The 70,469-nt window shown below is 49.8% G+C and overlaps 2 protein-coding genes across 2 annotated transcripts; both read left to right on the forward strand.

Annotated features, from left to right (window-relative positions):
* Window positions 1–20,138: 20,138 nt before the first annotated feature.
* On the forward strand, window positions 20,139–25,476 carry KLHDC8A (kelch domain containing 8A). Its single transcript, XM_063115186.1, has 5 exons — window positions 20,139–20,514; window positions 22,842–23,006; window positions 23,237–23,452; window positions 24,225–24,326; window positions 25,249–25,476. Exons 1-5 carry the CDS (start codon window positions 20,139–20,141, stop codon window positions 25,440–25,442), a joined length of 1,053 nt encoding a protein of 350 aa, XP_062971256.1. The 3' UTR covers window positions 25,443–25,476.
* A 13,759-nt stretch (window positions 25,477–39,235) lies between these two features.
* Window positions 39,236–56,757, forward strand: NUAK2 (NUAK family kinase 2). The gene is made up of 7 exons (XM_063114077.1): window positions 39,236–39,584; window positions 48,163–48,283; window positions 50,830–50,981; window positions 51,338–51,403; window positions 53,231–53,350; window positions 53,891–54,023; window positions 54,592–56,757. The coding sequence occupies exons 1-7, from the start codon at window positions 39,339–39,341 to the stop codon at window positions 55,653–55,655; spliced, it is 1,902 nt and encodes a 633-aa protein (XP_062970147.1). The 5' UTR covers window positions 39,236–39,338; the 3' UTR covers window positions 55,656–56,757.
* Window positions 56,758–70,469: the final 13,712 nt, after the last annotated feature.

Below are 70,469 nucleotides of genomic sequence, written 5' to 3' on the forward strand. Positions count from 1 at the left end.
TTTTGAGATAAAAATAGGTATACATGTGGATACTGAAAGCGGGGAGGGAGAGAGAAATTTTACCTTTCACTTTATGTTACTATGAGGACTAAAACTCAGAATGTTAAGATTCTGCTTTCTTTCCCCCATAATATCATGGGGTTTGAAGCAGTAGGGAACCCCAAAGGAAAAGCCACGTGTATCTCCTAATCATCCTCGTGTCATTTCTCTTTGATGTCTTTCTTGTCTGTTTCCCAAAATGACACAGATTCTCCTGGCCTGTTTTGGGGTTTAGTTGTCCCGTGTTCTTGGAGGGCAGGATAGGAGCTAGATGAGAGAGATCTAGGACGCTTAGTCAGCTGTCTTTAATGTTCAGGCCAACAGGCAGGAGTGAAAAGAGAGCCAGACCCTCTGAGATCAAATTCCAAAAACTGCTGCACTGGTACATTCTGTTCACACAACAATTAAGCTGGTTAAACAACTGCCTGAGCCTGGGATTGCTGGCTCGGAGCCCAGGTTTGGTCCTCTTATTTGTCTAACAGTAGCCTGCAGTGCAAGAGTCTCTCCCGGCCTGCCTTCCAGCCTAGTCAGGGAACACTTTCCTTCTTCATCTTAAAGGCCCGGCAGCTGATGGGCAAACTTGATCCGGCCAAAGCTAAGTGGAAATCAGGGTATCTCCTCTGAGTCCTCCATGATGCAGGTTTGGACCATACAGATTCCCCTAATCCAGTGGTTCTCAGCCTGGCTGACCAGTAGAATCACCTGGGGACATTTTAAGTGCTCTCCAATGACCACGATGCACCCCAGACCAATTATATCAGCATCTCTGGGGGAGGGACATGGGTGTCAGCGTGTAGCCAAGGCTGAAAATGAGTTGCCTTGGTGCAGACCGTATTAGAGAAGGTTAAATTATTTCAAATGATTGAGCTCAGAGTGTGACTTTAAGATTCTTCTTCATTGGTCAACCAGACTCAGCGTTCCCAGGGCCTGGTGATATGGGAAAAGGAGAACCTTCTATATGGTAGCAGACGCAGGGGGCTTAGACTCTGGTGCTGACATTTACTACCTCTGTGATTTTAGGAAACTAACTCTGGGCTTCCATTTTCTCATCTATAAAATGGGGGTCAAAATATCTGCCTTGCATGGGTTTTACACAGTAGATAATAAGTAGAAAACACCTTGTAGGTAGTAGATGTTTAATTATTAATATTAGTAATAATGCAGTTATTGTTAGCACAGTAGTTATTATTAACACAGGTGATGCTTCCTTACCCAGATTCAGACCCATTTAGTTGTTTGTTTCTTTAATACTTGTAAACCTGTTCCCATTTAAGTTGGACAAGAGGATTAATAGAAAAAATTTAAACTGTGAAAGTTACTACTCAAGAAGATTTCTTCTTTTGCTATTTATCTCTTGCATTATCGTCCAACCAAACTAGTTAACAAGTCTTTTCTTATGTTCACAGGCAACTATGCTTTCATAGTGTGACTTGTTGTACACATAAATACAAGTATTTAATTTTCACAGTGTACATTTAAATGATGAAAAAATAAACATACATGGAAGCTACAGAAACTGTAGCAGAACTTTTCCTTGCTGCTCTGGTCCTAGTTATACCATCTTGTAGTCAATCACATACCTACCCAAGATATCTTCATAGAATTTTATTCAAAGGATGTGAAGCTAATATAAATAAGTTTGGCTGTGAAAACTTTAACCAAATTTAAATTAACTCTGGTGTCTTCTGGTATTGTTTTTTTAATTCTGAGGATTGTTCCAACAATTGAGAGGTGTTATTTCCTGATTTTGAAATGCTGTATTGGATTGCACCATTGTACTTCCCCTTTATGCACATGCACAGAGCCACAGGAGGTTTTCAGAGGATACCTTTGTATGACTTAAGGTGCTAGGATTAAGAACAGTCTGTGATCACACACAAAAGTTGGTACTCATCCAATCTTAGTCGCACAGGTAACATTAATTGAAAGCTTATTTATACCTGGAACTATGCTAAGTATTTTACATGCATTATTTCATTTATTCCTCTCAGCAACCCTGTGAAGTAGGTTGAAAATCCCTTATCTGAAATGCAGATTTTGAAATATTTGCAGAATACATCCCTAATCCAAAAATCCAAAAAGTTTTGAATTTTGGAGCATTTTCAATTTCAGACTTTCAGATTTGGGATGCACAACCTGTGTGATAATCCTGGTATATTATAGATGGAAAAACTGAGGCCCAGAGAGTTGATTTGTTCAAGGTGAAGTGCAGAACTGGGATACGTATCCATATCTATCCAATGCTAAAGGCTTTGTGATTTTTTAAAACATAGCTTTATTAAGATATAATTCACATACCATACAATTCAGCCATTTAAAGTGTAAAATTCACTGGCTTTTACCAAACAGATTTGTGCAACACTCAGCACTATCAATTTTATAACATTTTCATCATCCCAAAAAGAAACCCTATCTGTCAATTGATGAATGGATAAATAAATGTGGCATGTCCACACATGGAATATTATTAGGCAATAAAAAGAAATGACGTACTGACACATACTACAACGTATCTATTTTTTCTTTTGTTGCTCATGCTTTTGGTGTCATATCTAAGAAATTATTGCCTAATCCAAGGTCATAAACATATGCCTATGTTTTCTTTTAAGAGTTTTACAGTTTTAGCTCTTACCTTTAGGTCTTTGAAGCTCTTTCTCTTAACCACTAGGCTTTACTGCTTTACGTGTGAATAAAGACACATATGTCCACAGCCCATGGATGAGGGTGAAGCACGAACCACCTGAATAATTGGAATTTTGGGTTATCTCTGGATTGTAATAACCTGTGTTTCTCCTGCTCCAACTATCCTTTTAATTAAGAATCAAATCACTTGGCCAAGTCCTGAATATGTTTTAAAATCTTGGTGTGCAAATGCACTGCACATTCACATTTTTATGACCCTAATTTAGGTCCTCATCTCCTCATCAGTTGGCTATTTTGATAATCTAAGTAGGCCAAGTTACTCTCTCTTAAAACTTGTCAATTGCTTGTTCATTTATTTGGCTCTAAGCTTCACTAGAATAGGGACTATACATTTTTTTTTCCCACCATGTCCTCAGTGCTTAGCATAGTAGCTGGCACATAGTAGGTGTTTCATAAATAATTGTGGAAAGGAAGACTGCATGGTCTCCTTGTCCATAAAACCTTCACCTGGATCAAACCTATTTTACAGTCTGCTGTAGATTAATATTCCAAACACTGCTCTGATCATTTCATTCCCTTGCTCAAAAACCTTCAATGACTCCCCATGGCCTTCTGAGAAGCCTCGCTCCTAAACCTGGCATTCAAGCAAGGGTTGACTCTAGCTCTCCTGGTCTTCCCTCACCTGACCTTTCAGTGCTCACAAGGCATCTTTGGACTTGGTCAGGCCAAGGGTGAAATCCTGTCATTGTCACTTATTACTTGTTTGATTCAGAGTCACAAGTTGCTTAAACCCTATCAGCCTTAGTTTCCTCAACTGTAAAATGGGCATGCTAATACTCACTTGCAGAGATAGTTGCAGAGGTTACAAATAACATGTTTAAGCACCTGGAATATTACAGGGACTCAATGGATGAGAATGGTGATTTGCTCTTATCATAGGGTTGCCAGATTTAGTAAACAAAAATACAGGATGCTTACTTAAATCTGAATTTCAAACAGATCATTTTTTAGTATATCCTAATATTCAAATTTAACTGGGCATCCTGTGTTTTATCTGGCAACCCTGCAGTCAGTCTCAACCGCACCCCAGCCTGCAAACTTGTATCTGCCATCTCTGCTTGAAATGCCCTCCACTCAACTCTGCCAAAATCTGACACCTCTTTGACGGCTTGGCTCAAAGACCACCTCTTTCCCAATGTCTTCTCTGGTGTCCTCAGAAAGTCATGGTGGCTTCTTCCTCTTTACTCCCAAAGTGCAAAGAGCAGACTGACCCCATGTCACTTAACACATGCTTCCTTCCACTCTGAAAATGGATGTCTTGTGCCTGATCCCCCCTTGAGTCTGGAAGCTTCCTGAGCACAGACCATATCTGCTATGCCACCTCGTGCTTTGCAGGAGGTGCCTGTTAGCCCTTTGTTAAATGAGTAAATAAGACTTGATCGTCCTAAATCAGAGCTTACTTTCTATTTTCATTTTCAGAGTGGATTTTCCCCCTAAAATCCTGGGATCCATTGCACATGGACATCACAGGCAAATTATATGATTTTTAAGAGACTTAATCTGAAATCTTCCAATTTAAGAGAAAGAGGAGAAATGTCATTATTTTCCTTCTCTGGACAAGGAAATGAGAGTTTATTAAAAGGGAAAAAAAAGGTCAGCATTGACAGCCATCAGTTACAAAATAAAATAATTATCATGGCTTTAAATGAATATGTCTCCATGAGAACGAACTTTGCTTTTCTTGCGTGCACAGGCAGACGGATGTTTTTAAGCATCTGTTTGAGTAGGTTTTGTACTAAAAAGTGGAAAAATGAAATCTCCTAGGCACTATTTGCCAAGGGATTTGTTCCCCTTCTTTGTGTGTTCCTAGAGTGGCTGAGAGCTGCCCATTTTGTCTCTAGGTTCAGGCAAAGAGAAGAAATTTTTTCCAAAATAGCCCATGAGATGGCTGGGCTCCCTGAGACAGGATTTAGGGGAGGACAAAGGAACCATGTGGGCATTTGATGAAGGGTGTCTGGACTGGGTGCCCTGTCATTTGGAAGGCATCTGTTCCTGCCATTTGCACATCTTACGGTAATCCTCTATTGATCACCGCCTCGTGCTTCTTCCTGCTCATTTAGGCTGTCCCTCCCCGCAGTGCCCTCTGATGTTAGGCCCCTCTTTGCTGCTCTAATTCAATGGCTTCTAATTGGATGCTCTGCCGGGCTAATGGCTTCTACCCAACTGCAGGGCTGACATTTACTTATTTGATTTCCACCCCTCCCTCTGCTCTCTGGCCTCCTTTGTGAGCAGAGCTTAAATTAGGCAGGATTTCACATCCAGCACCTTTTCATATTTCAGCTTGGGCCTCTTGTTTTTTGGGGTGGGGAGGAGATGGCTGAGTAGAGAAGAACCTTGCAAATATACGCTGAGCTGATCAATCCTGGCCCCTGCAGATAAACCCAGCTTTGTGACTTATCTGTGTCCCAGAATCCCAGCTGATTCCAGGCTGCCTTCCTTTGTTTGCTTTTTAACCTGGCTCCTGGCCTGCTAATTTCAGCTGGAACAAACTTCATTTTGTCACTGAATATCAGACCACTGCCAAAAGAGTTGCTGCTTGTTTTCATCATTGCAAAGGTTCTGGGCTGAACATGGGACGTCCTCATCATCAGGGCTTCCCATTCAGAACTGTAATTTAGAGCTGCAATCGTTTTAGCTGGCATCTTTGTTGTCAAAATCTCAGCTCCACCCTTCTCTTCCCTGTTCCTACATATGAACATCTTTGGAGAGATGAGGAAGGTAATCCTAAAAGGATATCACATTTGGGACATCTCCATCCTTATCTTTACATTTGCTTTTTCCTCTATCTTATTACCTCAAACAAAACAGAAAAGCACCCCAAATATTAGCTTAGAATGGATAGTTACATATTGAGCTTAAAATTATTCTCAGATGCAGATTATGTGCATAGAACGAACAGAGAGGCATCAAGCTTCCCTTTTGGTTTGGGGCCATTTGGCGGCACAGCTCCAATCTCCAGCAGTGCCCAAGCAGCTATCGTTTAGGCAAGCTTGTTTGCTTGTGGGCTATCATCTGTCCCTAGGGACCGCTTTTACTTGATTCTTAATTGTACTCTACTCTCCACCTGCTCCAGTCCCCTTACACACACACACACAGGCACGCACACAATTCCTCTTTAATTGGGCTGTAGTGATCTCTTTCAGGCGTTTCTAATGTGGCACACGTTCATCCTCAGTCTTTTCTGATGGACAGCTGTCTCCCCAGGCCAATGCTTCATTAGGTGTGACAGCCTGCAGGCAATGGTTGCCACGCCACCCTGTTCAGGGACCAAAATGCAGCTCAGCAGGGAGTCTGAGAGACAAAGGGGTAGTTGTGGCGGAGAGGCGATAGTGACAAGATGGCTTCTGCAACAGATGTAGGAAGCGCACTGGAGTGCCATTCACTTTCTTATAGGTCCTAAAATTGGAGCCGGGTTAATAAAGGCAACTCAGTTACTCAGCTGTTGCCTCTGCAGCTGAGAGATTGATGTTCAAGCCTCAAGAAACATCCAGAATATTTGAGTCTCTATAGGTGGTCCATTACCTACAAAATCAGTAAGGCCTACATCCAACGCCCCCTCCCTAAGCAGCCCTCGTCTTTACTTCTAGCATTCACTTCCTCTCTCCCCTCTTCCTGGGGATAGGACCAGAAAATAAGAAGGGAATAAATATTTCCTATGTTCTAGGCACTCACGGCGGATTTGCCTGGTTGTATAAACTCATATTTTTAAAAATTGGGGTGTAATTTGCATATAATAAAATCCACCGTTTGATGGTTTTTGACAGATGTATGTATACACTCTTATAACCACGAACCCATCAAGTGTAATTGCACAATTCATCCTCATATTTAATCCCTGTGAGAGATTGGTGTTGCTGGCTCCATTTTATAATTGAGAGACAGAGGATCCAAAAGATTAATGACAACAGCAATGAAAACAGCAAATACGATGATCCAGGCACTGTTCTAAGTACTCTATACATATCACCTCATTTAACCCCCTCCACAGCCCCAGTAGTCCCATTTTACAGAGAAAGAAACTTGCCCAAGGTCACATGGCTAAATAATCGGGGTATGATTTCTGGGGCTCAGTTTACATTCTTTCCCCAACAATACCTTCTCCTCAGAGAATAACAGAAGCTTTCCCTAGTTAGATTTTCTTTTACTCCAGAGAGAAAATCCCCCGAAGAACTACAAGTCATAGAAGGGAGAAGCCAGGGGGCAGCACATCTATGTTAGCTCGCACCTGCTTTCTTTTTTTTTTTTTTAAATTTTATTTTGTCGATATACATTGTAGCTGATTATTGCTCCCCATCACCAAAACCTCCCTCCCTTCTCCCTCCCCCCCTCCCCCCCAACAATGTCCTTTCTGTTTGCTTGTTGTATCAACTTCAAATAATTGTGGTTGTTATATCTTCTTCCCCCCCCCCCCCCCGGTTTGTGTGTGTGTGTGTGTGTGTGTGTGTGTGTGTGTGTGTGTGTGAATTTATATATTAATTTTTAGCTCCCACCAATAAGTGAGAACATGTGGTATTTCTCTTTCTGTGCCTGACTTGTTTCACTTAATATAATTCTCTCAAGTTCCATCCATGTTGTTGCAAATGGCAGTATTTCATTCGTTTTTATAGCTGAGTAGTATTCCATCGTGTAGATGTACCACATTTTCCGTATCCACTCATCCAGTGATGGACATTTGGGCTGGTTCCAACTCTTGGCTATTGTAAAGAGTGCTGCGATGAACATTGGGGAACAGGTATACCTTCGACTTGATGATTTCCATTCCTCTGGGTATATTCCCAACAGTGGGATGGCTGGGTCGTATGGTAGATCTATTTGCAATTGTTTAAGGAACCTCCATACCATTTTCCATAGAGCACCTGCTTTCTTTAAACTGTGGACAGTCTGCTCTAACATCATGGCCAGAACAGGGTGGGCTGAAAGAGCAGAGCAGCCTTGTTTTTTTCATCACTTGAAACTCTGAGCTTTTCATCTAAGAAACTCTTTGCAGCCATGTCCTCAAGCAAAGCAATCAAATTACCCTCTGGAGGGTTCTGCTTGGTCCAGTGGAACACATGCTTTGTGGAATGAGTCCAGCTTTGCCAGAGCTGCTGAGCACTTCCTTGGGAGTTGCTCACCCTCTCTGGACTGCCGATGCCCCATTTGTGCACAGAAAGGCAAAGGTATAGGGTGGCTATTTGGAACCCTGATACCAAAAGGTTAACCCGTTTTTCTGCCTTTTACCCACATCCCCATCCCCTGGGGGGGTGCAGGGGGGATCTGCAATTACTGGAGCAGGGCTGAGGTGGACATTTGTCCTTTGTGAAACAGGCAGCATTGCAGAGGACAGCCCCTTTCTCATTTCCCTCCATTCTCTCCCATCTGGCAGAGGAGTCTGGCTCCCTAAATCTTCTTTTTGTTGGTTAGTTTCCATGGCAGTTATTGTCTGTGTGTGTGAGCGTGTCTGCCCCTCACCCTCTCTTCTCACAGAGCGGGCCTTTGCGGCTGAGACTCGGTGAGGGGAGAGGCGCTTGGAGACGCTGGGGCTCTGGCTGGCTGGCTGAGGTCCCCTTGGTGGGGTGTCACGCCTCCTGGAGCTCAGGGACCCCCAAGCTTCTGCGCATTTGGGCGGGGCTGGCCCCATGCCCTCTGTATAGGGGCCTGGCTGTATCCCAGTTCATCAGCGAAGGCAGCAGCAATGGACTCGTCAGTCGTGGAGGAAGCCCTCGGGACTCTGGGGACCCGGCAGACACTGCCCCCAGCCTGCTCCTAGGATGAGCCAACACCTGCCTCACCCTCTCCAGCCTTCTCCCCTCCTTTGTCTTTTGCAGATGATCCCTGTATGTCCTCCTTTTCTCCCTGGTCAGGTAAGTTTTATTTCAACCCATCTATGCAGAATGATGTCTTGGCATTCCAAGTGCTGCTGCTGGGGAGGCGGGCAGTGGTGGTAGTGAGAGGAGGGCTGCCCAGCCCAGACAGGCTGGCATGGGGGCTGGGAGGGGTGGGGGTCTCTAAGGGCCATTGCTCTTCATCTGGGCCTCTCTGGCTTTAAAGTTAAAGTCTCCTTCTCATCTGGTTTTAACACAACTAATTAATGTTAAAGATCACTGTCCAGGACACAGACTGACCAATATACAGCCAACACCCAGAACTTCTAGCTTCTGGTCCAAATTCAGCTCAACTTATGGAATATCTGCTACATGCAAGTTGCTGTGCTTGGCTCTGAAGGGGTTGTGTTTGACAAGAATGACACATAGCATGGTTCCTGCCTTCAAAATGTTTACCAACTGGTAAGAAAGATAGAACATCTACACAGATGGGCATGCAGACTCTGGGGCCAGGCAAGCTGGATTTCGCACCCCGTTCTGGCTGTGTGAACTCAGGCAAGTCACTTAACCTCTCTAAGTCTCAGTTTCCTCATCTTCCTCATCTGTAAAATGGCATTAACAGTGCCTACCGTATAGGCTAAATTCTACACACACACAAAACTCAGATCAGTTCATGGCACATAAGAGACACAATGTACTTGTTAACTATTATTATTGTTATTGGGTTCTTATGAGGTTCAAATTATATAAAGTATGTAAAGAATTTGGCATGGTGCTCAGAATATAGTGGTGGTTATTATCACGCAAGGCAGCCATAAGTTACAGATGAAGCTCTGTGGAAATATGGGAAAGATTACTTTTGCCTGCAGGATCATGCAAGGCCTGGAGGAGGTGGCATGTATGCTAAGCACTGAAAGATGAGTACGATTTCAACAAGCAGGGGTGAGCATATGAAGCAGAGGGCCCAGAGCCAAGGGTGGAGGCAGGAAATGAAAGGCCTAGTGGGCATCAGCTAGTCGAGTGCTTTGGCTGGAGTTTAGGCTCCCAGCATCTTGAGGACAGGGCCAGGTTTGTAACGACACCATGAATACTAGAATAACCAGTAGAGCACCAGGATGAAGGGGAGTGTGACACTCCAAAGAGCCGGGCTGGGCACCTGAGACCAGGGTTCACGTCCTGGCTGAGCTTCAAATTTAACTGGGTGCTCTGAGGCTAATCACTTCACCTCTATGAGTCTGTTTTCTCACCTATGAAATGGGAATAATAAAACTTGACTTATCTCACAATTTTACTATAATTATTAAATATTGAACACGAATATGAACTTATAAATCAGAATGTAAAATGCAAAGTAATATTTTTCAAGACAAAGGAGAATTCATGTGTCATCTGCATGGCACTGGGGGAAGTGCAAAGGAATAAAATATTTAACAAGGAGACATGTAAATCATGTAATGCAATGCCTGAGTCATATAGTAGTTGAATAAATGACCTCTCCCATAATTGACTAATTTACTTATCCATTCATTCATTCGTTCATTCATTCAACAAATTTTACCTGAGTCCCCACTGAATGCCAGGCATTAAGCTTGGTGATGGAAAAGAGTGGTGAATAAGGCAGGTTCGGACACTGCTTTGAGACACTTATAAGCAACTCGGGAAACTGGCAACCTGAGGACTTCCAGATGCCTCACATCAGCAGCTTCCATCCCGCTGGCCATCTTCCAGCTTTCCTGAAGGATTATTACTGTTGGACCTTTATTTTTAGTTGATTTTAGGCTCCCTGGACATTCCCCTCCCACCACAGGCCTTGCGAACACCTCCTCTCTGCCCTCTGCTGGTGGGGAGCTGTAAGCGCTCTGCAGTAAACAGCTCAATATTCATCACTCATAAATACCAAGCGTTCCCGCTGCCTTCCTTCCATCACACCTGAGACGAACTGAAGTGCCTTAATATTTAAAGAGGAATGAATTTGTAATTAGCACCTTCATGTTATATCCGAGCTGTTCCGGAGGTTTTCTATTTAAATGCAAATTGAATCTTCCCGAAGGAAAGCTAGTAAGAGATGAAAATAGATAGGGAAGGATGAAGAAGCAGGCAGGCGGAGGGAGGTGGCACTGACGTGGAGTTGTCCCTTTGTCACTGTTGTAGACTTGCTGCCTGCGGCCCACACTCCCCCTCACTGAGGACCAGGCTCTGAGGCTGAGGGAGCCTCCAAAGGTGGGGCCCAGATCCCTAAAGCCTGAGTCCCAGTTCTCCTGTCTGTGCACGGGGATGCCCAAACCAGCAGCCATTTGGGTGGGTCCTCACTGGGCTGCTGGAGGTCATCTTAGAATCATGGTGGCCTGGAGACAGCATGGGCTCTGGAGTCAGGCAGACCTAGGTTTGGGTCCGGAATCCTTTTCTGACTAGCCGTAAGAACTTGGGCGAGTTTCCTGATCTCCCCCGCATCTTCATAATGCAATGGAGCTATGAGTGCTTGTTTCTATCACGATTGTTATAAAGATTCTGTGATAAACAGAGAAAATGCCCCTGGTATACAGTAAGTGCCCAACCAATATTAGATTCCTTCCGTTCCCACTGGATGTTGCTGTACCGACTTAACACGTCAAGATAAGTGTGGAACAAGTTGTCAAGGAAAAGGTGTTCCCTTGAAATGGCCTAAGGTGAGGGGGAGGGCACAGATATTTTCTGTAAGGGGCCAGGCAGTACATACCTAACGCCCTGTGGGCCGTGAGCTCCGTTGCAGCTATCCAGTCTGCTGTTGTAGCAGGAGAGCCACCACAGACAATGTGAAAACAAATGAGCGTGGCCATGTTCCAATATAACTTTATTTATAGACAATGAAATGTGAATGTCGTATCACTTTCACGTATCCCGAAATATTTTGATTTTTTTCCCCCAACCATTTAAAAATGTGAGAGCTGTTCTTAGATCACACAGGCCATACAAAAGCAGGCAATGGGCTGGATTTGGCCCTCGAGTCATGGTTTGCTAACCTCTGTGCTAAGATATTATCTGTGATTTGGGGGGAACCTGTACCAAGAAAGCTCTTAGAACATAACTGCTGAGGCAGGGACCACAGGGGAGGGACACACTGGTGGTTCCTCCCGGAGTGCCAGCCACTAGGTCAGGATGTGAATAGAATTGTCACTCTGCTTCTTGCCTAGTGATGTCCAGGGAAGGATTGATGGCTCCTGGGCACTACGTGGGCCCTGTCACCACATTCTCCCAGTGACAGGCTAGGGAAGAGTGCTCACAGCTCAGGCTCTGCCACTTTCTCCTCAACTAGGAAAGCAGGGCAGGTTCCCTGGGGCTCCTCAGACCTCCTCAGCTGCAGCCTGCCCACCCTAGGAGCACCGCCTGATGAGGACAGGTGGGCCCTCAATTCTCCTAGAGCTTGGCTGGCTCTCACCTTTCTGGACTCTCACCTGTTCTTATACACACATGCTCAGCCCACTTGCAGCCTGCTCATCATTCGCCCCCTCCTTCTCTGTCTCCAGCACAGAGGGGACACAGGACAGCACACCAGATGGCGACCCTGCAGCTGCAGTAGATTGCCTGTCTCCCATGGGAGTCAGGGTTGGAGCAGGGCACTGGACGATGCCTGCTCTCCAGCACCACCCCATCCTCTTCAACGCGCCTCTGCCTGGTCCTTTCTCCGGGAGGAGAGCGTGTACGTGTGCATGTGTGTGATCTGAAGTGCCACAGGAGAAAGCGGGGAGGTGAGGAGGGAGCAAAAGCCACTCCCTACCTCCACGCAGGTCCTGTCCCCGGTAAACAGGCACCTCCTGCCAGCTGGAGGGTGAGCTGGACCTGCCTTGCTGGTGCCATGGAGGATGGTAGGCTCTTGGAGGTGAGCAGAGGATGGGGTGGAGAACGAGGCTGCCTCTGGTCTGGACAGGGAGAGGCAGAAGAGGGCTGGGACCTCTGTAGGTGACTGCTGTCACTTCCTGGCTCTCTAGAGACCCCGGGCTGAGTGTCACCTCACTCCAGTCCAACTTGTGGGCCCCCATCATTCCCTTCCCATCCCCATAAAGGGTCCAGAGCTTTGTATCCCACTGGATGTCAAGGTCAGACAAAATGTGGTGCTAGAAGGGAGACAAGGAAGGAGAGCAGGCCATGAGAAATCCTCCCCTTAAAGTCAGCAGTAATGATTAGATATGTTATGCACTAGGTGAGGAATATCCACCTGGAAATAAGAAGAATCTCTAGGGAGTGGCCTCTTTCTCCCCTGGGTGGAGATGAGACAGCAGCCTCATGGTGCAAGCTTTTGTCCTCTGGATAAGGCAGTTTTGCTAGGAAAAGGCACTCCAGCAGGAGGTGAGCACGCCAGGCTTTTGTTTAACCTTTTGTTCCTAACAGGCCTTACCTCTGGGCCTGCAGAGCTCCTGGGACTGAGCTGTGGGCCACTCAGCCTGTCAGCAGGAGAGCCAGTGCAACCCCCTCCCACCCCCACACCCCAGCACACACGTGTGCCCGCACACACATGCACGCACGCACGCCATCCATGACAGGCAGGCTGGCCCATCTGCCAATCAATCTTCCTTACGGATTCCCCAGCTGGAAGCAGTGGGCTGGTGTGTAAATCATTCAGAGCCCTCTCTCAGCTCTGCCAGGACATAGAGCTCTTTTTAATTAAGAAGAATGGAGGATGCTGCTGGCTCTGGAAATGGCGATATTAACTTACTAATGGCATTTAAAGAGCTGTGTTTGAGTGGTCTGCTGCTGCCTTCCCCAGCCTGCAGCCTCCTCTTCTGCAGAGCTACCCATGCCCCATGAAGGCTCTGCTGGCCTCCGCATTAGAAGGGGTGGAGGATAAGTCTCCCTAGCAGCCCCAGCCTGGTGACCTGGGACAGACAGGCACATTCAGAGAGAGAGATAAGTCAGAATGTGATTTGAGCCCTTGACTCCTCTGCCTTCTACTGTCCTGGCAGCTGTGGGAAGACCATGGACACCCCAGAAAGGTTAGCATTCAAGAGGAAGTATGATCAGGCTTCCAGGTGGATGCCCGAGGTCTACAAAGAACAGTCCATTAGCCACAGCTGCAGCTGTCACAAGTCCCCCCGCCCCCCCCCGTCACCCATCCTGGGCTGATCGGAGAGAAATGAGGGTGGTGGCAGCAACAGGGCTAGAGGAAAGCCCCTGATAAAATGCTTTCTGGTGACTGGACCTGGGGTACCTGGTGGTGCCTATGAGAGCTGGTGGGGCCAGACCTCTATGTGATTGTATCACCTGGAACACTGTGAAGATGCCCATTCTAGAAGCTGTTGCTTTGTCACTATGGCTAAATGATTCTTTCTCTAGGGCTTTCCACCCTATATAATAGCCCTGGGAGTAAAGAACACTCCAGCTGGGAGAGACCTCGCAGCTGCTCTCTCCTTCACTTGCCTTCCTTCTAATTTTACAGACACCAGGATAGATATGTCTTGCCCAGTATTGCACAGCCTGGTTATGCAAGATGTGGGCTAGACGGGTGGTCTCCTGACTCAGCGCTGAGTCTTTCCCATTTCTAGTATCTCCCAGAGGCAGCTGTAGAGAAGATGACATCTCAGCCCCTCAACCTCACCTCATGCTGGTATTTTAAATTTCTGATGCTGATGGTCAGAAAATTCTTCCCTGTTTATAATCCAGATCCTTGGGGCCTTATTATAAGCCCCATTTCCTCTTACAATTTTCTCAATAAACATAGGAAGTAGCCGAGGTTTTTCAGAGGTTTCCCTTCTCCCTGTCGTTACCATCACGCACACTGAACAGAGGAAGAGTGTGCAGCTTCTTAACCCTTTGTTCCCTGAATTGTGCGGCTCCTGATCTGAAAACCAAGATGACCTCTTCCCCCACCCCACAATCCCATACCTGAGATCCACTTTCCAATAACCCAATTTTACCTAAATAGGCAGGAAGATGCTCACAGGTGAAACAGCCACATTCCTTAACTGATGCCCATCAACCCCCGCTATGTTCCAACACCTTGCTGGGTACCTAAAGGGAGGGAGCAGGCAAGTAGTTGGAGGAATGGGGCTAACTCAACTCTCAAGTCGAACTCAAGGCTGTGTGGTCAGGAGGGGGCGTCCTAGCAGCTGGGGATCTCAGACCTCCACCCTTGGGATGGCAGCGCCATGTGAACAGATGGAGATTATGGTTCTGATTGCTGGCAACTGTGTCAACCGCTTGAGCCCTAAATCTTCCTCGGGGTTGATGTTGGGACTGAATGGGAGGAGGCCCTAATGAGGCTTTTCTGTGTTGGAGGAGGAACCTGCTCTTCCCTCGGTCAGTTAGCAGCCTCGGTCCTAATTGGACGAGTTATCGGCACTCTCCACCCCCTGAATACAGACCAAGCCTCTGGTTGGGAACAAGACGGTGATTAGCTAGAGGAAGGGCACCAGCTGTTCTCCAGATTAGACTGCAGTTTAGGCTGCAGCAGAAGAGATTTCTGTTATTTAGGAGGAAAGATATCCTGTCCAAGACACAGGCCCAAAAATGATCGGCCACAGGAGGATGTGGCCCTGGTAAGGCTGCCTACCTTGTGGAGTTGGCACCTGCTGTTTGGGGCCCACTGGCCTGAATACATAGAAAGTCAGAGGTACAGAAACTTGCCGTCACAAAGGGAAGAAAGAAAACTAGCCTCAATGGAGTACCTACAACGTGCCCAGAAATTATGCGTGCATCTTCCTCCCACAACTCTAGAAAGTAGATTTTCTTATTCTCTTTTTCACAGATAAGGAAACTGAGATTCAGGGACATCAGTGACTTGTTCACGTAGCTAGGAGGGGGCCAGGATTCAGACCCAGTCTGTCTGATTCCAGAGTCCACAGACTTTCCCGTTTCCTTCTGATCTGTGGGGCACAGCAGAAAGGGAACTACATAGAGAAGATCCTGGCCTCGAGAGGTGTGTCCCTGAAGCCAGCATGGTACCCCACAGAGGGCACTCGGTTGGTGCCCACTGACAGGAGGGAAAGTGTGTTTCCGGGGAGAGAGAAGGAGCTAATAGCTAACAGCTCTTTACCCTGTGCCCCCAAATGTGCCTACTCTCGGAATTACCCCAGTCCCTTGAAATCCTACTCATAGTTACTCCATCCATGGCCTGCCACACTGAGAATCTGCCTAGTTTACTGGAAGAAGCTGTCCTGCCCCGCACACCCCCAGCTTCCCCGTAACCTACCACAAGTGCAGTGAAGACAGGACCTGCTGAATACCTGATGGACACTCAATAGATACTGAGTAAAACCGTGCATTTTATTGTATGTAAATTATATCTCAACAAATCCAAGATATGACTTTCAAAAAAAAAAAAAAATCACTGAGTGACTTTTTCTGGGGCTGAGCATCTGCGTTGTTCTCACAGTAATAAAGACTCCACAGAACCAAAGGCCTTATCTTTAGAGGCATTCCTGTCCTTTCCCTCCCCAACTTTCCCATCCTACCACTCCCACCTTGTAACCAAGGGAAAAGTCAAACACTTTTTAAAACAGAAGAGAAACCCAGGCACAATGCTATGCAAGGTCTTGGAGCAAGAAGGATTTAGGTTTGACATGAGGAAGAGCTTCCTGACTGGGAAAATGGTTACACACTTAAATGGGGTGGCGAGGGATCAAAGGAGTCACTGGACTGTCTCCCTCTGTTTGGCACTCCTAAGGCTACAGCTTGATACACTCAGCCCAGGCATGGAAACGACAGGTGACTCAGGGAATCTTAAGTGGCAGTTGCTAGGTAACAGGCTTCCTCAATGTGCACTCAGTGTAAGGACTAAAGGATGTCACCTGGCTGGGAGGAAGAGCCATGGGGGAAGAGGTGGGGGAGATGGAGAGAAGCCGGGACTTCCAGAACAAGCAATTAGACCATAGCCTGGAAGGCATCCTGTTCTTAGTACTTTTCCAAAGGTCTGAGTCCCTAGATCCCATGGTCTGGGTTAGAGGGTGGTGCCTGTAGAACATGAGCATTAGGTTAGAACAGAGGCCTATTCTGGGGTTGGATTCCAGAGCTTCCTCAGCCGTGCTGCCCGGCACAGTATGGGCAGTCACTAGAATCCCTTTTAGGTCTGGGCTTCTTCATTCACTGCAGTTGGACAAAAAGCCAGAAGCCAGGTGAAAGTGGAAAAGTTTGGTTTCTTTAATGCACAATTTTTTCATTTGTGATTTAATTGTGATGGAGTGAAAGAGCATTGGATTTGGATTTCACAACCTAGATCCACCCTAAATGACCTACATGGTCATTTCCCTAAGTCTCAGATGCCTCATCTGTAAAAAGAGGATACTAACACCTTCTCTGGCAACCTCCCCCAGCCTGGTTTTAAGATGGTGAGAAAATGGGTGTGCAAGGGCTTAGACGATCTCGATGAGTGACATACACAGAGTGGTATGGAACTCTGTGTACCTGCTTGTTCTGCTGCCCCAGCTGGGGTGTCCAGGGGCACAAGAAACCTCGTCTCACTGATTCGGTAGAAGGCTTGGGGGGCAAAAGAGGCTGAAGATGGACCCCAACAAGCCCCTTTGAGGGAGTGCTATGGCTTTCAATTTCCTGATCACCCCGTGCTGATTTTGTGAAGGCAGTTCAGGTTGATGTGAATTTGTTCCATGTTCCCCTGGGCAGATTGTGACCCCTAGAAAGAAAGAGAAGTGTTTGGTGTTTCCTGTGAAATTTCATTGATTCAGATCACATTCCTTTAGAATTTGAGTTCTTATTGAATAGAGAAAACAGAACACAACCTTTCTCTGTGAAGATTCTAGAGATGCTTACTTTCTAAATACAGAGAATTGAAACTAAAAAACAGTGGAATTTTTAAACCAAGAACTCAAGATACTAAGATGGGCCTATTGTGAGTTGTAACTTCTGTTCTCACAGGAAGTTGTTTCTAAGTAAGGGACAAAATGTTTGTGCTTGCTCTCAGTTTTCCTTTTTCTTGGTTGTGTTGATAGGTGCAGTAGTAATTAATAGAGATTCACTAGGCCCTTGCTATGCCTCAGAAGGTGTACTGAACACTTTATAAATATTATCTCACTTAATCTTCACAAAAACCACAAGGATACATTCAGACTATGGAATGCAACTCAGAAATAGAAAGATAAATTATTAATACATGCAACAACTTGGATAAATCTCCAGAGAATTATGCTGGTCAAAAGAAAGCCAGTCCCAAAATGATTCTATTTCTACAACATTCTTGAAATGACAAAACGATGGAAATAGAGAATAGATTAGTGGCTGCCAGGGATTGAGGAGGAAGGGGCAGGAAGGAAGTAGGTGTGGGTAGGACAAAATGAGGGATCGTTGTGATGAAAATGTTCTGTATCTTGACTGATCAATTTCAGTACCCTGGTTGTGATATTGTACTATGGTTTCATAAGATGTCACCATTTCAGGAAACTGGGTAAAGGGTATTTTTTCTTACTACTGCATATGAATCTACAATTCATCTCAAAATAAAAAGTGTAGTTAAATGTGTGTGTGTGTGTGTGTGTGTGTGTGTACGTATACAGAAACTAAGGCTCAGAGTAAGTAATTTTCAGAGCCAGGATTTAAATCCAGGTCTGTCCAACTCCCGAGCCTGAGTGTTTCAAGACTTGCCTATATTTGAGGGAACCGGGTAGGAGGAAGACCTCATAGGCCTTGCAGTCCACCAGAGTAGGTGGTCCACTCGTGTCATGGACACCTGTGTTACTGAGAACTACTGTCCTGAAAAGGCTATTAGAGAGTGGCTTGAAATGATTATCTGTCAAGCCCTGTGGGTTGCCAAGGAACAAGATTTGGTAATCAGGTATCCATCTCAAGGTGTGCAAAGAAGGGTGATGGTGTTGGTAGTGATGGTGGCGGTGGCAGTGGTGATGGTGGTCGTGGAGGTGGTGGTGGTGGTGGTGATGGTGGTGGTATGGTGGTCATAGTGGTGGTGGTGGTAATGGAGGTGATGGTGGTGGTCATGGTGGTGGTGGAGGTGCTGGTGGTATGGTGGTCATAGTGGTGGTGGAGGTGCTGGTGGTGGTGGAGGTGCTGGTGATGGTGATGGTGATGGCAGTGTTGGTGGTGGTGGTTATGATGCTGGTGATAGTGGTGGTGGTGATGGTGATGGTGACGGTAATGGTGGTGCTAGTGGTCATGGTGGTGGTGGTGGTCATGGTGGTGGTAGTGGTCATGGTGGTGGTGGTGATGGTGCTGGTACTGGTCATGGTGGTGGAGGTGCTGGTGGTGGTAGAGGTGCTGGTGGTGGTGGTGGTCATGGTGGTGGTGGAGGTGCTGGTGGTGGTGGTGGTCATGGTGGTGGTGGAGGTGCTGGTGGTTGTGGTGGTCATGGTGGTGGTGGAGGTGCTGGTGGTGGTGGTCATGGTGGTGGTGGTGTGTTTGTGAGAGACGGCGTGCATGCCTATGTGTCTATCTATGTTGCTGTCTCTGGTTATGTGTCCGCGTATCTGTGCATTTGTCAGTTTCTCCACGGATGTGTCTATTTCAGGGGGAGGGCAGGGAGGAAGGTGTGGAAGTTATGCATGTGCAGATCCGTGTGTACTTTATGTTTGGATGTACCTGTGGCGGTTCTGCGTGTGTCACGGTCACATACCTTGTTTCTATGAAGTCAAACCAAATGATAACGCCTCCCCCACAGCCAAGCTACTGAGCCAGCCCGTCACGAACTGGGTCTGTGTACAGTAGATAATTGGGTAATTGGACTCTCCGCCTCCTCATCCAAAACAAATACAAACGCCCGCCTCCACACCGGAGGGAGTCTGATCCCCTTCGTCTGGGTCCTTGACTCTGGTGCCCCGCTTTCCTTGACCCTGTAGACAAGGTGAGCGTCTCCCGCCGCACCGGGCCCTTTCCCTCCCCCGCGGGCCGTTGGGGCCGGGCTTATGGAAAGAGGTCACGGCTCGCTCCGCCGCGGGGCGCACGCGGATCCCTGCACAGGTGTGGCTGCTGCGGGTGGGGATGTGTGTGGACGGGCTCGCCGGCCTCCTGCCTGCGGCGGCTCCGCTTCTCCTTCCTGCTGCTCATTTGTTCTCCTCATCTGCATGTGCGACAGCGCTGTGCGGGCTGGGGAAGGACAGAGCGCCCTCTCCCCGGCTCCCAGCGCCGCCGGGCGGGGGCCCCGCGCTGCCGGGTAACGCGCTGTCTGCGCCCGGCCGCCGCGCCGCTCGGGCCCCGCAGGGTAAGTGGCGCGGGGGCGCGGGCGCCAGATCGCGGGGGGGAAGGGAGGCGTGGACGCCGAAAGATGTTTCGAGCCGCGGGAGGCGCGGGGCTGGGGACAAAGCGGTGCGGGGCGCGGTGCCGCCGCGGGGTGGCGCCCTCGGCCGCCGCGTCTGCCCTTTAAAGTTGGCGGGGGGCTGCGGAGCCCGCCCGTGAGCTCTCCCGCGGCCAGGGCGCGCGGCCCCGGCTGCCCGTGATTCGCCCGGCTCCTCCCGCAGGGCCAAGCGTGGACGCCGCCGGACCGCTGACACTCGAGGGCCGGTGAAGTGCCGAGCGGCGTCGGGCGGGAGCCAGATGGAGGCGGCGAGAAGGGACGCGGGAGCCGGCGAGGAGTAGCCCGCGGAAGCCCGGGCTCGCACCTGCCCTGGCGCCCTGGCGCTCCGCGGGCACCGGGGCGCGGCGGACGGGGCCCACGGGGCTGCCATGGAGGTGCCGAACGTCAAGGACTTCCAGTGGAAGCGCCTGGCGCCACTGCCCAGCAGTCGGGTCTACTGCTCCCTGCTGGAGACCGGGGGACAGGTCTATGCCATCGGGGGATGTGACGACAACGGCGTCCCCATGGACTGCTTCGAGGTCTACTCCCCCGAGGCCGACCAGTGGACCGCTCTGCCCCCGCTGCCCACAGCCCGGGCCGGAGTGGCTGTCACCGCCCTGGGGAAGCGGATCATGGTGATCGGGGGTGTGGGCACCAATCAGCTACCCCTGAAGGTCGTGGAGATGTACAACATCGATGAGGGCAAGTGGAAGAAGAGGAGCGTGCTGCGTGAGGCCGCCATGGGCATTTCTGTCACGGCCAAAGGCAAGTGGGGCCAGGGCTGAAGGTGGGCAGAGAGAAGCGGGTGGAGAGCCGCGGGGGAAACGGAAACCAACACTGATTTGGGGGCCCATTATCACATTCTTGATCCTGTTTGATCCTCACAATAGACACTGAAACTTGGGACCCACTGGCATTACTTTATAGATGGGACAACTGAGGCTCAGCAAGTGAAGTGTCTAGTAATTCCATCTGATGCCAGAACTACGCCCAACAAGCTGGGCAGGCTGCTGCCAGAGGGGAAAGCCAGAGGCGTGGGCTGTGAAGTTTAATGCTGTGTCTCTGCAGACTCCTGCATTCAGCAGAATGCCTCCCCTCCATCTGTCACATCCCATCCCCTGAAACCTGCCTTGCAGGTGCCACCACCTCCAGACACCTATTTGGGGTCCTGAGAATGTTCCCTCCATCGTTGTACCAGGCCCCACCCAGATGGCTTTGGAACCTGATGACAGGTCCCTCTTCCCAGTCTCAACCTCCTGCTCTGCCTCCCAATCTTAGAGATGCTACGCGAACACCAGAGTGTTCCTGAGGGTTGTACTCTGCAGCATCTTGCCCAGGGTCACCATGTTCTCAGGGCGTGCATGTGTGGACTACATAGTTTTACGATGATCATTTCATTCTCTCAAAGCCCCTCACTTTATTCTTTTTGGGCCTAGTACAGCCCAGAGTATAGAGGGGCTCCAAAAGCTCTTTTGCTAAAACACAAAAGGTTTTATAGGAAATAGTCCAATAGGAATTAGGAGACCCCAAGTTCAGACACACCTGACAGGTTTGCAGTGAAATGTGACCTTCCCTCTATCTCCTCTCCTTCCCTCCCTCTTCTGCTAAACCATCCTAGCTGCCTGTCAGGAAACAGTATTTACTGAGCACCTGCTCCATTCCCGGCACAGTGCTAGGCCCCAGGGAGAAAGGAAGGAGGCAGAAGATCTGGTCCCTGCCTTGGAGAACCTTGGTATGACCAATAAAGGTGACCAGAGAGGAACTCTCGTCCAGAATCCCTGAGGATAGGGTGACCAGTGGGGCTTCCATGACCTCCAGTAAGAAGGCCGGGAGGCCCATGGGGAACAAGGGAGAGAAAAAATACCCTTCATCCCCAGGCCTCAATAAACGGTGCTAAAGGATTAAGAATTAACATCTATTGAGTCCTTACCATTGGTGCTTTATATATATTAACCCCTTTGATCCTCACAACCTGTCCTATGGGATAAGTGCTATTATTTATCCTCATTTTAGAGAGAAGCAGTGTGTGGCCTAGAGAGGTTAAATCACTGGCCCCAGGTTACACAGCTAGTAAGTGATGATCCAGTCTGTGCTCTTAACTGTGTCATTAAGTGAGTTCAGTAGTTAGTTTAGGGGCTGGCCCATTAGCTCTGTTGGTTAGAACGCAGCCTTATAACACCAAGGTCACAGGTTCGGATCCCCGTACAGGCCAAAAAGAACAAAAACAAAAACAAATGTTTTAATAAGCATTCACATGCCTGTGTGCCAAGCATTGTACCAGATTCTGGGGCTACAGATTAACAGATTCTCAAGGACCTACAATCTATTGGAAGAAAGAAACAAAGACTATTTCAGTAATATGTGGCCAGTAGAGTAACGGAGATGCCCTCATTCAGGAGGCACTGAGCCGTAGTCTCGGCCCAGCCTTGCAGTTCAGGGACACCCAGGTGGATCTGAAAGGATGAGTAAGAATTGGGCACAAAGCAGTAGTGTGGAGTGGGTGGAGGGATTCCCTGGAGGAGGTGTTTCAGGTAACACAGGGATGGGAGGGGTGGATCTTGTATAAAGTGAATTCCTAGTTGTCAGGCCCCATCTCCTAGCTTCAGGCTGGGTTTAGACTTTTTTTTCCCCAGTAAAATTAGAAAGTTTAAGGAAGAAGTGTGCCTCCCTGCAATAACCCTAAAGAACAAGGTCTCTTAGAGCCAGAAACAGTGAGGGCCAGCTGCTGGTCCTCTTGGCTTCCCCTCTGGCTGTCCAGGAAGGAGGACAGTAGAGGGGACAAGACCTGCGAAGGGTTGTCCAGGCCTGGACTTCACCTCAGTCTTCCCCTGTGCAGGACTTAGTATTTTGGGCCTAGCCTAGGGCTGGATACCAAGGAAGGCAGTCCTACCATGGCTTCACAAAGACCCAGGCTCAGCTGTGGCAGAGACCTTGAATGGTGCCATCAACCACACTGACATAGATATGGCTCACTCTGGCAGAACAGTGGTTGGGAACTTGGCCTGGCCATGGTGGGTCATGGTGGTGATGGGTGGGCCTGTTTCATGGTGCCTGTGAGCTGAGCCAGGGGTGTGTGTGGCCTTTCTTCTTAGATTACCGAGTATACGCAGCAGGTGGGATGGGCCTGGACCTCCGTCCACACAACCACCTCCAACACTATGACATGCTCAAGGACATGTGGGTGTCGCTAGCACCGATGCCCACCCCAAGATATGCGGCCACCTCCTTCCTCCGAGGCTCCAAGATCTATGTGCTGGGTAAGGACAGGTTACCTGTTCCATATCTGTCCCTCCTTCCCTCCCTTGGGTCAGTCCCCGTGGGAAGCAGTGCCTATGCACTGAGTCTCTCCTTGGCACTGGGGGACAGTCATGCTGCCCACCGCACAGGGAGCTGCCTGTATGATAGAGCAACAGTCGGAAGAAGAAACCCAGTCCCTGTCTTCAGGGACTGCTCTTCTGCCCAACCTCCACCCTGTTCTGGCCTCCAGGGGGACGACAGTCCAAGTATGCGGTCAACGCCTTCGAGGTCTTTGACATTGAGACTCGCTCCTGGACCAAGTTCCCCAACATTCCCTGTAAGCGGGCCTTCTCCAGCTTTGTGACCCTGGACAACTGTTTATACAGCCTGGGAGGCCTGCGGCAGGGTCGGCTCTACCGGCAGCCCAAGTTCCTGAGGACGATGGACGTGTTTGACATGGAGCAGGGTGAGCTGGGTGCCAGCCCCTGGCCCTGGTCTCTCAGGGCTCCCCTGTGGAAGCTCTGGCTACCCACTTCCCTTATGGCTGATTCCCCCCCACCTTAACCCCGTCCCCACCATCTTCCCAGGGTCACTTACCCAATTGGGTGAGCCTCCCAGAAGTCTCAACACCCTTCTCCACCCAGGGCTACTCTTGGGATCAAATTATTTCATTTGTACAGGGTTCCTTTTGGCTTGGTTGGTTGTTTTTAACAAAGCCTTTTCTACATTGTCTCTTTTCTTATAATATCCAAGCAGGACCAGGTCAGGGAGGGATTTTTCCTACTTTTTACTGATGGAAAAACTGAAGGATCCTGACTGTTGTACTCAGTGCTTCTCTTAGTCTCCTCTCCAGCTTGGCCTGTGAGAACAGAACTGGAACAAGGTGATTCATTGCAGGGGATTTTGGTTCCCTAGATTGCAGCAAGCATGGGAGAGGGCAGAGGCCACAGAGAATGTCATTTCAAACAGCAGGAGGAGCTGTGTATGCCCTGAAAACAAATGGTAGATGGAGTGGAGATGCAGCCCTGGGTGAGAGCTATTTGGGACTCCATCTGTATTTTTTTTTTTTTTTTTTTTTTTTTGCGGCTGGCTGGTGCAGGGATCTGAACCCGTTACCTTGGGGTTAAAAGGCTGTGCTCTAACCAACTGAGCTAACCAGCCAGCCTCCGTTTGTATTTGGTGGGGGTGGTCAGCTTCTCATTCTTTCTGTATATCTCACCATTATCCACAACCTGTAGGGGGATGGCTGAAGATGGAACGCTCGTTCTTCCTCAAGAAGCAGCGGGCAGACTTTGTGGCAGGCTCTCTGAGTGGACGGGTCATAGTAGCCGGGGGACTGGGTAAGGATGGAACTTCCAGGCTGGAATGTATTGTGGTTCTGGTGCTCAGTGATCCTCGGCACTTCGCATGTGCAAGAGAGGATATGGCTTCTAGCACACCACCTGCCTACTGCTTTATTCCAAAAAATTCAAAACATTCCCTTCCTGCCAGCCTGGATTTTACCTGTGCATATATGGCCTCCAAATGTGGTCTTTCTGTCCTCTTACACAGTGGAAACTGAGGCCCAGAGGTAATAGCAACGTACTGATAACCATGCAGCACAGACCTGCTGAACACAGATCCCTGGAACCTATCTGGGAATGAGTGGAGCCAGAGAGTGGAGGGGATTAGCCTTGGTCCTCCTTCTCTGACCCATCTCTTCTCCTTGTATACCCAGGTTTTTCATGGAATAGGAAAGTAATCGGATCAAACAAATTGTTCTAATGCATTTGGGATTTGATGTATTACCCCTCCCAGAGATTACTGGCATTTTGGAGGAGGGAAGCCCAATATCATCAGGGAAGAGAGAGATGGGCGGTGGGGCTTCCAGGCACCCCAAGTTTACTCAGTGTGGACAAACTCCCACTTTACTCATGCATGAAAGCACCACGAGATCTAGACCATGTGGTTAGTCTTTTTAGTAAAAGGCAGGAGGGAGGCAGTAGTGCTCTAGAAACTTATGGTAAAAGCAAGGGGTGGGAAAAGAAAGCTAACTAAGGAGATGGAAAGACAGGAGAAAGGTAGGAGGGGCAAAGTGGCTGATTGACAAAAGCCACTGGCCCAGGACAGGGAAGAAGGAGCGATCCTGTAGCCAAGGAAGTTGAGGTTGCTTGGCTTCTGCTTGTGGGTTGCCGAGGGAGGGGGACTGCAGGTGGGGTGACTGTGGGGCATGGATTGGGGGCTGCACTCCTTTGTAAGGGCTGATTCCCTTGGTGCTTTCAGGGAACCAACCCACTGTCCTGGAGACGGCAGAAGCATTCCACCCGGCGAAGAACAAATGGGAGGTCCTCCCTGCCATGCCCACGCCCCGCTGTGCCTGCTCCAGCATTGTCGTCAAGAACTGTCTCCTGGCCGTGGGGGGCGTCAACCAGGGTCTGAGTGATGCGGTGGAAGCCCTGTGTGTCTCTGACTCCTAGCTGTCCCTGGGCCCAGCACCTTTGCCCTGGACTATATCACTCCACCCTTGACATAAGGAACAGTCTTGTCAAAGCAATTTGGGCTACTTCTTAGGATGCCAGTTCCTGTTAGCGGCCAGGGGGGCCAGGCCCTGAGGCTCTAAGTGACCTCCCTTCACCTCCAAGCCCTACCAATCCCAGAAAACTGTAAGAAGTGCAGACGATTCCATCAGCCCCAGGTTGGAGCTCAGCTGTCCTCTGGGGAGAGTCTCCATTTACTGCCCAGGCACCGAAAGGCACAGGAATATCTCCTACGTCTCCCCGCTGTGAGTCCCACCTCCCCCTATTTCCAGGAGGTAGGGCAGTTCTGACCCAGGGGATGAGCTGCTTTTGCTGTCTTTTCCCCAGCTCTGAACTAGTTTGAGGGTTTCTGGGAAGAAAAATGGAGAATGATTGGGGGGGGGTTCCCAAACCCCTTTCTTCTCCCTTGTTTTCTATCCCTTTTCCATTTGGCCATCAACTGTGGGCTTGCCCTAGACCTTGTCTGCTCAGCAAGACTTGGACTTCAAGCTAGAGGCAGCTGCCCTGGAGGGGAAGTCAAGCTCACGTGGACAGTCCAGGTCAGCAGCCTTGGCAGGAAGGACTCATTGCTCTTGGAGTCCTTGCTGGGCACGTGATGATGGGGAAGGAGCAGACCCCCGGCCCTGCGTCTGCTCCCCACATCTCTCCTTGTTCTGTTTTGCCTTCTGCCACCCCCTCCCCACCACAGGCCTGGCCCTTTTGTCATCGGAGGTACCCAGAGTGTTTCTGTGTGAAACCTTCTTATTTACACTGTGGCATCAAAATCCACAAAGGATGGATTAATTGCACTCTGGTTAATAGCAGCAGCACAATAATTAAAATCTATATTCCTATCTTCTCTGACACACTGATACAGGGATGGGGTGGAAGGGTGTCTTGATGGGTAGAGGGGACCCATGAAACGGTCCCTCTGGCATTCTCAGGCTAAATAGAGCCCCACGTGACCACCTACTCGTGGCTGTTTCCTCTGCAGAGTTCCACATTCTCACAACCACCACCAGCTGCCCCACTTCCAGAAAAACAGTGCATTTCCTTCTCTTGCACTGAGACTCCATGTATGTTTTAAAAAAAGGTTGCACTCATTCAGTCTTCTGCCTCAGGTTACTCCTTCTCATGTCTAGCCCCAGCTCATTGAGCTGAAGCTCATTTTTGTCTTACCCAAAGTAGGAAGGGAATTGCTCACTGACTTAAAAAAAACCTGGAGAATGTGCCTCTTTTTAGCTTATGTAGCACCTCTTTCTGATTCCCAGTTATTTTTAAAAGCTGTGCTGGCATTGGGAATACAAAAATGAGTATCATACTGTCCTGAAGGTTGTGGAGGAGTCAGGTAACACTCATCCTCACTTGATGGTATAATTATTTCTCATGAGGCAGGAACAGAAGAGGATCACCTATCTGGATCTGAGGGGTCAGAGGGAGCCCGCTGGCGTGAGGGTGGGGGTGACACCTTCAGCTGGATCTTCAAGGACAAGTGGAGCCTAGATCTTTAAGGGATATGAATATTCCTCCCTTTCTCTGTGTACCTGGGCTTTTTCCTTACTTGGGTCCCAGAAGGGCACTGCCACCTGCTGGCCCAGCATTTCCGTCTGACCAGGACTAGGAGGCATCCTGTGTCTGCTGGTGCCCCCTAGAGAGCAGGCTGGGGAGAGGCCTTCCCTATTGCTTCTGGATCCCCTATTTTGGTTCAGTTCCCTTCACTGATCTTTAGAAAAAGTGGGTGGCGGAGCTGCAGGTACTGTGAAGGATAGAACAGCATGCTAGGAGAGGCTGCTGCAAAGGCCAGCCCTGGTATGGTCTCCTCATTCCGCTTCCATTTCTGCACTGCTCCCTTCTCCCCTCCCCAATCCCCTTCCCCAAAAAGGTGTTTACAAACAGGAGTGCCTCCACCCTTTCCAAGAGGAAGCCACGCCTTATTGTAGAGGGTGTCTTTCTAAGGGCACAAAATGGCCCCATATCCTTGGATGGGACTGAGCCATTTTTAAATGGTTGGAACCTTAGGGGTACCAGCCAGCTCTGAAAGATTGAATTAGCTACTGGAACCTGTGAAGGCAGCTCAGGGCTGGAGCTGGTATCTGCTGAGGACTTGACTCTTGGAAGTCCATTCTGGGAAGATTTTGGGGGTGCCTCACTGAGGAGTGAGGGAAAAACAGAATGTCAATTAAAGCACATGGTGCTGCGGTAGCAGCACAGGGCCTGGGGTCGGATGGCCTAGCTCTAGGCCTCACTCCCCCACCCCCAGCAGCTTTCCCATCACCCTCCCACTGTGGGAAGGCCCCTCACCTTTGTTTTCATTTCCCAGACTATAAAATGAGAGCAAAGATATTGCCATCTCCTTCAATCCTCAGATCAGCTCTGAGGCAGGTGGTAGCCTCTCATTTTGCAGATGAGAAAACGGAGGCTCGAAGAGGTTCCACAACTTGTCCAGGGTCACAAGCTAGAGACTGAGCCAGGTCTGATTCCAAAACTTGTGACCACGACACTGCATTGCCTTAGTGAAACAGCACATAGGAAAGGCAAGATCAACTGCACCTTACTATGTAAACGGCTCAAAACGTTAAACCCAGAAGGACAGAGACTGTTTCCCAGGGAGTGGATGTGAGGATTAGCAGGGAAAGGCTGGGAAGGGCTCTCTAATGTGAAATGAGCATGGAATATTTCTAAATTTATATGCCAGGGAAAGTTCTCTTCCAATTTTTTCATTCCATTGGCTATTCCAAACCGTTGTTTAACATTTACCACCTGTGACATGCCTGGCTTGTTGTTGGACTTCGGTTTCCTGTCCTCCAGCAATTGTGGTCTTGGGAAGACAGGGGATCAAGAATGCAGTTATTATTTGATCGGTGTCAGCCTTTGCTAATGCAACCCAGAGGTGCCCCACCCAGAGTGGCTGCAGAGAGCTGAGACCCACTGGGAGGGGTCAGAGCGGGTTTCTGGAAATTAAATCTCAACTGCACTTTGAAAGAAGAAGGAGACCAGCCAGGCAGAGGAGGATAATTTCAGGCTTTGAAGCTAGAGAGACGGGTTCAAATCATGGTTGTTCTGTACTAACTGATCTTGGCTACGTTGCTTAACCTCTCTGAGTTTCCTTACCTGTAAAATGAGCAAAATAAGGTCTCAGTATGAGGTGAAGAACTGCCTACTGTACTATGTGTAAAGTGCTTTGCGCATGCTCAGTGAGGGGCTGCAGTTATTTTCATTGGTGTTGAGGGAGAGGGAGAGGTGTTCTCAAGGCCACCGAGGGGAACATGGGGGGAGGAGGGGCTGGAAATGCAGGCAGGCAGGTCAAGAAAGGCCTTACAAGCCTTGCTAAGGAGTCTGGACTTTAAGCATATAGGAAATTGGGAGAAAATTAAGAGTTTTAAGTGCAGAAGCAGCATGCTCAGATTTGTTCCTCTGTAGTATGGGACATTCTGAGTTCCTCTTCCGAGGAAAATGAAGTGAAACCACTAAAGCATCCTCTAAGATCAGAGAGAACCCCAACTAGGATTGGAGTCCTGGTACAATGAGCGTGCCAAGCTTCCCAGCCCTTCTCTGGAGGAGGGTCCATCTGCTGGGCCATCAGGCAGTGCCAGGAGGCTCAGACCGCAGGAGGGTGGACTAGGCCACGCCCTCCATCACCTCATCTCCTCCAGGACTTCTTTCTAAGGATCTTGATCTCTTGCATTTGCGTTGGGCTTTATGTCCCGCAGAGCTCCTGCACAGGAGGTGGCATGGGCTTGACCTTTTGCATCCCTTATTTTATAGAAGAAGAAACTGAGAACCGGGAACCCTGTGACTAACCTAGGTGCACAGCTAATAAGTGGTAGGAGTGGAAATCTAACCCCGATTGGTGTGCAACCCCCTCCCCCCTGCCCCAGCACTGCTCTCTGAGCCCTGCGGTGAGAGGATCAGAAAGGGGAGTCAGTGTAGCCATCCATATCCCCTTGTGACCTCCAGAACAGGCCCAAAGCCTTGAGCTCAAAGCCTCCAGTTCAAAAGAACTTGAGTTGTGAGCAGAAGCTTCATGTCAGGATGAATGGTTACAGGAGTGACGGGGCAAGGCTGGACCCAGGCATGAGCTGAAGGGTGGGCACACACAAAGACCCAGGTGAGTTGCACGGATGGAGGTTACCATGTGTATTAACTTCAAAATACCAAAAATTAGGTGGCTTAATACAACAGAAATCTATTGTCCCATGATTCTGGAGGCTGGAAGTCTGAAGTCGAGGTGTCAGAAGAGCCATGCTCTCTCTGGGGGCTCTGGGGGTGGTGGTGGGGGTGGGGAGGACAGGATCCTTCCTTGCTTCTTCCTAGATCCTGGTGGTCCCTGGCAATCCTTGGCACTCCTTGGCTTGTGGCTGCATAACTCCAGTCTCTGCCTCTGTCTTCACATGGCCTTCTGCCCTGTGTGTCAGTGTCCAAATTTCTCTCATCTTGTAAGCACACCAGTCATTGGATTATAGGGCCCACAATAATCCAATATGACCACATTTAAACTTGATCACATCTGCCAAGATTCTATTTCCAAATAAAGTCATATTCACAAGTCCCAGGGGTTAGGACTTCAACATATCTTTGTAGGGGACACAATTCAACTCGCAATACCGCGTGATGGATGAATGAAGAGCAAGAGACCCCTGAGCATGAAGCTACTCTGGGAAGGATCCTGGAGGAGCCCACTGTTGTCACTGGGCCTCGAGGGAAGGGAGACTTGGGGTGCCAAAGTGCACACAGTGAGAGAGCTTTTGGGGGAGTGGTGCAAAAAGAAGTTAGAAAGCAAGTTAGCATCTGTGCAGCCCTCGCTTGAGTGGGGGGGTCCATGCCTCGAGAGGAAGGGTTTGGGGCAGGTGGACATGAGAATGATGCGCTTGTTCTGGCTGTGCCTCTCAGCCCTCATCCCTCCCCACCCGCAGGGCAGCCAGCCACAGAGGAGGGGAGAGGATCCCTGGGGACAGGGGAGGAGCCAGCCACAAGGGCAAAATGTCTTATTGTCCTGAGTTAACTTCATTCAGAGTTTGTTTTCTCTCCCATGGTATGATCCTCCTTATTTTAATGGTATGAACTATGGGCTGTTTTCCCAAATATTCCAGTTCATTTGAGTTCCCCAGGCAGGTGTGTACCCAGTTCAAAGAACCCCCAGGGCCCTGTTCCTGATGCCATGAAGCAGAGCATGCAGGGCCCACCGTCCACAGCCCAGAGGACACAGTGTGTGTCTTCCCAAGGGTGAGCTCTTCGGAGGTCATGTGCGGCTGCTGTGTCATACCAGGTGAGCTTTGTATGACTCCACCGAGCACAACCTGGGCCAGCCTGCCCCAAAACTCGCATGCTCACACACGCACCTGCACACACATACGCCACACTCTCCCTTCTTCCTCTGTCTCATGTGCGCATACTCATTCATGCTCACACACACGCACTTCTCACACACACTCGCAGACACATCTCCCACGCCCATTCACCCCTCACTTTTATACAGACACAGCCACACACCCTTGTACACACCTGTTCACGCACATACTTTTGCTCTTACTCACGCTCACACACATGCATGCACACTCAGCATAGACACCCAGGCTCAGAATCCCGTGCGGTCCTTACCACTGCAGCATCATCTGTTTCTTTGGGTTGTTGGCTCTGCAGCTCCCGCCCTCCAGAACCCTGTGCCGCAGTTTGTCATGATGTCTAGAGGGACCTCTTGCACCCTCGTAAAAACTTGGATCAGTCTGTTTCATAGGAGAGGAAACCAAGACCCCAAGGAGTCCAGTCACTTCCACAAGAACTCCTGAGCTTGAGAGGGATCCTGGTCCTTCTGACGTCCCTTCACAATTTTGGCACCTAGTTTATGCCTGGCACAGACCCAGCACTTGATAAACATGTGTTGAGTAAATGAATGGATGCCTCCCTGAGGGGAAAGACCCAGTGCCCCAGCCCGATTCCTAATTTAGCCAGACTGGACTCTCCTGGCTCTGGAGACAGTTTCTTTTTTTTCATGGAAAACCTTCCAGCCACCTCCCTCTCCAAAAAGGAAATAGTTGGCAGATGACTCAGAGGGTCTGTGAGGTGAGGGGCTGGAGGCCAGACAAGTGTCTGAACACTTGGTGACACTTCTCAGTTGACAGGTTTTCTGGGTGTTTGGGGAAGAAATCTGTCCTCCTCCCCTCAGCATGCCTGCGCTGAGCAGAAGAACTGCAGGCTGGCAGCTGGTGGCCTTCTGGCCTGCCAGGGCTCTAACTGGGCTGTTGGGGCTGTGCCAGCAGGACTGGGATACCTACGGTCCCACTCACCATCTCCAGGAGATGACCCATCCTGCCCTCCTTGCTTGAAGGACGAGACAAGGACTTTGGGGCACCCTGCTTGCCATTCAGCAGAAAATGGGCCTTGGACCTAATCTCAGCCTAGCAATTCATAGTCTCAGAAACAAACCTTTATAAGGGCACAGAAACCTACAAATCCCTTTCCCAACCTCCCGCACTCCAGATCCAGGGTCCCCACCTGTATAAGGGGGCTGGAATGGTCTTACTTCACCTCAGGACCTCGCTTCTAGCACCGCTGGGCAGCTGGCTCTACCCTGGCTCACAAGTGACTTCATCTCCTCTCTTCTGTCCCTCACATGGCCACCAGCTTAGTCCAGACCCTCGTCATCTCACATGAAGACAACTTTAGTAGCTTTCCCACTCTGGTTCCCCCACCTCAGGCTCTCCAGCCCACCCCCCACATGGCTGCTAGATTCCCTCTGCCCTTTCAGAAATCTTTCTTGTCCACGGATCTGACTACATCCTTATGGAGCGTCAATATCCTCCCACAGCTTCCCTGCATGAAAGTCAAAAACTAAAGAGTCTGGAGACAGCACCAGCTTTGAGGGGACTCTTTACGATGCCCCCTTCTCCTCTGAGCTCCTCTACGGCCTTTGGCTGACACAAGGAGCCAGATCCAGAAAATAAGCTGTATTTCCAATCCCCCTGCTTGGAGATTGGGTTCCCTCTCCCCTTTGTCATGGGCTCTAACAGGAGTGACCAGTCAGAATTGGGCTTTTCATGAGTTGTGGGTGACAACCAGCTAATGAATCCAGCCTTGTAATAGCAGCCATTCAGCACCAGATCGTGCTGGTGTCATTCGGGGTCAAAAGAAATACTGGATCCGTCTTCCCTTACCAAGAGCCAGGAGCTGGTGACCCGGCTAAAGAATGTGCTTTGCTTGGGGTTTACATTCCAGGATCAGCTTGGGAGACCAAGGACTCAGGTTGCCAGCAGGAGCCAGGTACAGGGCAGGGAGGCGGCACTGGGTAGACTATTCTCCCACGTCCCTCCTGGGCACACCTCCCACGCCTTGCCCTGTCTGGTCAATCCTGAGCCTCCCTGAGGAAGAAGACACTCACCCTCTCCATGGAGCAGCATTAAAATGGAGTGTGAAGTGGCCAGGCCCTGAGCCACAGTACCCACCACCATAAAGCCCCACCTGCTGGGGAACCTTTAATAGTCTACAAAGCGCGTCCAAATTCAGGATCTCCTTTGACCAATTAGGAACTGAGGCCTAGGAGGACTGAATCATCTGCCTTAGGTCATGTGGCTAGCAAGCTACGTATAGAACCCCATCCCCTGACTTCCAGTCTGAGGATCACTCTACCCCCTACCTCACCTGCATCAACAGCCTCTGCACCCTATGATCGAATCCCAGGCCCCGACTTCACGGAGTCAGTGGACAATCAGTAAAATAGTGGAAGTGAAAGTGCTGACACCTGTAGAGATGGGGGGTTATTTTTATTTACTCATACCTCATCTCAATCCATCAAGAATCTCAGGTGGCGACATAACATCCATCAAGGATCCATCAGGATCTCAGGCAATGACATAACAGGGTTAGTTGGTGGAAAGTACATGGAAAGTCTAGGGACCCAATGGAGGAATCCCATGAAACCTTTTACCCCAGTCATAAGTATAGCACCCCCCCACACATGTATTTTTCCCAGCCTCGCAGCAATGAGAGTTATACAACCTCAGAGATCAGAAAAAGGACACAGGAGACAGGCAGAAAAAGAAGAAGAATTTTTTATTTTGCCAATAACAATGGAGTAAGGAGACCCTTTCCAAAGCACTAACCAGGAACTCTAGACTTTAAATGTGCACAAATATCCACCACTCTGCCTCTGCTCTCAGAACACCCTTGTCTGGCATTAAAAACCAGCAATGAGAGTGTTCCTCCCTCCCTCCCAGCACAGAGCTCCAGCCTTGGGCAGAGCTCTGAGCGTATCTTAACTGTCCTCTGTCCCAGATCACATCAGCTGGATCTTGGAGCATCTGATAAGCCCCTTGCTGTCACAGCGCCCCCCCCACACACACTTGAGTCTCTGCCAGAATTGTGGGAGGGGTCTGGGGAGGACCAGAGCCCAGTAAAACCCTAAACAGATGGATAGGAAACCACCAACCTGACAATTCCACATCCTATTTCATTCCACAGCAAGCCCATGAGGTAGTTATAGGACATATTTCAGATGAGCAAACTATGACCTAGAGCAGCTCAGTCTACTTGAGACTTTGGGTCAATCAGGGATCCTCTCCAAGCCAAAGTATGTTGGCAAAGAGTGCTGTTTCTGGAACCAGATTCCCTGGGGTCCAATCTGGCTCCACCACTTGTCAGCTTTGTGACCCTGCATGGGCAGTTACTTAATTTCTCGGTCTCAATGTCCTTATCTGTACAATGGGGATAATCATATGCTAGTAACTGCTTCACAGAGTCGTGGCAAGGATTGAATTTATTAATACAAGTGATCTAAGGAACCGCGGCTAACACATAACGTGTTTGTTGTGTAAAAGAGAATGATTCTTATCCACGGAATTGCAGGATGATGAGCTATGGTCACTGTCAATCAGTGGCTTTATTCTGGCTCAGGGGTTGGAGGGACATTCTCAAAGCTGAACCTTGAAGGGTGGGTGGGATTTGGATAACCTGTGAGGAAAGGCTTTGGGGATGGAGGTGAGGAAATGAGATATTGAGAGTGTGGTAGGGCTGCAGTGAGGAGAGAAGGACCTGGAGCCCAGCTTGCCAGACTCCTGAGCCAAAAACACCATGCCAGCTGCAGGTGAGAGAGGGAATGGGGCACCTAAATGTCCAGTAGTAGAGAATCAGTCACCAGGTGGGCAAAAGAAGGCAAGTGACAGTGATTTCTAGTTTATCCTTGCTTAGATAATGCAGGGAACTCACAGTTGATCTGAAATCAACTCTCAGAGTTGATTTATCCAAATCCCTTTTAATAAATAAGGAAACACCCCCAAAAGAGAAAGTCCTTGACCACGGCCACTGTGTGGGTTAGTCGTAGAAGTGGAGCTAGATCCCAGGACTCCTGACTCCTGTCCCTCTGTGCATGCTCTCCCTGCCGCTCCAGGCAGGAGACTGGGCAAACTCTCTGGCTTGGGGAGAAGAGACAGCTTCTCCTTCTGTCACATCCCCTTCCCAGGCATGGCCTGTGGATAACATTCAATTTCTTATTGTAATTGAGAGATTGAGGACTGTTGTCAGTGTTTGCAGCACAAAATTCTCTAAATTGCTGGTAAGACTTACTAGAATTTAGATTGTTAGCAGCTCACAAGTTCCTTCTTGTATTTTTGGAGCCCATTTGGGCATTTCAAGGCAATGTAATAGTTAGGGGAACAAGCCATGATGCTGGATGACAGTGTGTGCTTCACAGCTCTGCTACTTTCCAGCTGGGCGGTCTTGGATGTAACACTGTATCTAAGCTGCTGACAACCAGGCCTGGCTCAATAGATGTTAAATAGTATTATACCTCTTATTGCAGTTGATCAGTACATATTTGTTGAATGAATGAATGAACTCATTGGAATGGCTCATTGGAGGAACAAATGGCCTAAATAGACTCCCACTTGTCACAGTTTGGGGCATCCCATAAAACTTGTTAGGCTTAGTTTGGTCAGAAGAGGGCAGCTTTGAGCCAGGCAACCCAATGTGCCAAAGACTACCAGGATTTATGTCCTTCTCTTTGGATTTACAATTCTGTCTTCAAGGGCCAATTCTAACATGTGGGTTCGTATCCAGGCAGTTCCATCATCCCCTGCGGAGGGAAGGTCAACACCTTCAAGGCCATATGGTCCACCACCAGGGGAGGGGTGTGTGACCGAGGGCTATAACTCATCCCTTGAGCTCTGGGGAAATGCAGTGTGATGGCTGAGGTCTCTGGAAATGGGTGGAGGGCTTAGCTCTCCATCCTGCTGCAGCCTTTTCCCAGAGGGGGTGAAAAAAGGAGGGGCTCTGGCATCCATACTAAAACAGTTTCAAGACAGGAGATGCTCTAGGTCCCAGAAAGGCCCCTACCTGTAGATCATCCGATATAGAGCATGCTCTTCGACAGCCCTTCTCTCCTCTCCTTATCCCTTCCATACTCTAAATATCTCTTTCCCTTTCTCCCATCCCCAAGGCCTGTCCTCACAGATTATCCAAATCCCACTCATCCTTCAAGGCTCAACTTTGAGGCTGCCCCTCCAAACCCTGAGCCAGAATAAACCCATCCATAGCACTTTACACCACTCTTGAGGGACTTATTACTTTCTGCCTTGGATATGGTGAATTGTATATTTATCTTATTTTCCTTACTAAATGGTAAACTCCCTGAAAGCAGGGAACTAATTCTTAGTCACTCCTCAAAGCCCATCTTAGATATATCTGGATACCCATCCCCACCCCCTCCTCACCTCCAAAGCATGGCTTTGGTGCCCCTCCTTTGTGCTCCTGCCTGCACCCTACACCGAGCAGGACATATCACAGCAGTCCTCACCCAGAGCTACTTTCAAATCCACTTTTACTAGTCTAGACACCACCCTCAGACATGCACAAAGACTGTGAAGTGTGTAAAGACAGGGACAGATGCTTGTTCCCAAGTGTTTTCCTAGTGTGGCACATAGTAGGCCCAATGAATGGTTTTTTCCAGGAGCTCTTCAGACATAGATCAGAGATTGGGGGCAGGGGGTGGTGGTGGAGGGTAGCCTTCCCCCTCCCAGGACTGGGTGGGGGAGCAGGCAGGATTGAGAGTGGCTCAGCTCAGCCCACACATCTGAGCACATGACCCAGGAATTCCCCGATATCCGCCGACAGACAGCCGAACATTCTTTTCCGGCCACTGCTCTGCTCCCGACCAGATCTCCCTTTAAGGAATTTGAGAGTCAAGTTTCAGCAGTTAAGACCATTTCCAAGTCCCTTGCTGCCCAGCTCTGTGTCTGTTCACCTCCTTTGCCTGCCTGCTGTAGACAGGAAGCAGCCAGGCCCGCATATCACTAAAGCCCCATCCTTCAGCTCCTGTGGGCTGCCAGGTGCAGCCTGGCTGTAACAGGGAAGATCTCTTTTCTCTGGGGTTTTTGGTCATCCATGGCTTGCCACCTACGTGGGGATTCAGATTGTAGTCAAAGGAAGCCGAAGTTGGGGTGGGAAGCGCTGAGAGGTCACAGACAATGTGCCCCCACTGCTACCACCAGTTTAGCTGGTAATGGAGGGAGATCAGTCACATGGAGGTACTTTCACTTTAGTCTTTGGATTCCATTGTGCATCCATTCCTTAGGTCCATAAGCATCTTTTGAGCACCATTATGTACTGAGCAGTGCACTAGGTGTTGGGGATACCTGGAAACATTCATGGGAGTCTAGATTAAGCTTCAAAGGGAATCTTGGGCTTGTCTATATAATTCTTTCATCTCATACAATTCTTTTATCTTACTTCCAATGAAATGTTGATTCAGCTGGCTAATTGCCACATGTCCTGCTGGTCTTAGCTTAAAAACACCTGTCTTCAGGAAGGTGCCCCTGACCAGTTTCCTCCCATCTGGGCTAGGGGCTCCCTCCTGTTATACATCCTGAGGGCATTCTGTTCTCCCCCCATCATGGACACTTCTCCCTCTGTATGGGATTTTCTTATTTCTAACTAGACTGAGAATTCTCTGAAGGCAGAGACTGTGTTCATTTGTCACTATTATATCCTCAGGCTCAGCACCTAGTGGGCACCAGTATTTGTAGAATGAATGAAGTGATTGGTAGAAGGCACAGAATGGTTAATATCAGAGTCAGGACTACAACTCAGGTCTCCCAGCACTTAGCCCTGTGTTCACTCTTACATTACTCATGCTTCGTTTTGAGAGTCCTAATCCATCTGGATGGGCCCCTAGGAATGAACACACATCTCAGGGAGGAAAGGAAACAGCAGGTCAGGGGAACTGTCTGTGGGGCCTCATTCTATTTTCACAGATAACCCAGAGCAAAAGGGGGGGCTGGTAGAGGGAAGAATGCTCAACTAGCTACCACCTCCTGTAGCCCTCCAGATCTTGGGGAGGGTTTCCTGCATAAGGTGGATCCTCTCCAACCACAAAAGAGACAGACAGCTCCATGGAGGGATGGGGACAGCCGTTCATGACTCACACTAGAATGGATCAAAGGGTCAGTGGAAGTAGGAAAGTGAGCAGACACTAAATAAAAAATTCAGCCACTGGGGATCTAGTCCTTGATTCTCAACATGTCCTGAATATACAACTAAAGGCATCCTCCTCCTTGGGGGGCTGAGGGGGAAGGCTATCTGCCCCGCAGAGCTGGAATCCAGTTAGGGCCCTAAATCTGCTTGCAGGAAGGATTTCTCTCAGGGGAGGGAAGGAAGACCTGAAGTCCCCCATTCTCCTCCGCAGGGACCAGGGTCTGAATTACAGTTCCGCTGCTCTCTCACCAGCCGTGTGGCCTCAGACGGAACACTCACTTCACAGGACTGGGTTATCGAGAAGTCTAAAGGGGAATGTTCCTTTCTTCCCATGTCGAGGGTGGAAGAGAGCCTGTGGATGTTCTCTTTCCACTCTAGATGAGCACGTGGCATGGGGATTCTCGACCTAGTGCTCCAGGCCTCAAACACCATGACCTACCACCAGTACTCCCGGCTCCAAAATCATGGAGGGGAAAACCTTGGGTGGGGCAGCTATTTACAGATTTAGGGACACAAGTTAAATAGCAGGAATGTAATACATGTTAAATACATGTATTTAATAATTCATTAAATACATTCATTAAATACAATAATTCATACATGAATAAATGTTTCCCTTTTGGCTCTCTCCTCCTCCTGTCAACGCTTCCTAAATTCCGCCACATCTTTAGCGATCCACTCAATCCTAGAAACCCTCTTGGATGCAGAGGCAAGAACTTTTCAAGACCACTGGATTCCAGGATCCAATTAAGGTGGATCTAACTGAAGACAAGTGAACTCAGGACCCTAGACCTGGAGTCTGCCTCTGTTCCATTCCATTCCGCTTTCTCCTTAATGGACTTAAAGAAGTGGTAAAGTGACTTTATAGATCTTTGGCTTGGGAGAAGCTAATTACTCAGGATGAGAAATGCTCGGGCGATCTTCGGCGCCCTCAGATGGCCGACTGAGAACACAGCACAATAGAACAACAGGTGGCTCTAATCGGGACCAACCGGCACTCAGAGTTAAGAGCAGTTCCAAGGTCCTCAAGCGAAGGCTCTAGTAGTAATCCCAAGCAGTCTACTAGTCCCCATTCCGGTCTCTCGGGCTCAGGTGGGCGGGACTCCATGAACACCTTTCCCAGCCACGCCGAGGGGAGGAGGCGGGGCCGTGGGCCCAAGCGAACCAATGCGGGCGGCCCTGGTGACGCGGCGCCGGCGAGCAGGCCAATGGGCGGCGGAGGGCGTGGCCAGGGACTCGGGCTCTGAGCGTTTATAACAACTTGGAATGCTGCGCTTTACTGCGCGCTCCGGGGCGGCGGCGGGTCTTCTGTGCCGGTGCGGGGCAGGTGCCCGGGCTCTAGCTCTCCCCGCGCAGCCGATTGCTACCCGCTCCGCTCTCGCTTCTCTCCTGCTCGCCATGGAGTCGTTGACTTTCTCCCGGCGCCCCGGACAGGCTTTCTCGGCCGCCGCCGCCCTGGCCACGGAGCTCTCCCGGCCCCTGACCGACGGGCTTATCAAGTCCCCCAAGCCCCTGATGAAGAAGCAGGCGGTGAAGCGGCACCACCACAAGCACAACCTGCGGCACCGCTACGAGTTCCTGGAGACCCTGGGCAAGGGCACCTACGGGAAGGTGAAGAAGGCGCGGGAGAGCTCGGGGCGCCTGGTGAGTGCGGCTCCCTCTCGCGGCGGCGGGCGGGCGGGCTCGGGGCTTGGCCGCCGGCGGGGAGTGAAGGAGGGTGGGCGGGGGCCTAGTGCATTGCTGGGTGGAGTTGCATGCAGTCTTTACCACGCTGAGATTGCGGGGGGCGGCGCTCATTGCAGATGTCTCTCTATGATTGTAAGGGCAACACCAGACCGCCTGTGATGATTGCCAAAGAAGTGAGTGGATAGTTGGCGCAGGTTGCGCCGAGGTCGAATAGTGTGTCCTGTCTTGGGATGAGAAGGCTCCCTAGAGGAAGTGGGGGTTAAGTTGAATTTTGCTTGGAACAGACTATTCAATAGAGCTGAATGGGAAGAGGCAGTAGAAGGCACCTGATCTTAATAGGAGTTTGATAAATATGTGTGTGGTCGAATGAATGAATGAGATATGGAATTCCTCAGCTCTTAAGAGTCTGGCAGCCCAGCATGCTATGGAGATCTGCAAAGGGGTGGGTTTGACACCTGGGTCCTTTCCAGCTCTAAGATTTAGGTGAAATTTCATTTTCATGGGTTTTTGATTCTGGAAAATGTTAAACCAGGCTCTGGTGCCAGGTCCACTGTGCCCCAAGATACCTTTGGGTTTGGGACCTTTTCAGGAACTTGTCCTGTTAATTTGGTGTGTGTGTGGTAGTCATAGTAATCTGTGTGACCTTTCATCTCTGTACTGTTTCCCCTTCTGCGAAACTGAAGAAAACACAACCTGCCTCACAAGCTGCTGTGAGGATTGAATAAGATACAAATGAGAATTTAAATCGTTCCTGACACATAAAACTTGCAGTGAGAACTGATATTTATATCTGGAAAGGCCAGCTCTGAAAGGGTGGCAAATTTGCCAAAAGTTCGCTAACAATGGTTCTCAGACTTGAATTTAAGGTGCATGGGAATCACCTGGGGTGCTTGTTCAAAATACTTATTTTCTGATTCCACTCCCAGAAGAATTTATTCTGAAGGTCTAGGATGGGGCCAAATAATCTGTATTTTAACAAGCCTTTTAGGCCAGGTGGTTTAGGGATTATGTTTTGCTGAATCCAGTTGCATTGTGAGGCTGTGTGTGTGTTTATGTGTGCGTGGCGGGGTGGGGGGGCATAGTTTGCCCTATTGGCTATGGCTGCAGTCGCCTCCCCAGATTTGTTTGCTTTTGCAGCTAGTAGCTGGTTTGAAATTCAAGAAGTCATTTCATTGGTGAAGGAGAGTGGATGTTGGAGAAAGGGGTGAATTATGGCCCCGTCAATAGGACCAAGTATGTTTTTCCTGCTAATGCCTGGCACAGTCCCCAGTTGCCCGCTGCCAGGTTACGGCTATTGGGCAATCATGTACTTCCTGGCTTTCCTTTTCTTTCTCTTTCTATAAAGTGTGAGAGCCCGGTGAGGCTCCAGGCTTGAGACTGCTGGGACCAGGCTTTGTCAGGGGCTTAGATGGAAAATAGTCGCTCGTGGCTTGTGCCTCGTGCCTCTTGTTGGGGGGAAGACAGGGTCGTGGAGACTGGGGTGGCCGAGAAACTGAGATTGAAGTTCAGAGATCCCATCAGGCTCTTGACCTGAGTCACTGTGTGGGGTGTGTGTGTGTGTGTGACAGAGAGAGAGAGAGAGAGTGTGTTTTCTCATTTGATTCTGGAGTTAGGTAAACCAGATTTCAGTTTTCAAACCTCAGTGAGTCTAGGCAGAGATTCCAGCTCTTATTATTACATTAGAACAGAGAGAATTCAGAAGACACTCCTGGCCTCATGCCTCTTGCTGTACGTAGGGAGCCAAGATCAGTAGGTGTGGAACCTGCTCTGAACCTGCTCTGGACCTCTCTGATCCACAGACTACCCAGTACTGCTGCCGGGAACTTGCTCAGGGTCTTCCTCCTTGGAGAACAGCTGCCTGCTGGGTAATGGCTTCTCAGTCCTGGAGCATTGCCCTCTTTCCACCCCACCCCCATCTTTACTTCTTGACTGTCTTCCCTGAAAAGAGACCTGATGCCTCAGAATACTTCAGTGGAGGTGGGGGTGGGGTGGGAGGGGGAGAACTGCCTTAGAACTCCCCACAAGTGAACTGAGATTGTTGGTGGGGACTAGATTCAGAGGAAAGCCTGCTGGGTGACTTCCATTCCAATTTTTTCTCCACCTTTCTAGCCCATTTCCCACTCCCAACCTGCCTAAATGGGATTATAAGGGGCCAGATGGGATTGTTCGGAGGGAGGGCAAGTGGATGAGACTAATGGCTTCTCTAGGAGGACATCAAAGGAAAAATAAATATTTGCTCTGGATCTTGGAAACATTCCTGGTACCCAAATGACATTTCCTCCTGTGATTCTTCCAGCTTCCCTGACCACCTCTCCCCTTAAAGAGAAAAACATGCTGGGGTCCCTGGCATGGTGGAGTCCACCAAAGACTTTGGGATGATCTGCATGGAAGTCTTTCCTCCAAGAGGTGCCATGAGGGAATGAGGGGAGTCCAAGTGGGTAGCGCTCTGGGTGGGGTGCTTTTTTCTCTTTTATAGATTAGATTGCTGCATAGGATTCCAAAATGTTTGGAAATGACTGAGGTGGTCCAATTCCTTCATTGAAAGAAGGGAAACTGAGGCCCAGAGATGTGGGGAGTGAATTATCCTGTGGTTGGTTAGTGGCGTGCAGGCAATGTCGGCTTCTGACTTGACCACCCCAGGACCCAGATGACCAAGTACTGAGTCTTAGACTGGGAGTTGGCCTTGAGATGAGCCCAGGCTTGCTTTGGTATACTTTGACATTCCAGCAGCTAGTTCCCGCTGCCTTTCCCAGTGCTCCAGGCAGTGCTTCAGGTGGGAAGAGTCATTAGGAACCAGCCCCCACCCCCCCACACACTGACTATGTAGAGGGAACCTGGGTGGGTGACCTACACTACATTCCTGGTCTTTAAACCTCATCAGGGAGGCTGCCTAGCTCAGAGTCAAGACTGCAAGGGTTCAAATCGTTACTCCATTACTTACTACTTGTGTGACCTCTCTGTACCTCATTTTCCTCATCTATAAAGTAGGGATCATAATCATTCCTACCTCATGGGATTCTCATAAGATTAAATAAGCTAATATATGTAAAGTGGTCAGCACGATGTCTGATACACCCAGTGTTATTATCCCAGCAAGGCTGGCATTGAACAAGCACTATCTTCTCTTTCCTGGCCTCCTTCCCCCCATCCTAGGTCTGTCCTGCCCTAAGCAAGAGTATGGATTGTGCTCAGCTTCCTTAACCCAATCCACTTTGGACTCTGTTCGTTCAAAGTCCTACTCTCTTCTTTGGCCCCAGCTCCAGAGGAGGACTCCCGCCTAGCCAGCTGCCAAAGGCTTGGTTGGTGGGACACTGCCCTCCCAGCTCCTCCTGCACCTGCCTACTCAGTGGCAGGGAGGGAGGCTGCAGGCAACTCTTGTCTCTGGGCTCCTGCCAAACCACACAAAAGGGCTGGGCAGGGAAGCTCCTTGCCCAGCAACCTGGCAGAGCGGGCTGGAGGGTGGCAGGGAGGGGCAGCACAGTATGGGGCTTGGGGTAGGTGGCTCAGACTCCCCTTAGAGCCCATTCCTGCTCCGTGCCTAGTTCTCTGGCAGGTTTGGTGGGATGGTGAGCAACCCCCAGGCTCATCCCCACTCTGTGCAGCCCAACGTCTCCTCCATTATCTAATTGGGTCATCCTCTAGCTCCTTGCCCCGCCTCCCAGACAGCAGCTGCTCTGTGAAAGCCAAAAAGGAGTCAAGGATCTTGGCTCCAACTCTGGGTGATAGCTATGACCAGAGATGCTCAGCTGGCACCCTCTCTTCCAGCACCTGGAACCAGCATCTCTGGATCTTCTTTTTCTAAGACCTTTCTACCATCCTCTCCTGAATCCAGATCATTCCAGTCTGCGTTCCTGGGAGAGTGGCATTGTTTACCCATTGAGCCTCAGCATCCACCTCCAGGCTGTTGGCAAAGGAGCCAGGCATGTTTGTATATCTGTATACATGGGGGTGGCTTGTGGTACCACACAACCCGGCCCAGGGCAAGATGTAGGGCATTCCCTTCTCCAGGCATGGGAGGCTGGCCAGGGCATCTCCAAGGAACTTTATCTTCTGAGATGGCAACTTCTCCGGGCAACACCCCTCCATTCTACATCCTGACTCTGTCTCGATGTGTTGGGGAACCTTGGCAAAGTCAGCACACCTTTCTGAACTTCAGTGTTTGCCATTTGCAAAACAGGATAGGAAATTTTCCCTGATGTCTTTCCAACGTGATGGCTGCAGGGGCAAGAGAATCACTGGACAGTATCAGTAGGAATCAGGAGGAATTATGCTCAGGCAGGTTAACATGGCCATAGTATGGGGTCTCTATCAATCCCCTTGTAACAATGCTAGCACCTCCTGACATAGTAGCAGGTAACTCATTTATGAAGAAGCTCATAAGAGAATGTTAGAGTTTGGAAAGGAGCTTAGAAATCCTGATGTGCTCGGGCCGAGCCCGTGGCGCACTCAGTAGAGTGCTGCGCTGGGAGCGCGGCGACGCTCCCGCCGCGGGTTCGGATCCTATATAGGAATGACCGGTGCACTCACTGGCTGAGTGCCGGTCACGAAAAAACGACAAAAAAAAAAAAAAAAAAAAAAGAAAAGAAAAAGAAAAAAATAAAGAAATCCTGATGTGCTAACTTGTGAATGGCTGCTTTCTTTCTGGCTTTTGCTCATATCTTTCTTTCTGCCTGAAATGCCCTTGTTGCCCCTCCCTATCCCACCTTCCTTGGCTTAGCAAACCTCCTTCAAGATCTAAAACAGTTTTCTCTCGGGGTTGGTTTTCCCTGCTCCTCCAGGCAAAGGAAGCTCTCTCTAGTGCTCCTGGAACCCTTGGCAGGCATGGACCTCACCTGCCACGTTTATCACACTAGACTGGAGTCGATTTAATTGCCAGTTCTCCCAGTTGACTGAGGGCCTTGGTGCAAGGACTGTCTAGTATTTGAATTCCTAACACCCAGCACAGTGCCAGGCACATAGTAGGCATTCAGCATATGTTTGGAGAATAAACGTCCTTTCATTTTTCAGATGAGGACATTAAAACTAGCCAGACCAGTTACCCAGATCATTTAAGTGACTTGTTTTCAGTTGCATAGCTCGATAGGGGCAAGTAAGGATTAGATACCCGTGCTCTGGATGCCACTCCACTAATCAGCTGTTCACGTTTACATGACCATCATTGGGCCTGGTTTTCTTCCCCCCTCTGAGTAGGGTGGTCATATAATGTGTTGCTTAAACTTTGATACTTTGGAGAGTAAAGGGGGAAATATTAATAATTATACCAGATGTCTCCAGGCATGTGGCCTTCTACCTCTGGGTGATCCATTAGCAATTCTTACCCTTTTCCTTAATTTTAGTCAGCTTATTTTTATTCTAGAGAATAGTTGCCCAACTGCCTTGCAGGTGAGAACAAAGGTCCCTAAAAATTAGTCCTTATAACCTAGGCTGACTCCACCCATGCCTGGGAAGAAGGGGAGAAAATCTTATCTGGTCCCATCAGTCAAAGATTAACCCAATGACTTAACCAATAAATACTTGTTTACTGGTGAACATAAATATCGTAAATAATTGTTGAAGCCTTTCTGTATGCTGAGTTCTGTCTAGGCCTGAGCTATTGCTGTATCTGATTTACTTTTACAGGCCAGCCAGCAGATAACTAGAGTCCTGTCCCGCGGGGCTGGGATAGGTTGGGGAGCAGTAGCCAAGCTCCACCAGGGCAGTGGTGATACATCACTCTTCTTGTCTGTCACCTGCTTGGGGACTGATGGAGGCCTGATAACATAACTTGTTTTCTTTTCTTCCTGGGAAGTGCCAGACAAGCTATAATCTCCTAGGACCTAATGTAGGTAAATGGGGGGTCCTTGACTTACCCCGTGAGGCCAGAGCATGAGCTTGCAGGAAGATGGAACTGTTCACTGATGGTTAACAATTCTGATTTAGAATTATAGGCTTCCAGAGTTGCAAGAGGTGGATCTTGGGATTCTACTTGTATACACTCTACTCATACAATGACTCCTACTAGCACCTCGAAGACCCCTTTCTTTTTTTGGAATCTTATTTCTTTTAGACCTTGTTATTTTTAGAGCTCTGCCCTCTAACCCTATGATGATTTAATCTCACTATCCTATATATTTGTGTGCACACAACTGTACATCCAAGATGTGCATAGTTTTTGCATATGTGTGCATCTTAAGCTATCAAATATTTTTGATTGTCTAGATATGTGATTTGTGTTTATATATGTTTTTACCATCTATGAATACACTTTTATGGACCCTTGTCTCTGAAATGCTCATAGAACTTTATCTATTGTCTGATTTTAGAAACAAAGAATTTTAGAAATAAAAGAACCAGTCCATAAAATCTCCCCTTCAAGGAGGGAAAGGGGTAGGGAGAAAGAGGTGTGTGGGAACGATGCTCCAGGGTGAATCCAGAGACAGGTGCCTCCTAGATGGAGGATTCAAACTCTCTACCCCCTTGCCCCCACCCCTTGCTCAATTCCAAGCCCAGGGATTTTTCTGCTTAGCTCAGTAGGGTGAGATGGATGGTTTGGAGCAGAAGGAGGGCAGCCCTTGGTCCCTTGCAGCTGCAGCCTGGGCCTCTTTAGCATCTTGTGGAGGAGGCCCCATGGTGACCATCCCTCCTGCCTGGCATTGTCCTACCCTCTCCTCTTTCACAGATGTGGCTCCAGGGGAGGAGTGGGGCGGAGGGCACGCCATCCCTGGCCCGTTGCCGGGGTGACCGGGCCAGGGCATTGTGAGCAGCTCTTCTTACGGGATTAGGGCTGTTCCGCATTCTTGTCTGATGGGGAACACAGGCTGTCCCTGCGAGCCAAGCGAGCCGGAAGCCATTGTCTGCCTCCAGAGCCCTGTGAAAGGGTGGATTAGAGGCCCCTCCCTTCAAACTGAAGTTTCCTTTTTTCTGTTTCCCTTTGAATCTTGGGGGGGGGGGGGGGCGGGCAAACCCTCCTGGGAAATTGAATGAGGAGCTGTTTACCCCGGTCTGCATCTTCAGATTTCTCATAACTTGCCTATCTCCTATGCAGAGGAAGTCTCGTATTTATTACTTGTGTCCTTGGACAGGGCTTGCCAGGAACTGATGGGCCCGTGACACCCCACCCCCACCCAATGCCAGCAGCACAGCCCCCGAGTGCCCCATGGCATTTGTAGGGCTCTTTTCACAGAATGAAAGCAGGAAAACCCTTCAGACGTCTTAGCTCAACCTGTTTATTTCAGAGAAAAGAGGAGGTAAGACTCGCCCGTGGGGACAGCAACAGAACCTGGAGAACCCCAGTCCCTGACTCAGGCAGTGTCTGTCGCACACACACACTGACCCTGCCTGTGTTACTCTCCCCTTTCCAGTCACCATGTCTGGTGCATTGTCCAGGAGCAGCTGCCAAGTGGCACAGAGAGAGACGCAGCGCCTCCTGGAGCTGGGAGGGCGCTGCCTTGCTCTACCTTCCTGAACCCCCACACATACCAGCCAGCAGGGTTAATCCTTATCTGGTGTGTTTTACCTTTCTGCACCAAGATAGCAAGGCCCCGAGGACTGTTTAACTGTCTAGTTGTTTGTTTGGTGCTGGGGGAGGGACATTCCTTACCTGGACTGCAGAGACTGGTGTTTGGTTTCGTTTGTTTTTCATAATTTTGCGGGGCATTTTTTAAACATTGTGATAAAATATGTATCATATAAAATTACCATTTTAACCATTCTGAGTGTACAATAGCATTATGTATGTTCACATCATTGTAAACCAATCTCCGGAACGCTTTTCATCTTGCAAAACCAATCTCCGGAACACTTTCCATCTTGCAAAACCAATCTCCAGAATGCCTTTCATCTTGCAAAACTTGTATCCATTGAGCAACAACTCCTGGTCCCCCGTCCCCAGTCTCTGGCAGCCACCATCCTACTTTCTGTCTTTATGGATTTGACTACCCTGAGTATTGCATATAAGTAAAATTATACAATATTTGTCCCTAATGTTTTCAAGGTTGATCCATGTTGTGCCAATTAGTGACCGTATGACTTTGAGCAAGTCATTTAACCTCTCTGGGTTCCAGTTTCCACACCTGTAAATGGGTATGATAATGCTCTCTGGGCCTACTTACCAGGGTTATATGAAGCCCAGTCCATTTACTAATGCAACAAACAGTTTATTCAATGCCTGTTGTGTGCTGGGCACTGTGCTCAGCATCAAGGATCCAGCCATGAGCAAAACAGGCCCAAACCTTGTCTTCATGGTGCAGTATGGTGAATTTGCTTTGTAAATCTCAAAGCATCAGCCTTACGAATGCAGTTGTTACCTTTCTGTTCATATGAATAAGGAGGTGACTGGCCCATCCTCCTTCCTGCTGCAGTTCTAGAGAAGGTGTTCACCAGCCTCTCTGCCACCTACCCTGGTGAAGGATGGAGTGGCTTCTCTGCAAGGGATGCACCCTGTGGCCTTTGTAGCAGCTGCAGGCAGACTACCAAGGCCTGGGCCCCCAGAGTATCCTCAAGGATGCCGTTACCTGCCAGACCTTTCTCCTCACTCTCCTGCATTCTCTATTCCCAGGTGGCCATCAAGTCCATCCGGAAAGATAAAATCAAAGATGAGCAAGATTTGATGCACATACGTCGGGAGATTGAGATCATGTCGTCACTCAACCACCCCCACATCATCACCATCCATGAAGGTACAGAGGCGAGGCATTGAAAGCTGAGCATCAGGGTTCTCTCTCTCTCTCTCTCTCTCTCTCTCTCTCTCTGTGTGTGTGTGTGTGTGTGTGTGTGTGTGTGTGTGTGTGTGTGTGTGTGTGTGTGTGTGTGTGTGTGTGTAGGAGAAGTCAGAACGGATGACACAAAGAAGTAAAAAAGACACAGGCTTTAGAGTTGGGCTAAAGCTGGATTGAAGCACAGCTGTATGACTTTGGACAACTCATCTGATTTAGTGTCTGGGCCTCAGTTCCTCATTTATAAAATGGGATAATCCCACTTACGTCACAGTGGTTGATGGCAAAGATCAAACCGAATAATGTGACCAAGTGCTCTGCTCATGGGAGGTACTCAAGGAATTGCAGGCTTTTTTGTTGATATTGTTAGGTTTTCTGTATGTAGACCTGCACCTGCCTCAGGTGCATGGCTGCTGTTCTCCTTGCATCCCCAGGACAAGGCCTCCCAGGGTCTGACCCGTGTTCTGAATCATTCCTGCCATGGGGCTGGCTCCTACCTCTCTCTGTTGCTCTCAGCCTCTCTCTGACATCACTGCTGGCTTTGCCACTGCACCTGCCCTCTTCCCTGTGACCCAGACAACAAAATGAGCAAGACAAGGTGACAAGGGAAAGAGGGGGAGCACCCTCCCACACACACCTGTCTGGTTCGAGCCTTTACATAATGTCAGTTAAATGGAAAACAAGGGATAGCAGCAGCAGCTGGGAGGGAAGGGAGCCTGTGGCTTTGCCTCCGCCTGAATATTCCTGGTAGGAAAAAACAGAGAAGTCTCCACTTTTGGAGACTTAGGAAGATTAAAGACAGAGCCACTGACATGGCCCTGTGGTCTGAGCCTCTCCCTTGAGGAGCCCAGGCAAGTGGCTGAGAAGGCTAATTGTATCTCTGTGTACTTCCCTCAGGGAAGAGTGGGCAGATGGCATAGTGTTGGTTAAGCCAGGCTGAGCTTGCTGTTCGGGCAATGAGTGCGTCTTGTGTGTGTGTGAATTCTCCCCCACACCCATATCTCCAACTGGGTCTGGGTCCTGAGCTCTGAAACTCAGGATGTGGCTTCCCCCGGACCTTCAGATTTGACAGACATAGGGGCATCACTGTTACTGTGTGTCTGCAAGTGCCCCCCAGATTCATCCCCATCCCTCTACAGGCTTCAGAGGGAATGGGCTTGGGGAGGCTTTAGTCCTGGGAACTGGCCTCCAACCGAGCTGCTTTCCAGAATGTGCCCTGGCTGGCTGTCAGCCCACAATTTCATGGCACAAAGGTTGCATGCACCCCTGCAGAGGTATTGAGAACTACAGGGGTGAAGTCCCAGACAGGTACTCCCAGGAGGCTGGGCCACTATGGATCTCATGTTCTCCCGGGAAAAAAAGCACAGTTCTCCTGGCCATGTATTCGATTGCCTGGGACTTCTCTCGGGAGAAGCCTCCTCCCTCAGATCCTTCTCAGAGGACAGACAGCAACAGCTCTGGAGCTGGCCAAGCAAGCCAAACCCATAGGATCCCTTTCACACAAAAATGCAATGTCATGGATATACGTGTTCTGACACACACCCAACTGAAGGGCCAGTTTTATTGAACCAGCTGCTTCCTACTTTTCCAAGGGGCTGGAGCTGGGACAAGGCCTAAGGTGTCAAGAAGGCCTCTCCTACACATGGAGATGAGCCAGCTGGGATCCGTTGACTGCCAGGAACCCAGCCAGTTGGTTAATTACCAAAGATGTATTGATTGCTTCTGTTTCTGTGTATGAGGCCTTATGCATTGTGGCCCTGGCCTGGATACTCTAAACAGGAACTCAAAGAGGGTAGGGATAGTGAATATCTCAGCTCTCCACGGTTGGTGTACTTTATAGTTTATAATCCACTTTTTTATACTTTTATTCCTCCTCTGATCCTCAAGGCAGGCATTATTATTGGCATTATTTTTTATTTTATGCATGAGGATACTGATTATAAATATAACAGTAGGTACCATTTATCACGTGCTTGCTTTAGGTCAGACCCTATACTAGCTTGCTTAGCCAGCCCTGGAGCTATCACTGATTTTTTTATCTGTTTCTCACCCCAGCCCTGTGAGGTCGCCATTATTATTGCAGTTTTCAAATGAGGAAACTGAGGCACAGTGGTTGATTAACTTGTACAAGACCACTCAGCAATCCTGCATTCTTAATGATGTATATAGAAGAGATTTGTCCCAGGTCACAAGGTGAAAAAGTACCAGGTTCTGAACCAAAGAGCCTGGCCTTTCATTCTCATCCAGTGATGTTTCTGCCTTCCTGGGAGTTTGCAGGGTAGTTTTCAGAATCCCCCAAACCCTGATCTTCCAGGGGAGAGAGGGCAAGCCATGCTATTGGCCTTAACTCACTGCTCCTAGAAGAAGCTGACAGCTTCAAAGGCCCTTCTCCAGCCTTTAGTCACCACCCTGTGCCCTGTCTGGTTAGGGGCCAGAGAGGAGTGTGTGACCCCCGGTGGGGAGCAGCACGCTCTGGAAGGGCCTGACGTCCCCCGCCTTGCTCTGCCCAGTGTTTGAGAACAGCAGCAAGATCGTGATCATCATGGAGTACGCCAGCCAGGGTGACCTGTATGACTACATCAGCGAGCGGCAGCGGCTCAGTGAGTGTGAAGCCCGGCATTTCTTCCGGCAGATCGTCTCTGCCGTGCACTACTGCCACCAGGTGAGCACCCCCCTGCCCCAGCCATGTTCCGAGGGGGTGGCCCCTGGGGCTCTGGGGCTGGTTTGGACCAGAGAGATTCTATGACTTGTCCAGGATCACACAGGGAGACAGAAGCAGAGGTAAGACCGTCTGGACTCTTAGACAAGGAAATAAATGTCGGCATCTCTGGCTTTGAGTCTCATGGCCAGGGATGGAAGGGCCAGTGATTTCTTGCACTATGTACCAGTGCACATTGGTATTGCAGCCTCCCTGCACTCAACCCCAGCTGAGTGCCTTTGTGTTTACCTCCCTGTCCAGGCTAGGCCCCTTCCCTTCCCTGGTGACCTTGCTCTGATTCTCCTCCCTCCCTCTTTCAGAATGGAGTTGTCCACAGGGATCTTAAGCTGGAGAACATCCTCTTAGATGCCAATGGAAATATCAAGGTGAGCCCCACTTCTTGTTTCCAGAAGTTTCCTCACCCCACCCTAGCTTTTCTGCACTGGGTTCTGGAAGGAGCAGAGCAAAGCTGAGATTATACGTTGGTACTGGTGGGAGCCTCAGCCATCATCCATTCCAACACTTCATTTTATGGGCGGAGAACTGAGGCCTCAGGATGAGGGTGACTTGCACAAGGTCACATAGCTAGCCAGTGGCTGAGCCTGGGCTAGAACCAAGGTCTTCTGGCTCCCAGACCAGTGCTCTTTGGAGGTCACAAGGCTAATGGGAGCCTAGATCTAGGGCTAGCTTTTGCTCACACCCTTGGCCCTGACAGGGAGAGGGCCACAGCCTGAGTTCTTCTGCCCACCTGAGTGCATATACACACATGTGCACACTTATATCTGCTACAATTAGGTAGCTCTTTGGCACCATTTCCCACAGAACAAGCACTCCAGCACCAGCTTCGTGCTTCCCGCAGCTGCTGGGTTCCCATACTTAAGTAGTTAAATTTAGGTCAGTCAAGAGAAGTTTATGTTGATGTGATAAACTCAGACCTCAGGGCTGGAAGAGGAAGATGTCAAGAGCTGGTTCAGGCAGGGAGGGTAGTCTCTGCAGGCCCCTGGGAGGGTAACTCTGCACTCTGACCCTCTTCAGAATCTCCCTGAATTCAGGACATAGACTCTCCCGGTGGCTCCTGACCTGTGCCCCGAGGCACCCTGGTACTGAGGCCATTCCCCTTACCAGCCAGTTCCTGGAGCAGGTGTGGCTTTCTCTGATGCTGACCAGAGGGAGGGAAGCTAGAGCCAATAAATCCACATGACCAGGACAGGCACGCACTTTCATATTGATACTAATCATATGCCTCATTATGGGCTTTGACTAGCAACCACTTGATAAGAGGCCAATAAAACCATAAACTGAGGAGCCAGAGATTCGTAAACAGCTCCTCCCTGGACACACACAACCCTCTGATGGGGTGAAGAGGTGGGGAGCCACAGGGCACCAGCCTCAGCCTCCGTGTGAAGACAGGGGAGAAACAGTCTCTCCAGGGAGCAAGAGTGGAGCCTCTCAAGCCCTTAGTATCACATGGCTCAAAGAGTCCTGAGAGATCCCTTCTCCTGGGCTATCACCATAGTCCTCACCGGTGCTTCTTAACTATACCGTGCTGACCCCAGGCTGTTGCCATCAAGTTCTGCCCAGGCATGGGCAGAGATGAGCCCTTGCTAGGAAAGGCAGCTCAAGCCTGGCATGGTGAATCGGTAATGGGGCTTGCTTGCTTTTGAGGGCTGTGGTGTTGGCATGAGAAGTTGGCTGTCCCCTCCATCTGGTTGACCATCCTTCTAGTCAATAAGTGTCCATTGAGCCTCATCCAGGGTCCCACCTGTGCTAGGAGCTGCAGGATCAGCGGGGGCAGGGAGGTCAGCATGGGAGTGTACAGGCTGGCTGGGAGGCAGAAGTGACAAGCAGGACCTCCAGGGGGCTTCATAGGAGAAGGAGGTCTCGGGACAGTGGAAGGCTTCCTGGGGAGGTGGGCTTGCTGGATCAGGAGGATGTGCAGATGTCAGAGAGAGCATCCCAGGAGTGGAAATACAGTGTGAGCAAAGGGCCAGGGGAACAGTGAAGATCTTGGAGCCCTCACAGTCCTCTGCCATGGCTCTTTTTTCCAGGGCCTGAGCTGCACTGACAGTGCCCCATAGGGGGAAAGATCTGGGGACTCTTTCTCTCCTGCTGGGGTCTGGGATTCCCCAGGGTCTGGAGAGGGGCAGGCTGAGAGCTGCAGAACAACGCAGGCCCTGGTATGACCCATGTCCTTGTTTGCCCCAATCCTGCAGATTGCTGACTTTGGCCTCTCCAACCTCTACCACCAAGGCAAGTTCCTGCAGACGTTCTGTGGGAGCCCGCTCTATGCCTCACCTGAGATCGTCAACGGGAAGCCCTACACGGGTCCAGAGGTAAGTGGCCTCCCTCCTCTGCCAGCCTGCCTCAGTCATTTGCTATGACTTTAGATCCTGTGAGACAGATGGGCTGGTTTTCTAGTTACTTCCTTTTTCAGAGCACAAACCTCAGGACCCCAAAGTGAGTTGCCAGGCCTCTTGCTAGGAATGGTGAAACTGAAACTAGAACTTAGGTCTCCTGACTGCCAGCTTGTCCTCTGCCCCCATCACCTTCCTTGTTCCCATCTCCTTTCCTGGCACCCAATCCAGCCTCCTGGAGTGATGAAGAGATGGTGTCTGTCATAACCACCCTACCCTGGTGCAGAAGGGATGACCTGGCTACTGCTCTTGTGCTGGTGGCTGTCCCTCCCGGGGGCCTCAGCCCCTTCTTCAGTACCCCTCCTTTGCCCCTGAGTACGAGAGGGTGGTCCGCAGATGCCCTGTCCTCCCTCCAAGTTCTCCAGTGTGTACCCTTTTCTTCTCTGGTATTGGTGGTGAGGCTGGCAGCCCTCCAGCCTGTGGCATATGGGCATCCTTGCTGACCCGCCTCTCTTGCAGGTGGACAGCTGGTCCCTGGGTGTTCTCCTCTACATCCTGGTGCATGGCACCATGCCTTTTGACGGACAGGACCATAAGACTCTGGTGAAACAGATCAGCAGCGGGGCCTACCGAGAGCCGCCTAAACCCTCTGGTGAGTGACAGATGTGGGTGTCCTCCAGGCCTGGGGCAGGAATTAAACAGTGGTACTAAGGTAAAGAGGGCAACAGGCCATGGTGACTCACAGTAGATTAGGGTACCCACCCCTGTCATCTCTTCCTTCCCATGTGCGCTTGCTTGATCACATTTGGGAAGTGCTTCCTAAAGTCTCACTTAGAAACTTTTTGCTACAATTGTCTCATTTCCTATAGTTTTTGTCCTTATCCTCAGAAATCTTTTTATCCTTTCACCTGTGATATAGAAGGTAGGAAGAAGGAACTGAGAGCCTTAGTTTACCCTCGAGCAAGTCCCTTCCCTCTTCTGTAGAGAAGAAGAGAATGCACACTAACACACAAACAAGGGCAAATGAGGGGGTCACAGTCCTGCAGGGTCCTGGGGAGCTGGCCTGGACTGTGGCATGTATGGAGCCCTGGGTGGGAGTGGACACAGCTGACCCAGGAGGGAGCAGCATCTTAGCTCAAATGGGGGTGAGCCAGTGAGAGGGGACGGTGGGTGCCACTCTCGCAGCTGCCACACTGAAGCCCTTGCCTGTTATCTTCTAGATGCCTGCGGCCTCATCCGGTGGCTGTTAATGGTGAACCCCACCCGCCGGGCCACCCTGGAGGATGTGGCCTGTCACTGGTGGGTCAACTGGGGCTATGCCACCCGCGTGGGGGAGCAGGAGGCTCTGCGGGAGGGTGGGCACCCTGGCAGCGACTTCGTCCGGGCCTCGGTGGCTGACTGGCTCCGGCGCTCGTCCCGTCCCCTCCTGGAGAACGGGGCCAAGGTGTGCAGCTTCTTCAAGCAGCACGCGCCGGGCGGTGGGAGCGCCGCCCCTGGCCTGGAGCGCCAGCATTCGCTCAAGAAGTCCCGCAAGGAGAATGACATGGCCCAGTCTCTCCAGGGTGACCCAGCCGACGACTCCTCCCCTCGCCCTGGCAAGAGCAACCTCAAGCTGCCAAAGGGGATTCTCAAGAAGAAGGCGTTGCCCTCGGAGGGGGCAAAAGAAGACCCTCAGGAACCCAGCCTTGTCCCTGCGAGCCCAGGGCAGGCTGGCCCCCTGCTCCCCAAGAAGGGCATCCTCAAGAAATCTCAGCAGCGCGAGTCTGGCTACTACTCCTCTCCTGAGCCCAGTGAGTCTGGGGAGCTCTTGGATGCAGGGGACGTGTTTGTGAGTGAAGACCCCACAAAGCAGAAGCCACCCCAAGCCTCGGGGCTGCTCCTCCGTCGCAAGGGCATTCTCAAACTCAACGGCAAGTTCTCCCGCACCGCCCTGGAGCTCACAGCCCCTGTCACCTTTGGCTCCTTGGATGAACTGGCCACACCTCGCCCCCCAGCCCGGGCCAGCCGTCCCTCAGGGGCTGTGAGCAAGGACAGCATTCTGTCCTCTGAGTCCTTTGACCAGCTGGACTTGCCTGAACGGCTCCCCGAGCCCCCACTTCGGGGCTGTGTATCTGTGGACAACCTCATGGGGCTTGACGAGCCCCCCACAGAAGACCCTGGAAGCTGCCTGAGGCGCTGGCGGCAGGATCCCCTTGGGGGGGATAGCTGTTTTTCCCTGACAGACTGCCAGGAGGTGACAGAGACCTACCGACAGGCACTGGGGGTCTGCTCAAAGCTCAGTTGAGGGTGGAGGGTATTCCCCGGCTGGGCAGACTCTGCACCCCGAGGGGAGAGTGCCTTCTCCCCTGCCCCCCAGGACCAGCGTCCCAGCTCAGAAGGCTAAGATGGTTTGCAAGGGAGCCCTGGGGAGGATGTGGGAAATGGGCAAATGGAATTTGCCCAGGGTTCATGTCTTTGGCCCTAGTGAACCAAGAAGATAATAGAGGGGGAAAGACTAAAGGAGTGGGGGAATGGGAAGGCCTGTGGCCAGTCCAGATAGCCTGTTTCTTGTACACATGATGGGGCTGCAGAGCCCTGGAAAGAGCCTCTGTCAGTGCCTATCTCCTTTATTGCCATGAACAAGTCATGCACGGTGCCTTGCAAGGACAGCCCCTTCCCTACTCATTCCCTGCCAAAGTGGTGATGGACTGTCTTCACACACACCCCTCCCCATCAACCACTAGAACTGGAATATGTGACACCTCTGATGTGCCTGGGGTGTCCTGGGAATGGTCTGGATTAACCCTTCCTTATTTATCCCAGGAATGAGAGAACACAAGCTCTGTTCCTCAAAGGTTCTCTCCCCTTCCCCATCCTCCAAACCAGGCCTGAGCCTCCTGGAGTCGCTGCTATGAATCTAAAAGACTTGAAAAGGCTCAGGCTGCTAATGGACTTCATCTCAAAGGGCCCAGACTTCTCTGGACCCCACCTTGGACCTCAAAGACTGGGAACGTGTGCCTCTAAGCTGCTCCTGAAGTCTAGTCTATGGATGTGTCTGTTTCTCGGGGCTTTCAGGTCTCTAGAATGACCTTATTTATTTTTATGTTCTTAACTCTGTGTTTTAAAAAAGTGAATCTTGCTGTTTTCAATAATGTGAATGGTGTGTTCTGGGGAATCCACTATGACATCTAAGTTTTGTCTAAAGAGATTTCTGCAATGATTCCGCACTGATCATGGGGTAAGGGTGATCTTTTGCAAATCCACATGCTCCATTGCACCGTCTGGAGATGAGTCTCTGGTTCCGCTCACTCCACACCCCAATTCGGTCTACCTGACAGTCCCTCTTCCTTTCCTCTATAGCCAGGGAGAACTGCTCCATTAAAACCAGCATGGTGACTGGAAAACAGCCTTCGTTGTTCTCTTTGCAGGGGGGAGGTACAGGTCTTTGAGACTTCTCTTAATACACATCCCCCCTGGGCTGCCAGGGGTGGGAAACAGGGAAACTGCTTAATCAAAACAAAACCAAAAACGCTGAGCTCTTAGCTCTGTAAGGTGCCACGTTATACCTGCATCAATAGTTCTGGTCTGACCCTATTAAGCACGCAGGTGGGAAGGCCCTGGTTCCAGGGTCTCACTTTGCTCTTCCTGCCTTTAGCACTGCGGGAAGAACAGGGTTTGGTAGATTGTCCGGCCCCACCCCCCACCGTTTTCTCCTTTGCCACCCTTTCCTCCATCAGCCTGAAGCCCTGCCCCCTGCTGCTAGAAGACACCCCCATAGCCTTTATTCTCTCCCTCCAAAGAAATCTTTCCTTCAGTGCTGGGCAGCTTCTCTGCCCTCCGCCCCCACAGCCAGACTCCTAGAGGAAGTAAAGAATGCCTGGAATGTCCACCCCCTCTCAGAGGCCAGCCCCCTCAGCCTCCTGCAGAGCATTCCCCACACGCCTGCTCCATTGAGAAAGTCCCAGGCTCCCAAGGCTGGGATGAAAGGGAGGGTGAGGACAAAGTGCAGGCGGGCTGGCTCCAGCTTCAAGCAGGCTCCCTCCCCCACCCGCCCGCTCTGGTATTTGCAGGCCCCCAGACATCCCACTGCTGGCCAGCTCCGGCTGCAGCTCCCTGTGGACACCACACCTGCCCTACCAGCTGTGGAGCACCGGACCTTCCCTCTCTGCACCTGGAGAGCTGCAAAGTCGCTGATTCTGGGGAAGAGAAGGGGAGAATGAGGCAACTATGGGCCAGGATGGGAGGGTGAACAAAAAATTGCTTAGGCGACAGCTGGGGTCTGATGTCTCTGAGGTCCTACTGTGTGCTGGAACTCTAGGCTAGACCCTGGGTAAACACTGGAAAAATACAGGGGAGGGTTTTTACCCTCAAGCAGCACAGGGTTAGCCTTGGAGTTAGCAGTGCTCATTGATTCATTCCACTCATGAATCAATCCCGACTGTGTTTTAAGCTCTGTGGAAGACAGAGTTAATTGCTGTTTAGCCTCAAGGAAGTTGCAGCCTGGAGGGCAAGGTAGCATGCATGTAAATAAGTGAAATTCAATGAGAAATCGTTATCAGTTCAGGTAATTTTGAAGGGCAGTTTGGATAATGGAAAAAAGAATTGCAACTTCGAAGGTAAAAATAGGGGGTACCTAGTATTGGGCACTTCATGTGTGTTATTTAAAGCTCATAATGCTCATGACAGCCTTGTGATAGCCTTGTAGGTTTGGTACTATTTTTATCATTCTCATTTTACAGAAAAAATGGAGACTAAAAAACATCGATTAACTTGCCTAGCTAGCAAGTGAAAGGAACTACAAATATTTATTGGGCATCGATTACAAGCCAGGCTCTTTCCCAGGCACAAGGAAAATAGCAATTCCTTCTATTCGAAAATGCTCTTCCCTAGTCTCCACAAGCCCCAAAAGGGAGTTAGGAAAGAAGAGGGTGAGTCAGGTGCAGGGAGAAGTGGAAGGAGGGGGGGACAGCAGGAGTGGGGAAGGTGGCGGGAGGTCACAGTGGAGAGAGGGCCAGAGGATGGCATGGGAAGGGAGAGAGAGGCCACAGGCCTTTCTATGGACACTAGCTCAGCAGGCGCTGTGGGAGATGGACTTTCAGGAAAGGAAAGGGGACAAAGATGTTTGGTCCTAAGATCTTTGTTCTCCTGTGGTCTGTTTGCTGAACCTCATCTAAGCCAGAGGGTGGGAGGGCTGGCAGGGTGGAAGTGGGGGAAGTCCGCTGGAGAAAGAGAATCAAAAAGGTGGGAAGAAAATATCTATTATCTCAGTCCCAAAGAGACCTAGACTTGAGGCCGTGGATCCCGTGCTGCAAAGTCCTTCCCCTCACCTGCCGGAATGCTTCATACCAAAAACATTCCAGAAAGCAGGCTCAGAGAGATGACGCTGGGCCCCCAGGGAGAAGGCTAGAGCTGCAGGAATATTTAGTGCCACATCAATGCTTCCGGAATGTGAATAACCCAGACAACAACCAGAGGTGGGGGGTGACTTTGGGAGACAGAAAAGGGCTTTTTGAAACCAACACACCAAGTGTCTTAGAATTTCTCCCTATTGTCTGTCCTTTCCCGGGGCCAGTCCTTGAGTGGACACCCCCTCACTGGGTAGTACTGAGGCTTCTCTGGGCAGAAGGGAAACTCTGGGGCATATCAGCCCATCCCCACCATCAGGATGACCCCTTCACTTCTCCTTCTGCCCCATCCAACCGGCTGCCTGGGGTGCTCCTCCTGGTGGGATAAAGTGGAAGGGGAGAGGAATCCAGATGTGTGGGAAGCAGCAGCCCCCCACAGGGCACAATGCCCACACCTCCGTAGAGCTTCTCTTGGGCATCGTGCCTTGCAAGGGGACTCCAGTTCTGCGAGTCAGAATCTGAAGAGTGACAGCTGGCGCATGTCTTGAGGGCCAGGATGGACCCAGGACAAAGGATTAGCTGAAGAGCCTGGGCATTTTTAAAACAGGAGCAGAGTGGTAACCACATAATAGATGAGAGAAGTGGTCTTTTGGAAAAGAGAAGAGACATATAGGCCATGGCTCAGGGAAGAGACCAAAACCAAGGGGAAGAGGCTACTGAGTCTCAGCATTCAGCTTGATAAGGCAATCAGCTGTATCCTGTGTTCATTCATTCATTCAGTATGTATTTATTTACTGACTGCCTACAGTGTACCCTGTTCTAGGCTTTGGGATACATTTGTGACTAAAACTGACAAAAAAAATCTCTACCTTCATGGGGCTTTCCATTCTAGTGGAGAAAAATAGATGAAACAATAAGCATAATAAGTAAGTTATATAGTACATTATAAGATCACAAGTATTATTGAAAAGGTTTTGGAAATAGATAGAAGTAATGGTCTCACAACATTGTGAATGTAATTAATTTCACAGAATTGTATGTTTAAAAATGGTTATATATATTTTACCACAATAAGAAAAGCATTAAAAAATAAAAGGTCATAAGTGTTAGGAAAATATTAATAATTAGGGTGGAGTACAGGGAATAAAAATGGTTTTTGTTTTGTTTTGATTTTTTAATTTCTTTCAGGGAATAAAATTTTGAATAAGGGTGATCAGAGAAGGCCTTGCCGAGCAGGTGGCATTTGAGCAAAGACCTGGAAGGGAGGGAGTTAGCCACGTGGTATCTGGGGGAACAGAGTTGCAGGTAGAGGGAACAATCAACGCAGCGAACTTAAGGCAGGAGCAGGTCAGGCAAGTTCTAGAACAGCCAGTGAGGCTGGAGCAGAGTGAACAAGAGTAGCAAAACGGGGTCAGGAGAGGTAACGAGGGTGGGAAAAGTAGATGACATGGGGCCTTGCGAGCCATTGTATGGGCTGTGGTTTTTATTCTGAGTGAAGTGGGGAGCCACTGAGAGGTTTCAAGCAACAGAGTGACATCATCTAACTTAGGATTTTAAAGAAATTCCTCTAGCTGCTTGTTGAGAATAGCCATGGCAGGGGTCAAGTTGGAAGCAAGGGGACCTAGTAGGAGTCCAATGCTGGAAAGAGGTGATGGGGCTTGGACTGGGGTCGTAGCAGTAAAAAAAAATGAGGAGTCACATTTTGGACATATCTCGAAGGTAGAGCTAACAGGCCTTCCTGAAGATCAGACGTGGGGTGTGAAACAGAGAGAACCAAGAACAACTCCACGGGTTCTGGCCTGAAGGACTTGAAGGGTGGCGGCTCCATTAGGTGGGCAGGAGAAGGCTTGTGGGTGGAGGAGGTGTGGGGTGAGCTCAGGGGCACTCAGACCTCCAAGCACAGATAAGACGTATAAGGAGTCTGGAGTTTGGAAAAGAGATTTGGGTTGGAGATAGAGATTTGGGAGTTGTTGCTATAAGGAATTTCTCCTTTGGGTAGAAACTCAAATTAGATGAACTCTGAAGTGCCTTCCCATTGTGAAGATTCTCAGAAAGCAAATCGGTTGCTTGTGAAACTTGCCTGAATTTGATTATAGGGGGAGGTGGGAGGTGATGAGCTGGGGAAGCACATTTTTCCTGGTTGGGATCAGCTTTCTCCTCCTGATTAAGATTAAGGAGCCTTCTCTTACGGATAGGAGGAAAAAGTTGGGGGAAATTACCTTTCATACGAGCTTACTTCAAACAGTTCATGGGAAGATTCAAATTATCTTTTAATCTAATTTTCCATGAACTTTTTGAAGTACCCTCATCTAGTTTAATCTTCCTGAGACTCAGTTCCCCTATCTGTGCAATGAGAGGGTCGTACTAAAAGACTTGTCAAAATCCTCCAGCTCTGAGACTCCATGCCTGCAGATTTTCGAAGGCTTTCACAGATTTTATAAGAACCTTAGAAATGTCACCCTTGGACCAGGGCCCTGCCTCTGACATTGGCCCATGCAGACAGGTTGTGAGTTGCTTTATATGGTGGAGGCCCCAAGTCTGGGAGAATGATTCCCAGTTTCAGGACTTCCCGCTTCAGATCCCTGGAGAGACTGAACACAGCCTACTAAGGGCCGGGGAATCTGCATTCGCTTATGTGGCTCTGAAGTTTGAGCATTTACTAAGGAGCTGCTGCCTCTGGAAGCATTTTAGGCCACTGGCCATGCAGCTTCTCTCTGGGATGCAAACCTCTCTCATTCTGCCTCCTTTTGGCTCTAAAACCCTCCCCTCTCCATCTCTTCACAAAGAATTCCCCATCCTTTTCAGTTGTCTCTTCCCTTCTCTCGGCAGCCTCCAACTCCCTCCTTGAGCTAATCCCACCTTCTCAATTTCACCCTCTCCCCTCTCCAGGGGTGTTTAGGTCAAGCTGGGGGAATGAGTCATCCTGGGGGCAGGGGGTGTTCAAGTCCATAAATGGGCAAAAACTCAGATTTCAGGTTTTAGTCTCTAGAAAAGGGCCGTCTCCCCTCTGCCCCTTCCCCCAAAGGAATTCCCCAGAGGAGGGAAGTAGTCTGGGGCTGGCTTTGATGGGATGGAATTCTAGAAATAGCAAAGCTTTTTAGGAGATAGGAGATAGGTTTCAGTATGACTCAGCTTCCCTGATAAACAGACACTGCCGGCCAGGATTTTCCCAGCCCGAGAGGCCAAAACCATCATTTCCCGGTGGAAATGTTCAACTATGTCTCTGGAGTTCAGGGCCCAGCCAGCCCCTCCTCCCCCTCGTCCTCACCACTCCCTCCCTGTGATCAGAGTGCCAGCTCCAGGCTGCACTGACCTGGGCTCTGCTATTGCAGCAGGACTGACTGACCGCACGTTCTGCCTAGAAGCTGTGGAAAGAGAGCAATGACCTATCAAAGTTTCCCCAGCTGGACTCTGAATTGCCCTGGCCTGCAGAGACTCAGTCTTTGTGACCCCTGTCTGCAATCACTGATCATCTTTGTTGTGTCCGTCAGGTGCATCCCTGGTTAGTGGCAGCTCTGTACTGGCAGCAGGCCAGCCACTGCCAAGAATCCCCTCCTGCTAAGGAACTCCTGGATTGCTCTGCCTCCCAGCCCAGTGCCCAGTCCTCTGTGAATAGAAAAGCCATTGGAGAGGTGGGGTGGTGCCTGGGGAGAGCTGGCTTGCTGGCCAACAGGGCCACACATGGTGGCCAGGCTCATTTAGCACCTCACTTTGCTGCTTAGAAACCTTGCTGGTACAGGCCTGGGAGGCCCAGGGGCAGATTCACAAAGCTCCAAGAGATGAACGGATTCAATCAAAATGTCAGTTCATTGGTTTATAATGGGAAACATAACTGATGCCAACCAACCAGATACTTGGGTTTCCTGATGAGCGTGTTCATAGCCTGTTGGCCATTTCACACAAGGAGAAGCTGAAGTTCAGTGCGAAGATTACCCAAGAGTATGGAAGCCGGGCAAGGAGAGCTAGCCGAATGGTCTTCACGGCAGTGCCAGCTTCTCAGCTAGGATATACCTGGGAGTGGCATGCAGGACAGCCTTGAGCAGCTCTGGAGAGCAGACACACACCCACTTGACGCCACCATGACAGCCTCCCTGGGTTAGCACATTGCAGTGACTTACAGAGTCACTTTCACAGTCCATGCACACCCATCATGTTGCTGCAAGGATTAAATGGCATGACACGTGAACGTGCTTTGTGAGCAAGACATCAACAAAGAAAACCAAAGGAGCAAGAGCAGGTATTCAGTAAATGCTTACTAAAGGGCCTCCACCTGCTTTCCTGGTCCCAACCCCTTATAAAGGAGAATCTGATAGTTAAATCAGTGAAAACCTATCCCCTAATAAATCCATCAACTTTTATTGAGACCTTACTATTGTTCTCGGTGCCACAGAAAATACAGACGCAATTAAGGCATGGTCCCCTCCCTGAACGAATTTATAATGAAGTTGGAGCTGTAAACACCTACAGAATGGTTGCTAACAGCACAGAGTGAGTGCTAAGGGTGTGTGTCTTGTACGGAAAAGGTGCAGTGAGATGCTCAAGTCTCATTAGAGTTGGCTGTATGAGATTGCTTGTATGGATGTGGGCTAGACCCCGCTGGCTGTTTTCAGTTCCCACTCTTTGGTCACTGGATTGGTTGGTCAAGGAGTAAGTCCTCCTAATTGTGGGGCTCTGGGCACTTAGGCCCAGGGGCTGGGTCTTACTCAAGGCCTCTCAGCTGAGATTCGAGAGTCCAGCATCCTTCCTCACAACCAAGTTAGCCTTGTTCTCCCCTAGCCAGCGCAGGAGACAACGGTGAGGGTCAGAACAAGCAGACATATGCCAGGTAGGGCTGGGGGTTAGAGTGGGTCAACTCCCTCCCTCGCCAGTCACGGTGGGAGGCAGGGGCCGGGGAGCAGCAAGCAGCTGGCTCATTGGCCCTGGTTCCCAAGGAGCCAGATCTCCTGCCAGGCTCATCTGTTCTGTTCTCCCTGCCTGGAGGGGTTGACTCTTTAGATGCCTCCTAAAGCCTCAGGGGGCTGCATGACTGCAGCTCTCTTGCTCAGCTGTGTCAACGTGGTCCACCTCACAGCCTGTGTCCCATGCCCAGGCCCTTGGTCCAGTCTTTCCAGACCCACTTTCTCCATCCCCACTGCAGCACGAGGCAAGATCCAGACTCAGCCTATCTCCACCGCCACAGCTTATCTGAGAAATAAGGACCCGCTTAGAATCATGAAATTATGTGTGTGGTGTCACACCATCCCCACCCCAAATTAAGGGGCAAAGCAGCAGATACTGATCGCCATTGAAGTCTCTGGCATTCTTCTGGGACACTGGTTCTCAAAGTGTGGTCTAGGGACCCCTGGGGGATCCCCAGATTGTTCTAAGAATTATCCACGGTCAGAACTGTTTCACTAGTAATATGAAAACATCGTTTGCCTTTTTCACTCTCGTTATCTCATGAGTGTACAGTGGAGTTTTCCAGAGGCTTTACAGTGTGCAATACCACAACAGACTGATTGCAGGAGATACAAGAATCCCACACTGTACAACAATTTGAATATACTTAACACTTCTGAACAGTACACTTAAAAATGGTCAAGATGGTAAATTTTTTACCTCAATTGAAAATCTAAAAGTAAAAAAATTTTGCAAAACATGTAGAACAATGCTACTCTTCTCACTAATTTCTTCTCACTAATTTTGTTTGTTTTGGAAAATACAGGTTGATTTTTTTTTTTTTGGCAGCTTGACAGTAAGGGGATCTGAACCTATAGATACTTTTTATAAAAATGTTTTGTTTATATAAACCTATAATGAGTTATTACTGTCATCTTAAAATTAAATTAATAAATAGTTTTTAAGTTTATGATTTAATATCTAATATTAGATGATATCTAATAAATATCAATAGCTATCACTCATCCACATAAACAGTTCTTTGGGTGTCCTTGATAATTTTTGAGTGCAAAGGGATACTGAGATCAAAATGTTGCTCTCATCAGAAGGGAGAGAGCAGGTAGGGTTGCCAGATAAAATGCAGGATGCCCAGTTAAATTTGAATTTCAGATAAACAGCAAATAATTTTTTAGTATAATATTGCATGGGACATGCTTAACTAAAAAATTATTTATTGTTTATCTGAAATTTAAATTTAACTGTGTCCTGTATTTTTATTTGCTAAATCTGGTAACCCTAACAGCAGGAAAGATTTAGGTTAGACAACAGGAAGAACTTGAGTCAGACATTGGGATTCTGACCCAGGGGCGGATGGAGAATTTCCTATTCTGGACAGCTTTAAGAAAGGTAAATGTGTCTGAGGACCTGGGGGACCTCTAAATGCTTAGGGCTAGAGGTTACAGCCAAGAGAATGATCTTCCCCCCGCTGGGCCCAAGACGCACCCACCCTAAAGAAACTCAGTCAGCTAGAGGATGAGCAAGAAACTCAGGAAGTGGTGGAAGGTGAAACACGGTGTCAGTGTTGTTGTTATTAAAAGAGGGAAGTGAGACTGAGGGGGTGAAGGATGGGTGGGGCTAAGGAGGACTTTAGGATGTCAAAAACATGAGGCAGTGAGGTCGCTTGGCTCCCCTCTCCCCACGTGCTCTGCTAAAAGTACTTGTGGTTACAGGAGGGTGGGGCTGTGCAGAGGTAAGATGGGGTATCAGGCTTTAGGCCAGGAGGCAGGAAAGCCTAAGAAGCATATTTGGGGCTGGAAATAAACAGAAAAACAAAGTGACCTCAGTCGCAGCCCAGAAGAGAAGGACCCTTCCCTCCAGCTGAGAGAACCAAGGGAGGAGGGTCCTGTAAAATATCCCTCCTGTGGTCAACACGGAAAGCTCCAAGAAGCTCTTTCCATTAAGAGAGAGGGATGCTGCAGAAATCAGGCTGGCGGTGCATTTTTTTTTTTTCTTGAACATTTATTGAGCATTTACTGTGTACTTGGCATTGTGCCAGGCCCTGGAGATCCTGGATTGAGTAAAATAGGGTTCATGCCCTGCAGAGCCTGGAAGTCCAATGAAAGAGACATGCATAAAACCGATATGAATTCATGAATTCACTGTGGTGAGAGTTAATACTTGAAGTCCCAAGCAGCAGCCCACCTACCGCAAACCTGAGCCCCTCCCTCAGCAACTCTTCAGCCCAAGCCCAGGCTGCAAACCAGCAGAGGATGGAGATTCACCCAGCTTCCTGCAGAGAAACACCCCAAGCTCCGGATGCTTTATCTGCCCAGACATCTTTGCCAACTGTTCGGAGCAAAGGGAAATAATCTCATTTAGGGGAAGACATAAAAATGACAGTTTCTTTCCTGAATCTTCTCCCTCACCCACTACAGCCTGGGAAAAGCTGTTAGATTCTCCTTCAGAGGGTTTCTAAGGGCCATTATTGGCTTCCAATGCAAGGAAGCAGGAGCTGGTGGGGGGCTGGACTTCTGCAGCCGTGGAGGTTGTGGACTCTGTATGAAGTCACTGAACAAGTGGAGGCAAAGGACAGTTCATCATTTCTTGTATATAGAGCTTATTGAACAAACGTGGACTGAACCTCCATTGCCAGGGGCCAGGTGAGGCAGGGAGTTGAGTCCAGGGCTCCAGCCTGCTAGGGGCACAAGTCTTTAGAGGAGTCAGATAATGAGCACGCAGAGCCTCAGCCATGGGGCGCTGGCGGAAAGCTTCATGGAGGGAGGGAGTTGGACCTTGCAGGCTGAAGAGTTTTCTAGATCAAGTAGAGAGGTTTTAAAGGAGCAAGAATTCTTGGAAACTTAAAAACTTATCTTACACGGTCAAGTCCGGTGCCTGTGTGTAGGCCTTATTATACACACAGAGCATGACTCTGTACCCTGACTCCTACTCCCTCTCTGACTACGTTTTATTCTCCTGGGTGTATGCTCCCACCAAGTGAGACGTCTGCACTCTTGGGTGGGCAGGGGCCAGGGGCTCTTTCTCTGTCCCCTGGGTTCCTGGGGTTCAGGCTCCAGGCCGGGTTTCTACCCTTGCCCCTCCCCTCTTATAAGCCATAGCCTGGCATCCTGGCCCCATCTTTTCCTTTGCCAGGAGGGAGGCTGCTAAAACCACAGCTCACCACAGAGGCCAGGCTGGGAGTGGCTCTGTGAAACAGCAGCAGGAGACTGCTGGGCATGGTCCAGACCAGTCTCTCCATGGCCAAGTGCAGACTTTTCTCTATTGTATCTGCCCAACTGATGGGCAGTCTGTGTTAGTCTTCTCTGAGGTTCCATGTGTGTGGAAGAGTCTGTTGTGACTCTCCCCAGACTGGCTATGTGACTTTGGGCAAGTCACTGAACCCATCTGGAATTTGACCTCCTATTTTTTCAATTATAATCCAGACCCCAGGTGATGTATGTGAGCATGCACTGTGTCGGGCACAGCGAGTGTGAGAGGTTATTACTTTGAATTTGCCCTGAGCCCCACAGTTTGAACAGGAAGGCTGTCTCAGAGCCTATTTTTCAGGCATCAGCTTCCAGATAGGGGTTCCTAACCTGGGGTCTGTGGATGGTCTACAGAGAGTCCTGATGTCATATACGGAATTTTTGAGCAGGTGCATTTTTCTGGGAGGAGGATACAAAGTTTTCATCAGACCCTCCAGGGAGTCTGTGATAGAAAACCTGTTAAATGCCATTGTCTAAGCCCAGGGACTCCCTCCATGGTGGGCTATTTGCTAGGAAACCCCATGGGGCCTGCAGAGGGGCCTCCAATTAAAAGCAGCCTTTACGCAGGCTGGGGTGACTTAGGCATACCTGCTAACATGGACATGGCCGCATGGGTCCAAAAGCACCAAGGAGATTTTCGCTGACCCTGAGTTCAGGGCAGGCCAGAAAGATAACTGAGCTCATGGGATCTACAAGTGCCAGAGCGTAAGAGGTGACATTTCATTGCCACCCTTTATGCTGCCCTGACCTTAGCTGGAATGGCATGCTCCATTCTAGACACCATGTTGTAAGAAGAACCTGGCTAAATGGAAATGTTTCCATGGGACACAGGCCAAGCTGTCAGAAGGTCTTGAAACCATGTGTTGGGAGGAATGACTGAGAGAACTGAGAGTATTTAGCTTGGAGCAAAGAATATAGGGTAGATGGAGATTGGGAGTACACATTAAATTCTTGAAATCCTGCCTAGTGGATTCTACAGGGAGGCAGATAGTAATTCAGTAAAAGGAAATACTTTCTAACAGCTAGCCCTGTCCCACAGGGAGTGGAATGGGAGCCCCACTGCCCCACATATTTAGTCTTGCAGGAGGCGATAAATTGCAGGCCGGATCCAAGCTCTGTCCTGGAAGGAGGCGAAGAAATGACAACAGCCTCCCCTGGGGCTCAGGGAGATTGGGTGATGCCTTTCTGGGCAGAGCAGGGAGAGTGGGTTGCACCAGGGCCCCTGTGGCCTCTGTCAGTCTTCACAAAGGAATCTTCTCTGACTGCCTGGGTCTGCTGTGGTCAAACACCACCCACATCCTCCATCCTGATGCAGTGTCGCAGGGGGCGGGCCGGAGCAGAGCCTGGTGAAGAGAGGAAGCTGGCAGCCCTGGAAGGCTAGTCTCCAGCTCCTGTGGAGGACAATCTGGCTGTCCTAGGCCAGGCCCGCGGGGTGGGGATGGGAAGGTGTCTCACTGGTGAGTCACCCGTGGCCATTGTCTGCTCCTGCTACTTCTGGGGGATACAAGGCCTCTGGCCAGCTGGGCCTGTGAGGACAGGTCCCCACCCTTGTCCTCACAGCGCTGGGGGCAGTTGGGGATTGGTTTCTCACCCACTACCCAGCAAGGCAGGGCTAGCGAGTTGACACTGGCTGGATGTCGAGGGGAGGGTGTCTATCCAATGCTTGGTTCATACCTTGCTGAAGGGCTTGGGGTGGTCACACAGCAGAGCCCAGGAGCCCGGCCTGTGGGAGAAGTTGCCCCACCCTGTGTGGTATGGCAGAGGAAGCTGGCAGGCGTGATCACACCAGAGCCTGAGAGGCGCACCCTCCCTCCCTGCCACACCCTTCCTCAACCTCCTTCCAAACCTGAACTCACCTAGCAGGCCTGTCGAGCACCCTACCCTCCCTCTGGGCCCTGGGGAGGCCTGGAGAGAGTGGGGTAACTCTGGGTTGGTGCATGCAGGTGTCACCCCTGCCCCTCACCAGGGCCTGGTCCGAGTGGCACAGCCTCCATCCTGCCTCCCATCAAGCCTGAGTCTGGGTCCCTGACGTCTCCTGGGGTGGGGGTCACAGACTGTTAGGGTTATTAAAATTTTGGGGAAACTGAGGCCTGCAGAGGTCAGACAGGCAGCAGGGGTGCCTAGTCTCCAGTGGGCCTCCAACTCAGTGACAGGCTGAGGTTTAGGGCCACCTTATGGTTCTGCTGCTGCTTGTCTCTCTTGCTTCTTTGTTTCTGTCTGGGCCAAACGAATGTGTTCTGGAGCTTAGGGAGTGAGGTGAGGAAGCAATTGTCCTGTGTTGGCACTGCATGGGCTTTGGAGCCACAAAGATGTGGGTCAGAACCCTGGTTCCTCAATCTCCTGCTGGCGGGACCTTGAGAGGTGCCCGGATCTCTCTGTTTTCTCATCTGTAAAATGACATAATAGCCATCTCACAATGCACACGGTTTGCATTTATCTCTGAAGAATGACAGAATATGCCACCCCAAAATATGCCACTTTGGCATAAGGGTTATTTTGAGCTAAAGGGACTTGAGAAACAGTAGATACAAAAGGGACACTCTGACCTCCCCTTTTCTCCCTGTTCCAGGAGAAAAGAAACATTCCTGACACCAGAGACCAGGGGTTGAGACTGAGAAAAATGTGTACAAACGGACCTTGTTCAGATAACTCATTTTCCCCAGCCTCCACACATGTTTTAGTGACTTTTCCACAACTGCTACTCAGTGTTCAACCCACTACGTAGGCATTTGGGTTTTGCCACTGCTTTGGGTCCTCATTTTCTTGGGGGGGGGGACTTCTGCATACTTGTAAAATAAAATCTGTATGCTTTTCTCCTACTAAACTGACTTATGCCCTAAACTTAATTCTCAGGCCCAGATGAAGACCCTAAAAGATGAGAGGAAAAATTTTGCCACCCCAGCAACTCTCATGGCAAAACTCTGAGCTAGATATTATAATCTCCACTCTTCAGATGAGAAAACTGAGACCTAGGGAGATGAAACAGATTGTGCTAGACACATAACTCTGAAAGCTCCAGAGCAGGGACAGCCAGACGTGACTCCAGGGCCTGCTCTTGACAACTCCACTATACCGCTGCTGGCTCTGAGATGGCTGTAAGATATGGGGGAAGCATGGGCTGGCTGGTCGGCTCAGCTGGTTAGAGTGTGGTGTTGGTAACTCCAAGGTTGAAGGTTTGGATCCCCACACTGGCCAGCTGCCAAAAAAGCAGAAAGGGGGAAGTGAGTGAGATCCAGGGTCATAGTGCCCTTTCCCTGGGCACTGACATGGGAGCAGGGCTGGGTGGAGAGAGGACAGAGGGGCAGAGGATGCTAGTGAGGGTCCAAAGGAGAGGGGGCTGAGGGAGCTGTTCTGAGTCCAGGGGCCCACCCAAGGACTGGGCGCTTTGGGTGAGTGTAGGGAAGGGACTGGAAGTCTTGAACGATGAGTGGGGACAAGAGTCAGTAAGATGGAGGTTCTGTGGTTAAAAGGGCCCCTCCGTGCCCGTGGGATGGAGGCTGAGGACTCAGACTCAGGATGAATAAATGCCAAGCTGCTTGCTGTCCTTTCTTCTGGGGAGGTGGTGTTGAAAGACAATAGTTCTACTCTCTATGCCTGTAGCGTTTGCATTTTTTACAATGACTGTATGTTACT

Source organism: Cynocephalus volans, chromosome 11 (genome assembly GCF_027409185.1).
Source record: "Cynocephalus volans isolate mCynVol1 chromosome 11, mCynVol1.pri, whole genome shotgun sequence".
NCBI lineage: Eukaryota > Metazoa > Chordata > Mammalia > Dermoptera > Cynocephalidae > Cynocephalus > Cynocephalus volans.

What these genes read in the sequence shown, in the direction of transcription:
- KLHDC8A (XM_063115186.1), top strand. Translation starts at nt 20,139, where the DNA reads ATGGAGGTGCCGAACGTCAAGGACTTCCAGTGGAAGCGCCTGGCGCCA. An exon ending in CATTTCTGTCACGGCCAAAG is followed by an intron (nt 20,515 to 22,841) that starts GCAAGTGGGGCC and finishes CTTTCTTCTTAG; the next exon opens with ATTACCGAGTATACGCAGCA. An exon ending in CATAGTAGCCGGGGGACTGG is followed by an intron (nt 24,327 to 25,248) that starts GTAAGGATGGAA and finishes TGGTGCTTTCAG; the next exon opens with GGAACCAACCCACTGTCCTG.
- NUAK2 (XM_063114077.1), top strand. Translation starts at nt 39,339, where the DNA reads ATGGAGTCGTTGACTTTCTCCCGGCGCCCCGGACAGGCTTTCTCGGCC. An exon ending in CATCATCACCATCCATGAAG is followed by an intron (nt 48,284 to 50,829) that starts GTACAGAGGCGA and finishes TGCTCTGCCCAG; the next exon opens with TGTTTGAGAACAGCAGCAAG. An exon ending in ATGCCAATGGAAATATCAAG is followed by an intron (nt 51,404 to 53,230) that starts GTGAGCCCCACT and finishes CCAATCCTGCAG; the next exon opens with ATTGCTGACTTTGGCCTCTC.